The 61,905-nt window shown below is 41.6% G+C and overlaps 2 protein-coding genes across 5 annotated transcripts; one reads left to right on the top strand and one right to left on the bottom strand.

Moving 5' to 3' along the window:
- Nucleotides 1-1,941: 1,941 nt before the first annotated feature.
- Nucleotides 1,942-10,603, bottom strand: LOC125299007 (WT1 associated protein). 4 transcript variants are annotated; one of them, XM_048250032.1, is made up of 8 exons: nt 10,552-10,603; nt 8,979-9,016; nt 8,825-8,880; nt 8,672-8,730; nt 8,365-8,492; nt 6,506-6,684; nt 3,622-3,776; nt 1,942-3,233 (listed from the first exon to the last, which is right to left on the bottom strand). In XM_048250032.1, the coding sequence occupies exons 2-8, from the start codon at nt 9,006-9,008 to the stop codon at nt 2,491-2,493; spliced, it is 1,350 nt and encodes a 449-aa protein (XP_048105989.1). In that variant the 5' UTR covers nt 9,009-9,016; nt 10,552-10,603; the 3' UTR covers nt 1,942-2,490. The 4 variants fall into 4 exon arrangements, with proteins under 4 accessions (XP_048105989.1, XP_048105988.1, XP_048105986.1 ...); XM_048250031.1 differs by having other exon boundaries at nt 10,467-10,593; XM_048250029.1 differs by lacking the exon at nt 10,552-10,603 and adding an exon at nt 10,056-10,385.
- A 234-nt stretch (nt 10,604-10,837) lies between these two features.
- Nucleotides 10,838-14,566, top strand: sod2 (superoxide dismutase 2, mitochondrial). The gene is made up of 5 exons (XM_048250034.1): nt 10,838-10,981; nt 12,050-12,252; nt 12,691-12,807; nt 13,218-13,397; nt 14,145-14,566. The coding sequence occupies exons 1-5, from the start codon at nt 10,947-10,949 to the stop codon at nt 14,288-14,290; spliced, it is 681 nt and encodes a 226-aa protein (XP_048105991.1). The 5' UTR covers nt 10,838-10,946; the 3' UTR covers nt 14,291-14,566.
- The last annotated feature ends 47,339 nt before the right edge of the window (nt 14,567-61,905 follow it).

Here is a 61,905-nt window from a genome sequence, read left to right as displayed (position 1 = left end):
ATTATACTCGCAATATGTAATTGACACTATAATATAAGCATGCTAACACGTAATAACACTCGTTTTTGGTTTGTTGTAATGTTTCCCGTTCAATAACGCACTCGCTGCTGTCTATCCCATTGAAATAACACGACACGCAAAGAGCCGTTTGGAACTTTTGAAGCGTACGTGAACCACGTGACCGCGTGGCGGCGACTTCAAAGAGTGTCGCAACTCTCTTTTCTATGGCTCTGGCAAAATCTAGCCCCAGTTTCCGACCTCTGAACCGCTCTGACTCACACATTACGTGACGTGAATGATGCGGAATGATGATGTTTTCACTGGGAAAAGGTTTTTCCGAAGCCCATGAACGTCCAGGGAAAACAGTGGGGTGAGTCAAAGAGGAGAATGCACAAGTGTGGATCTGGAATCTGGAGATTTTGTGAAGACGAGGTTTGTATTCTCGAAAATGAATGGGGTGTCATATTACGAGCTGTTTTATAAGGGAGGTTTAAAAAGGTATTACAGGCAGGGGTGCCAATAAGGGTGACGTGTTTTTGTCAACAATACTTATTTCTCTTTTGCATCCCTTCAAGGTTGTATTTTTCCTCATTGTTTTCATTGTGAGATTTTTATACCTGTTTTTAGTCAATATGCCCTCAGGACTATGCTGCAGTAGCCTAGTATATAACATGCGTTAAGCCCTATGTAATTTAGGCTACTTGTGTGCGGACGTGTAAAAGTCCGGCTTCAGGAACTCATTGCCACATTTTTGTTCCAACCATTCAGTTAATCAGCGGATACTCATTTGCACAATTTCAAGTCAGGTAGATAAGCTAATTACTGAAATCACATGTGTTAAGCACACAGGTGGAACCAATACCTGGCAGGACTTCTATATCTCTGCTCTGGTTTTTCACCACATCCCCATTCACAGAGCTTTGTCAGCCAGTTGTCATGTGGAAAGGTAAAGTATAAGTTCATATACTCTTTTGATCCCGTGAGGGAAATTTGGTCTCTGCATTTATCCCAATCCGTGAATTAGTGAAACACACTCAACACACATTGAGGTGAAGCACACAATCACGACACAGTGAGCTGCCTGCTACAGCGGCGCTCGGGGAGCAGTGAGGGGTTAGGTGACTTGCTCAAGGGCACTTAAGCCGTTCCTACTGGTCAGGGTTTGAACCGGCAACCCCCCGGTTACAAGTCCGAAGCGCTAACCAGTAGGTCACGGCTTCCCCCGTGGCCTACAGGTTAGGTCTCTATTCTTCAGTGTCAAAGAGCTAATATGTCCCCTCAAATGTAGAGCAAAATGTTGAAAGGTAACCTACACCTAATCTAGAACCTCACACATAAAACAGCTCAGGAAAAGTCCACAACAGCACAACCTAATGGTAAGGATGAGAACTAGTCTTGAATTTCCCCTGGGGATCAATAAAGTATCTATCTATCTAGGCCAAATGCACCTGTCCTGCATATGCCAGACAAATTCCAATATCCATACGTTACTTGGATAATCAAGGACCTTAAAATTAATTTCCATGGATAATCACGGTCTGTAAGTGCAAAATTGCTTCTTAACACCACAAGTTGGGGCAAATTATGAAATGTGACAAACTACAAAAGGAAGCCATCAAATTCTGACATGATGTATGCCATCTACCAAACTGACTAAATTCCATAATTTCTCCAGGCCTGGACAATGGAATTTTATAATGCATGACTTTTCATGACGTTTCCTGTGATTGTAAGGACCCGGTGTTCAAAGCAGCCTCATCCCTTCCCTTACTGTACTTCATCCTTACATGAATGTAGCTCCTTAATATGCACCTAGGAGGTGCTGCAATGAAGCACTCAGGCTTTACTTTCCCATACATTAGTGAGATTGTTAATTCAGGAGTCGCCGCAATGTGTAAACTAGGCTTGATGTGAACTAACATAGAAAATACAAATCTGCCATTCTATTAAAATTATTTATTGATATTTGGTCAGTACATGAAAAGGGTTGAAATCAGAATAAACGTGAATTTAGAGCACTTGAAAACATCAAAAAAAAAAAAAAAAAACTACACACGTCAAACAAAAATGCCAAAGGCAGGAAGGGGAACGTCATAAAGAAGAGAGTTAAGAGTCAACTCCTTAAAACTGAGACACATTCAGAACAGGGCTACGGCAGACCAGACCACCATGGTCTCATGACTTTATTGAACTTTACAGTGAAATAATGCAGAGTGAGAACACTTCTTTGTGAGCCAATGAGGTGAATAAAACCAGTGATCAAATATCCTTTTGAGACAACGGGAAAAAAAAAAAAGTTTAAAATCAAAAGCACTTAGCTTCACAAACTGAATTATCCTTCCACAACTGAAGAACAGAAGAAAAAGAAAAAAAAGATTGAGGGGAAAAAAAGCACAAGGTTGGACAACATCTCAGCCACTGGCGCTATCATGTGTTGATTTTAATCTGTCTTAAGTATAAAAAAAGAACATCAATGACAACTGAAGAACGTTACAAAACAGACCCTGTGGAGGAGTTAGTGGTCACCGCGGCGCTGGCGGTTGCCGTGGCAGCGGCGGCTGCCGTGGAGTCCAGGCCGTTCTGTGTGGTATGCCGTGACCCAGCAGTCCTGTTGCCCTTGGCGACGACGACGACGGCAGCAGCAGCGGCAGCCTCGTGCGAGTCAGCGTTGGAGTCTGTGTCGATGGAGTGCTGGGTGGCAGAGGCCTCGCTACCCGTCGGGGAGTCCACGCTCTCGTAACCCACGCTCAGCTGCCGCTCAAACCTGTCCCCATCCCCTTGGCTCACCGCCTCCTCCGAGTGGTTGGACAGCTTCGAGCCTTCCCCTTGTGCGGGGCTGGACGCGGATGGCGAAGGGGGGAAGTCTCTCTCCACGCTGCTGCCTTCCCGGTACAGCCCTGACGCCCCGGCACCGCATCTCTGGGCTCCGCTGCTCCCATTGGTGGGCCCGTTGGCGACTCGGCCGCTGCCGCAGTCCTTCCCGGCAGCGCTGACTCCGAATGTCGGTCCGGGCTCAGACTGGGCACCGGGCTCGGAGCAGGTGGAGGGGGAGGAGGGGGCAGTCCTGCTGGAGCCGGCGGTGGCGAGGACGGGCCCTGTGGTGGCAGTGTTCGGGGGCGGGGTCTGCTGCGAGAGCTGCTGCCGTGTGTCCTTCAGCTGCTGCTGCAGCGTCAGGATGGTGCTCTGCATTCCCTCCACCTCCTCATCCAGCTGGATGATGAAGTCGTTCAGCTCTGAGACAAGATAGGGAGAGTGAGAGAGAGAGCGAGAGCGAAAGACAGACAAGGGTCAGACAGCAACTAAGAAAAGCCTCCTCTTTACTGGCATGGCCTCTGCAATCTGATGCTTCTATGGTGACAGCACACCAGTACAGACCTTCGATGATAAAGCTTTTAGTTACCAACTATTGTACAAGTTCACATGCACCTGTTACATAGGCACCCAAGGACAGACTTTATGGGGTGGAGTGGAGGTGAGTAATGGGACAACAAAAGCAATGACTGATGCAGTGAAGGCAGCAAGAAAACATCTTATAACAGCTCATAAAGATAACCACGACTTGAATGGTTTAGCATCCCAGGTAACACAGCGGAGGAAGAGGAAATGGGAGAGGCTCCTCACCGTCCTGGCTGCTCTTGAGCTCCTCGCTGTACTTCTTCTGCAGGGCGAGCTCGGCCTCCAGCTGGGCGATGCGACCCTGGGACAGCTGCCTGCCCAGCTCCTGGTTCTCCTGAATCAGCATGCGACACTTGCCCATCAGCTTCTTACCCGTCTGGCTGCAAAGGAGAGAGGCCTGACATCACGAGGTGAACACAGGGAGGGACACAGGTAGGTGGGCGGTGTCGCGCGTGGACTGGACACACAGCACCCACCCAGGCAGGCCTGTGGAAATCCACCTACGGAACCCATCCTGTTAGCGCAGAACCAGAACCCACCACTGGAACAGACTCCATGACAACCACACACAAGGGAGTCCTCCAAGGTCACCCAATTGTCCTATGCATCATCATTCCTGTGCAGTTAGTTACTACACCAAAGATGTAGATGGTCTTGAGGTCCATTAAAATCCCTTCAAGGCTATATGGCCTGATCTACTTCTCCAAATATTTTGGACTAGGAGAATCACAGGATTACTATAAATGCAACAAAACAGCACCAAACTGAGATGCATGACAAACATATATACCAAATTCTCATCATACTGACTAAGCAGAGATTTCTTCCTATCGAGCTATGAAAAACAAAAATCACTGCCATTTCAACTCATGGGTTACATTTCATGAAGTCTCCGCTGTTGTTTTTGTAAACTTTTGTCTAAATTCAACTGGAAAGACCAGTCTGCATTACTGTACTACACTACGAATCACACCACTTGAACACCCCAAGCTGTGAAAACATCTAGTGTACATCATCCATTGCAGTTGATGTGAAGTCCAAACATCTAGTAAACATCCAGAGCAGTTGAGTACCAACTAAACCACATGCTTGGAAGAACCCCCAGGCCTGTAGGTGAACACACCAATAGTTCCATTACATCGCATCATTCCCTCAGACCTATCCTCCACCAGCAAACGGACAACACTGGCTCAGCTCAAACAAACAGGCCATGAGTGAGATTACATCAGGGCAACTCACATCTGTATCGCATTATGCAAGAAAATCAAATCATTGGTAAATAGGTAAATGAAAATAATTATGTGCCTACACAATAACTTTGCTCTGAATAACAGAGTACATGAGCACAGTAAAACTTTAAGAAACCCATCAAACCAAGTCAGATCATTGTTTTTCCTTTTTATCCCCCCAAAGATATAAATTTGCAGCCCCAGACTACATCAGACCCCCTAATAACTAGGAAGTTATGGTTGAGAAATACTGAAGTGACCTCTGGCTGTGCCGTTCAACAGAAAGTGTTAGGCAATTCAACCTGAAACCATACTTCTCCATATGCTGCCATCATCCCACCCCATCCCCTTTTTAAATAAATAAAAATAGGACAAACTCAGTACTTATCTTGATTTCATTTCACATTACTTTGACCACATTACTCTATATGATCCCTTACATCAAAACACACTTTCTGTTGGTGTGTGATCACATTTAGTCAGATGACCCATGTAAACACATCTTCCCCAAACAGTACATTTCACGTGAGAATGAAAAAACACTCAATACAGAAAAAATCAACCAGACCTTTACCTGCATTTTACCTGGAAATAAAATATATTGTATTAGACATGAACAGATTGAATTTCGAAACGGCACCCAAGGCTGACTAAGAGGATGGCAGAAAATATGAAGTTATCAAACTTGTTGTCAACGTTGGATTAGTTAAGATTACAGCAGTAATATAATCAATACAATTCAAAAACAGTACACATTTCTTCAAGTTCATACATTTGCATTCAATAATGAGAAACATATCTTTGCACATACAGCAGTGTAGAAGTTACTCAAAATTTGAGCTGGTCCAAAAATTATGCAGAGTATTAAACATGATAAATAATTTTAAAAGCCACCGCTGTACGTGAAAAGCACCCTTAAAACTCCAACTCCAACAAAAACAACAAAAGAATAAATTCAACAGAAACAGAAACAAAAAGATAAAAAGAGTTTGAAAAACACTACCGTTATGTTGCGTTATTCAAAGTCTTTGGCGAGTGAAGGGTCTGGCTCCTCCCCCAAGAGTCTTACATCATTGTCTTTGGCTCCTCCCCAAATGCTTACATCACTCTTAGCTCCACCCCCCAGCACCCACAGTCTTGAATCACTGCATGAGCACCTCCCCTCTGTCTTACATCACTCTAGCGGAGAGTTACGTGGAAACGCTAGTGTCTTTCCCCGATGCTTAAAAGTCTCGTGACATTTGGGGGGGGGGGGAAGAGGAACAGAGAGGGGCATATGCATTCCACTGTCAACCATTTTAACAGGGATGTCTCTTTCTAAAAGAAAAAATGTTCAATTGGTGGATTTTAAAGACTAAAGTTCTCGCACTGCAGCCTGGCCCATGTCTCGCCATGTCAAGGCCACCACCTTGAGAGCTCTCGGTTTGTTTGTTTGTTTACAATACCAGCAAACTGTCTAGCATGGAGCAGTGGGTGTGTGAGGGGGTGGGTGTGGGGGCCACGTTCCCAAGGCGACCACCTCTTCAGGAAGTGTCCCAATTTTCCTCCTGGCCCCTGCACCAGCAGGGGAGAGAGGGGGCAGCTGAAACAGAAGTCACCTGACCAAAGCTTTGCTTTTTCAGTGTAGTGTTCATGCTTACATTACAGTAGTAAATGTTCTAGCAGGACAAGTACAAGAGAGAATGTCTTTTGAGTCTGGGTTTTTTAAATGTCTGAGTCTCACTGGTGAAATATAGCATTGTCACAGCCACCTCCCCCACCATAAGTCTGCACTCCTGCAGAAGAGCGGGTGGGGGGCAAGTCTGGAAAAGTCTTGACTGTTTTTTGTCTGTTTGTTTGCGCTTTTTTTTGGAGGGGGGAGTTATTTTGGTTGTGTTTACCTATCAGGTGTAAATTTCCAGGCACTCAGTTCATTTTGGGCTTGCTCCAGTTTGTCTTTAGTCTGTTCCAGTTCAGCCTTCATTTTGAGGAAAATTAAGTTGATGGCTGGGTCGACCATGGTGGACCGGAGTTGGGCTGCGCTGGGTTGCTGCACTTGCTTCAGGTACTGGATCTGAGTCTGTGGGCCAAGGAGGTTAGAGTTACTACATGAATAACACTTTCATAATAATAATAATAATAATAATAATAATAATAATAATAATAATAATAAACTTTTAACGCTGAACAGCACTACATAAACCAACAAACAAACACTACCACGATATAAAGAAAGTGTCAGTTTTATATTAGAATTTCATACATAACACTAGCATAGTAGTATAATAACAGCACCTTATATGAATGAGCAATGACATTGCAACCTATATGGTGAATAACTAAATTAGTATTCATACCAAACACATGAATGTTTACATTACTGACTCACTACAACTCTATAGTTAGAAGTGAGAGCTACCTACATGCATTTGGACATCCCCACCACATTCATTTTAATGTGCAACATGTGCTAAAAGTAGTATCATCATGCAGAAGGACTCTGCACAGATGACGCAATATTTAAGACTTCACACGTTGAAAGAGCAACCATTTTACACCTGCAACTAACAGTCCTTCATGATAATAGACTGCCACCATGCCACCTTACATGATTATGGTCTTTAGCCCTAACTAGCAAATAATACGCCATCATGTACACAATGCCAGTTTATTACTTCTTGCTGCACTGCTCTACACAAAGTTTGATCGCAACTCGTATGTTCTGAGAGAGGGTAAGGGCGCTGGTGTGAAGGGATATTAGCACAAAAGCTTTACATTGTCCAATACTGTGCAGTGTTACAGAACTATAAAGTCTTCAACCTATTGCAGACTTAAATGATCAAATCCAAAAACCCTTCCAAAATAACAAGAAAAAAAAACTGTTACCAGGCAGACTTCTGCTTGCTTTCACCCTTAAACATTTGCTGCATTATGCTTTTTCTATCAGATTCTTGGAGGGTCATCATGGCCCCTTCTACTTTTTTCCTCCATGATATCAACTAGCCAAGTGGAATCACCCCCTACACAGACCCAGAGGACCTGTTTGCTCTCAAGTCTTGGCCGTGAGAGTGGCAGGAGTCAATGCTGGGGTGGGGTGGGGAGTTGACTGCGTCCAATCCATGACTTGAGACAAACCAGACTGGCTTACTCCCTGCTTGTGCCACAGATGCAAGTCAGACCTGATGTGTTTATATGTCAAAACAGGAACAGGACACAATCCAGGAAGACACACTAGGGATGGGACTGTGTCTACAAGGAGCTAGCCGAGGACTGGACAGACTCTCCCAGGCAGTGAATTGTCCTTATAATTTTAGTTTAGGTATTTAGCAGATTTTAACCGAAGGTGAGCAGCTGACTATTTGATCAAATAAGAGTAATAATAACATTTACATGGGAAATAGGATTGTTTTACTGAACTGATTTTGATTTTATGAGATATCAATGGTGGTGTCAACTAGCTGAGCATTAAGCAAAAATGCACGTGATAGTTCATTACATTCTCAGCTTTTCCCTCCTTTTATGGCCTGGTCAAATCTCTTCAGGTTATGATGAAGTGTTTGTTTACATGGAACTGTAATCATTTTCAGGTAAACTATGACCACTTATAGCTTCTATATAATACAATGGTACAAAGGCTTGGCAATACATTCCTGACACCATGTCCTGTCCCCACATCTGTTAATTATTTGGGCTAGTAGTGAGTGTCCCTTCACGCTTATAGTTGCGTCTCATTGAAATTGCGTCCTGATCTCATACTTACGGTGCACTCTTGCATCTCCTGCTCCTTGGTGGCCAGCCTCATTACTAGAATGTTCTCCCTGCGCGCAGACTCCTGCTGCTGCTGCTTTAGCTTCTCCTCAGACTCCTTCAGCCCTGTCACATCGTTCGCTGCAACAGTGAAAAATGTGCAGGGCCCATTAATCCAATTAAGCAGACAGGACAATACACATAAACACCAAGACCTTATCCTGCACACAACAGGTGCATTGCGTAGTAAACATGCAAAATAAGATGACATTTTATTGCAACATGACAATAGTTTGCAGTACGCTGTGGCGCAGACTTACAGTTTAAATCAGCATATTTTGCTTCGAGGACCTGGACATAAGCTTCATGTTGTTTCCACCTATGAGCAAAAATATGCATACATTTAGTCTGTGACCAAGTGGTATACAACTTGACTGATAAGGGTAGAATAAACTTAGGGTTCACAAGCTTACCTTGCACACAATTCTTCTCTGGTCAGGGTCTTCAAATCAGATTCACTAAGGCGAACCTAAATAGTACACACAACCACAACATTTCAGTAAACAAACTGGAAGTAGGATTTGGACTATGGGGAGACATCAGTTAACATGGCAGAAACATCTGTACCTTCTTCGGGAGAGGTTCTTCATTAGTCATTCTGACGCCTAGAAAGAGAAAAGGGGATATGTGTGAATTCAAATGCATTAGTCAATTTTCGCCATGCACACCATCTCTCCTACGAGAGACTACACTCGTTTTCGCGGTTTCCGACTGTGTCCGGCCTTCAGGCACGTGGTGGCGACAATCATTCTATTGCTAATACTTGCATACAAATTGGCCTTTCATCACGCAACATGTTTCTTGGAGTGCATTTCACATCCTGGAAAACAACCAACGAATTTGAATAATTGTGACCCAGGGCGACTTTTAGGACAGGTTGACAAAAGCCAAGTTGGCTAACACTTGCTAGCTTTCTTCCACCCCTTCAAAAACAACGTTAAAAAAGCAACCCGGTTAACTAAGGTTAACGTTATGTCTAGGTAACATTACGGCAATATTGGTCTTCTGCACCTACACATCGCCTAATGTAACATGAAAATACAACGCTTACGTTAGACAACATGACGCTAAATATTCGCAAAATGCAGTTGATGTAACTTAACGTTAACGTTACCTACTTGTCCATCGTTAGCACTATACCATTAGTTATACTATCGCTGACGTAAACTTAACAAATTCGACATGACTCCCTTCGTCTGTTGGATTAGCAATGTAACAATATGCTTGGCTTAATAAGGAACACTACCGTACACTGATTCAATAATTTCTCGCAGCGAAACAAACCCAGCCCAAAGTTAGCGTTAACTCGCTAACATTAGCCATTATGAGTCGGAACTGTCGCCGTGCATTGCTCCGCAAGAGCTCCACAACCACAGTTGCAGAGCAACATAACAAGTGCCTAATGCAAACCGCAAACAAAAATATGCTGCAATGTTGGTGCACCAAAATTAAGTGTCCTAAAATACGGTTACCGTTCCAGTTTCTACGCACTGGATTGCTACCAACCGGTTGCCCCGTTATCAGTTTCTTGCTGTCACAAAATGGCGGAGAAGGGAAAGACTTGGTTCAACAAGAAACCCTCCTCTCTAGCTCGCTAGCTGCCCGAATCCCTGTAAATGGAATCGCAACGACGATTAAACTTACCAGACCCGTTTCTGATGTGCACAGAAAAAAATATGTTTAGTAAACGATTAAAGACGAATTAAATGAAGGTAAAAATGTATCGACGTTGCCAGGCTATATAGATTATAATTAACACGGTTTCAGTCTCGCCGCCATCATCCGCGAGGAGGGCAGAATCAGCCGCAAAGCATCATCGCGGCTCATCCAGCCAGTGCCAAAGGGGCGGTGCCCATTCAGTTGATATACTAAACGTTGTTGTCGTTTCTTACTTTACATTTATTTTTTTCCCTTGTAGTGACTGTTTTATCCTTGTTAGAAGTAATTTACTGATATCACCAATAAATCCAACACATGTACCTGCACGCGAGTTAGCTATAAAGTTATCTAGCCAACAATTTAGGGGTTAATGATGGACAATGAACTCGTAATCACCTCGAATTCCCTTCTCATCGATAGTCTTGCGCAATTTTAAATACAGCTCTGGTACAAAATAAACACAACATCCAATTTTCGTCACCTAGAAAATGTATGAAGCCAGTTGTTGACAGAGATGTTATTTAGCATGACAGCTAACAGGAACGGTAAAGCCCATTTTTGTGAGGGGTGCGATAGTGTTAACGTTACATATCGTTTTTTAAGCGACATGTGGTCATATATTATGCTTTCAGTACTTATGCATAAGTAGCGTCGTATATGTTTGTGTTATGATATTTATTATAAAGCAGTTTGTTAAAACAATGTGAAACATTTTGCAAAACGAATACCCCAATACTGTCTTCAATGGTACATGCCATACAAGTTGAAGTTGAAATTTCAAGGGCAGGTTCATCCAAAGTGCTAGCAAGCTAGCCTATCAACCTTGTTATCCTGTGTGTAGCACTACATGTGTCGTCACTGCCTGGACTAACTAGCATGACCATGCTATGCAAAGCCAGTTTTGTTCGCAGGTAAGTTATTGTTAACTTTTTTCAGCAAACACGTCTTTGGTTAGATTAAGGACGTTTACAGTCGCCTTAAATATGCACTGCGAACGACTAACATTGCATTGCTTTGACATATTTTAGCCTGCTAAGTTTGACGTCCACTGTTAACTGTAACGTTAATGTTTTTTTCCTCTCCTCATAGATGTCAGCAACTATTAAGTATTACTGCTAAATCTAAATAAATCGGTAATTCTTTGTAGGCAAGTTGATGGATGAAAAGCAAAGTAAACAGCTTTGCACTAAGTTATCACTATCAGTAAAAGCTTGCAAGGGTAAGTTAACGTTAAGTTATAACGTTACCATTCAACTTGGTAGTCAGGTTGGTAGCCATCTAACGTTCGATCTGCTAGAAGCATTGTTTTAAATTGGAGTAAACGATTATTTCATACACTCCCAACATAATACAGCAAGATTAGTCAAACCATAACGTTGCATTTTAGAAATGCTTAGTTATTGGTAACGTTATTTATTCTGCAACGTCAACTTTAGCATTTTCTTTCGGGGATAAAATCCAATCACATGTTGCGTCTCGTCATCCTTGACCTCAAATGAACTTGCCATTAATCCTCCTTTAAATCTTCATGGCGTTGATGATGTGCCAATTTTGCCTGGCACATCTAGGAAAAGTATACTGAAACTGTAGAGTCAAAGTTCCAGTTCACATCAATTTATATAATTCGTGATCACATTGATAGAGCCCCTAAAGGGACGTGTGCAAAAAGAACATCAGACATCTAAAAATGTGCCCATGACCTCTTGGGGTCTTTGAGTTTCTGGTGAGAATGTGAATGTTCTATGCACGCTAGTTTCTGGTGCACAAATATAGTTTTTGCACATGTCCCTATGATAGATACTAGATATCCTTATATGGGGAAAGATGGTAGCTTTTTTTGTAGGCGAACTTCAGAGGCCTATATTGAGGTTGGGAGTGATTCGGAGTTTGTTTGTGTGTTGAGGTGGCTGTTGGGATGAGGAGATTGGTTTTACCTTGCCTTTCCCTCCTAACACTCAGTCTCTTGTTCACCTGACAAGGTGCGCCAACACCGTGAGCCCGGCTCTGGGTGCTCTGGCTTCGCGGCAGAAGCACACGCTCCCGGACCTGACTTATGACTACGGAGCGCTCGAGCCTCACATCTGTGCTGAAATCATGCAGCTCCATCACAGCAAGCACCACGCCACCTACGTCAACAACCTCAATGTCACAGAGGAGAAGTATCAGGAGGCCTTGGCCAAAGGTGAGCTATGGCACCACACAGATAGAATCTACCTCCAGTCAAATCTGAGACTCAGCACATGCCTAGAGTCGATCATTGTATGGGCTCCCCCTGATCCTGAACAGATCATGTCCCCTGTAAACATTTCCTCTTCATCCCTGAAGGCAACATATAGGCAAGCACAGCATAAAGATGCAATAGAGATATCGTACAATTAGACTTGCTGATAATTGGTTTTGGAGATTGCATGTTTTCCCCCCATGGTGTTCAAGGAGTGGGCTATTCCTTTGTAGTACCTCTAGCTGCTTTCGATAAAAGCTTCTGAGGGGAGAACAGCGAGTGTGTGAAATGTGTGTAGAGTCTGTGGGCGCTCTCCAGACCGTTCCGTTCCTCTCTGATGCCCAAAAATGTATGCAGGGCTGTGTTCGTTCAGTGGTGCTGTGTTGTTTGATGTTCCAGGTGATGTAACTACCCAGGTGGCACTGCAAGCTGCCCTGAAGTTCAACGGAGGCGGCCACATCAACCACACCATCTTCTGGACAAACCTGTCCCCGAACGGAGGAGGAGAGCCACAGGGTAAGCTTGTGTGTGTGTGTGTGTGTGTGTGTGTGTTATGTGTGAGCTATGATATAATGTCATGTAAATTACATGGGGAATGTATATGAGAATATAGCCTTAGGGGAATACTTAAAATTAAACCAATCTGTTGCATGCTCATGAAGCAATATGATTGGTTTGAATTATTTATAGCTTGGTTGGAGCCACATGTTTTTGGCTCCAACCAACAGACATTGGCCATTTACAGAGCCAGGACTAAATGATTTCTTCTTCTTCTTCTTCTTCTTCTTCTTCTTCTTTTTTTTGAATGGACAACAAAGAGCAATATACTGGATTTTACCAAAGTGTGTTGGAACATAATCATTGTCTGTGTCTTTATGAATCATTTTTTTCTCTTACTCTCTCTCGCTCTGTGGTGTCCTGCTCAGGCGATCTGATGGAGGCCATCAAGCGTGACTTTGGCTCCTTCCAGAAGATGAAGGAGAGGATGTCTGCTGCCACTGTGGCCGTGCAGGGCTCTGGCTGGGGATGGCTGGGCTTCGACAAGGAGAGTGGACGCTTGAGGATCGCCGCCTGCAGCAACCAGGATCCCCTACAGGGCACCACAGGTGTGTGTGTGTGTGTGCTGTAGAACATGCTTGTATACTGTCTACGGTAAATTACCATGCATTATCTTGGCAAGGGAAGTTTATTTATAGTACATTTCATACACAGAGGCAATTTAATGTGCTTTACATGAACAAAAGCAGAGAATATTAAGTTAAAGCATAAAAATATTCTTAAAAAGTACATAAATTAGAATAATCAACATCCGAGAGAGTGCATTTGATTAAAAGGAAGTGCATTCGATCAGTTAGTTGAAGGAAGGACTGTTTAGTCTTTTGTCCAGTTAACTGATTAGAGTTGAGAACTTTGTAAATACAGTACAGTCCTTTGGGGAGCTCCCTCTCCTCCAGATATGTTGTGTCCTTGCTGGACTTGACTGTGGACAGAAGCATGTTGCTTCTTGACCGAGAGTAGACCTATTCACACATTGAAGGAATCCAGGAGTCCAGTAGTATGTATAGAACAGGAAGATACACGATACACATAAATAAAAAATAGAAGAATTATAATTGTGGAGTGATGGTCTATCCACAAGAATTTCTACAGAGATCTGTGGCGATAACGTGTCTCGTTCCTTTCTTCCCTCCTGTTTCTTCTCTCCCCCTCTTTCTTCCTCTTCCCTTCCCTCTTCTCCTCTTTCCCTCTCCTCTCCCCTCCCCTTATCTCCTGTCCTCATCCCTCTCCTCTTCTCTCATCTCTTGTCCTTCTCTCTTATCTCTCTTTTCCCCTCCTTCCTCTTCCTCCTCCAGGTCTTATTCCTCTCCTGGGTATCGATGTGTGGGAGCATGCTTACTATCTTCAGTACAAGAACGTGCGGCCGGACTATGTGAAGGCCATTTGGAATGTAGTGAACTGGGAGAACGTCACTGACCGATTTACAGTTGCCAAAAAGTAGACGTCACGTGAGGTCTACACACGTGTGTCCACACTCACACCCCTCAGTCCAATTATTAATGCTTCAAAACGCACAAATACCCCACCCAATCTCCACGTCATCCAGAGGGGGAGATGGGCCTATGATTGATGGCAAGAAGGTGGGGGTTCAAGCAAGAGTTGGAAGTAGTTTGGTGTAATCTGTCGTCACAACATAACGCTCAGCCAGATTGATGTTGATGTGAATGAATGATTGATTTAAGTTTCAGTGTATTTAATAAAGAATTTATTTCAACTACATGTGCCTGCTGTATGTGTTCCTGTTCCCAAAGAGCTAGAAGTTTTGGGTCAAAGTTGATTGGTTGTTTTGTTAGATACATGAGTAGTGTGAGATTTAGAGGAATTGGTTGTTAGTAATTTGGTGACGTATTAATGAACGCTATTTGAAACTCTTTTGATTTGAGACATTTTACCGTCTGCTATTGCTAACTGTACTCACTGTAAAACATTTTGCTTGGGACTTGACACAAGCAGCAGCAGCGGCAGCATCCATACCACATTCTATGTGCCCATGGAAACATGGGTTCGATTACAACTCGTGCTTATTTCTCAGTCCTATTGCCAACTCCAACAGATTTGCTCTCAGTGTGTACAATCCTATCTCAATTACAGGCTAAAGCCCCCCAAATAAACTGAAAAGTCTCTGCTTACACATCAGGCATAAATTAGAGAGGACACAGGTGCAGTTGAATGTAGGCTATATTTGTTTGGTTTGTTACAAAGAGTATTTTCATTGATTGAAGGGTTGTGTCTTCGTTCCAGTTAAACAGTGATTTCAGCATCATCTCACTCTTAGGGAAGAATAATGAAATTCATATATATTTTTAATTCTCTAAAATATAAATACTAATGTGATTCATGCATTCATACAGAGTTGTGTAATGTGTTGACGCATTCAGTCGTCTGACAGCAGAGGGCGCTATATACTAAGTGTTTTACTTATGACTTGAAACTTCTGGCATTGTAACAGACTGGACATCCAGCATCACTGAACCTTCTGATTATGGGTGAGACTGACAAGACTGAACACAATAGGACTTTCTTACAACAAATCCAGACACTGTCAATGTAGCAATTACAACCAAATTATCAACCTGTTGTAATTGCAGCCATTTTATTTTACACTAAACTTATGGGAGAACATTCTCTAACCAGTTGACTTGATGTTGTATTTGATGTAAGTGCAGATCCAGATAATAATCTGCCCTCTGCCCTACAAATGCACTCAGATCAGCAACAATGTGAGAACATCGAGAGAACACTGAGATCAGGAACCTTTTGTCCCAGAGTCTTGATTTATCAGAACCTAAATGAGGGCCTCAGTTGAACACTCTGAGATCAGGAACCTTTTCTATGAGTGGGCCAAAGTGGAGCGGAGCAAGCCCTGCCTGCTTCCACATTCTCATAGTGAGTGAAATGCACTGGGCCAATCTGCCAAACACATTGTTGGAATCCAGCTGAAAACTGAGTTTGGTATCGATACATAAATTACCCTGTGTTGCTGTCTCAGGAATGCGGTGGGCTCAGTTGGGCTTCTCACAGACTGACTGAACCCCATCGCAACGCACCCCTCCGGTGAGAACCACTGCCCGGGGAACCACTGAGGTATTCGATCACAGTGCTGTTCTCCACATTTGGGGTGAGTTAGGGTGAGCGGGACCCTTTGATCTCTTTGGGGCTCCCCTCCTCGTTTTTCTTCCATCTTAAAGTGTGCCTGAGAGGACCGAAACCACTCCCTTACACACACACACACACACACACACACACACACACTCGCTCAAGGGCAACTATAAAACCGCTGAACAGATCTTTCTCAGCTGCTTCCAGCTCTGCGTCGAGCCAAACCCACCCTCTGCCGGCCAGTGCAGCCAGCACAGTGGCCAGGTACTACAGCAGTCGTCTATACAATACTGGCTATTCTGTTACAATCTGGAGCACTGAGATGAGCGCTGGCTCTGGATTGCTCTGTTTTTAGCCAATTGTGTGTTGGTGTAGTCTCAGTAGAATGCAGAGAATGTGGTCAAGGGAGCCACAAGCTGATTAAATTAAGAAAAAAGGAGCACATTAAGCAAAGCGCATTGAATATAAGATTATTGAAATGAACACTTGTCAATGTATGTTAACTGTCATTTGGTGCATTTGTATGCATGCAATGTATGTTAACTGTCAAGTGGTGCATTTTTAATTGATTTGCTATTTGTTTAGTATCACCCTACCCCTCTTATATTGCCATATTGAGTATTTATTCTCATAACTCTGAAGAAACCATATTCAATAGACCATTATTCTGCTGTATTTGCTCAGAGTCATTTTCTAGACTCCTAGAAACCACATCATTTCACCACAGAGAATGTAGTCTTCTCCCCTCCTCCCCATCCTCACCACTGGCTCTCAAACACACACACACACACACAATTTATGTAGTACTGGCACACTCTCACACCATAGACACTATTTTAAATAGCACACACAACTACACCCACCATAAACAATAATTGATATAGCTAGCCCGTGTGGGCGCACGCACACACACACACACACACACACACACACACGTGCAAACGCAACCCAAACACACAGAGCAACAGAAGCACACATTTTTTATGTTCCCACTGTGGGTTTGGGAGGACACTAAGGAACTAAGATTCAGCTCATTCCCAGAATAACACCAGCCTCCTTAAAGAGTCACATCACTCTCAGATTATTCCTCCTGAATATATCTATGATGAATCATTCATCAAGATCAAATCAGTCACAGACAAACAGCACCTAAATAAGGACAGCACATAGCGTTAGAGTAGAATAGACATCTCGATCCCCAGCAAGGCTACCTTGGGTGAAACACATTCACTGATGGGGGAGTTGATGTATTTTGCATAATATTTGATCATTCTTGAATCAGTGATGGGTGTAAGATGCATTGGTGTGCTTACTTGTCTCTAGAGCAACAAGCTGTTAACAGTGCATGAAAGAGCATCCACTTAACACACTCTAGTCCTGTGGCTGAAAGCAACATCTTACAGATGCTTCTGCAAATGCGTAACATCTCTGGAGTGAACTTCTGTGTGACCTCCATTCCCTAACCCTAACCTTACCATAAACCAAACTTCTCTGGGTGGGATTCTGATGAGCTCCAAGCACCACTGCTTCCGAGCTCGGAGCCCAACCCACCACACTCCATAGCTGATTTCAGACCTACATGTAAGTCTGTATGTTCTGCGGATGTCAAGCGGTTGGGCCGTATATCTAAATAACATAACCGGCCATTTAAAATTCCGAACTTGGCCGGCACTACTCCCCTCCTAGTATTTCCGACGGACATTATGTAAATGAGCTCGTGTCTGAATGAAGCGAAGAACAAGAAGAGATTCTGTTCATGTGCATGTTCAACCACGCAGAGATTCTGTCAATCGCATAATGTCAGCATGTTAGAATCATATCTGAATCACCCAAAGGGTCAGACCTCCATTTGACAAAGCTCCTCATATACTGCGGAGGACATGTCTAAAAGCAGCTTGTGTCAGTGTGTGTAGCTCAGTGTGTGACTGGACCCTCCCTCCCCGCATCCCCAGACACGTTAAACTCCTCTGGCTGTAAGTCCCACACACACACGCACACGCACACACCAACTCTCTGCCCTGACTGTGTGTAGTTCTGCCTCTGGCTCCATACAAAGAGGCCCTCACCTCACTCCCTGGCTGCCACCATTCTAAGCCCTCAGAGGTGCCACCCTACTAGACTAGGGACCAATTTGGCACGGGAGCCCACCGAGGTGCCATCCTGGACTAGGGACCTTAAGACACTGGGGACGTCGCTCAGGCCAAGGGGCCCCCTTTGGATGCATGGGACTCCGTGGGCATCAACACAGACACATACACACAAGTAAAATGTCAAGTGGAACATTTTTTCCATTTTTTCCCCCAACAGTGCCCTCCTTTTTGGTTTTCACACAAAGCTTGGAAATGAAAAAGTAAAACCCCTCAACAGTAGTGTTTTTTCCCTCCAGTCTAGAAATGATGGCACGTCTGTGAGTGGCCTACTTTACTCCTGTTTTACAGCGCAGCGCCAGGAATGGTTTCCTACCAACGCAGCTCATAAAGCAAGCAGGAAGCCACAGGGAAAAAGAGACAGGAAAGGAGGAGAGAGAGAGAGAGAGGAGGGAGAGAGAGAGAGAGAGAAGGGGAGAGTCAGAGGGAGAGGATGGGGTGAGAGAGGAGAGGGTGTGGAGAGAAAAGGAGATAAAGAGGGGAATAGGAAAGGAAGCCACACCACTGCTTCCACTTTTGCCACTGCTGTTGCTGCTTCAGACATCTGGAGGGAGCTCAGACACCAAGGACTCAAACGACCCTGTTTCCCTCTCTGTCTAGGAGAACAGGAGAGGAGAGGACCCTGTTTCCCTCTCTGTCTAGGACAGGGGTGTCAAACTCATATCAAGCAGTGGGCAGGACTTTTTGGAATGAGACCTCACAGGGGCCATCATTGTCGTGGTCATTATCATTCTTCTGCATGGGTATAGGAGTGTTGATAGATTATATACTGTACTTCTTTACTATACCCACTTAAGAGCAAACTAGTAAAAGTCATGTACTGCTGTCATATACCACTCTTTTCCTCTTAAAATACCCTACTTCCATGTCAGTTTTTTTAGCTACTTCTTCTTGAGGATGGTTTAATCAGTGTATGATATCATAGAGATATTGCATCTATTTGTTGAGAAAAAGCATCTGTTATGGATTTTATCTCCAGAAACAGAAACAAAAAGAAACAAATGCATGTATCTCTCTCTCACACACACACACACACACACACACAGTCTCAGACATACACATACAAAGCCTTTCTCCAATTCTCTTTTACACACAGACATTCGCATATCTGCTTCCAATAATGACGGGTTTTCCACAAAGAAGTACACATTCTCCTCTGATTCTGTAATTAATTCTGCTTATCTTAATTCTCTTCACTCTGAAGCTGATGAATTCTTTTCCAGCTCAGATATTAGCATGTAGGGGATGTGTGAACGGAAACTGTGCCGTTTATCACACACTACACAGACAAAAACACTCTTCTGTCTCCATCGTATTTTCCTTGGAAATATTTCTGTAGACCACCCCCCACCCCCAAACACACACACACAGAGAAATACACACGGATGCAGTAAATGTCTCAGCACTGGATATAAGTGAGCACATGAAAGTTTTACTGATGCATGAAGTATGGACTGAAGCCTGCTGAGGGGCCTGGCCGTGCCACTTGAGGCAGCTTCATCTATTTACATCGTCTGGAGATGGACTTCTTACACACTCACTATGGTTTCTCTCATTTCATCTGATTTTGCAGCTGGTCCTAACCTGGCCCTGATCCGGCCCTGATCTGGCTGATTTGCTTCTATTGATGCTTGTCTGACAGCTGCTCTAATGGATGGCCCTGGTTTCAAGAGGGGCTGTGTTTTCATTGCATTACATAAAGTGAGGGGTGGTGATCGGTGGATGACTGCCAGGGTATTGCATATTTTATGACATGGGAACCAGAGGCTTTGGCTGCATAGAGGGAGAGCAGCTTCACAGAAGAGAACTTCTGACGGCATTTGAGGAAAAGTTGGTAAACCACCCTTCTTACCTTATTTGAGGGTGCTGATTCTAAATATTTTGTTTACCAAGCTCAATTCTGAGTTCTAATCAGCATTTTAACATAAAATAGCGATTATTTTTGCTTATTTTTCCCTAACTTGGGTTGATTTCAAAAGTAATCACTAAAACCAAATAAAAGTGTTCTCTAAATACATGTTTGAGCATTAAAGAAGCCATACTATAGTTTATTAACATATTTAATGGGAAAATTATTACAGTTAACATGTAATAAACTCGGAAATTCTAATCAAAACACAACCATATTTTTATTGCTAATGCTAACATAGTGAGTCACTCGTGGTGTTTAATGCATTTCATCACAATAACAAATTGCACAGATAACCTTCAACTCAGAATATATCCTACAGTACATATGAACTTAGATAGCGGGAATAAGCCTAATACAGAACTGCATCTACCGTCAGCAACAACCGACAAGTAAAAAACATTTTACTTCTAGTAACACTGGATTTGGTAGTGTGCTTGCCTCCATACTAGAGCTTGATAATGTGCTCTTCTAATATGTCAGCATCACTTGTTCCAATCCTCCAATCCTCGACATCTAGAAAACAGAGTGGCTCTGTCATAGTGTTGTCACAATACCAAAATTATGACTTCGATCCAATACCTGCCATAAATATCTTGATACTCAATACTGAAACGATATCCAAATCCTAAAATATCTGGAAAAGAAAGTACACAGGCCTCCTCCAAGTGTATTGAGTCATTTGTGTTGAATTTGGTGCACTTTTGGTCAATTCTGGGTTTTAAACTTCTAAACTTCCTACATAATTATTATTTTTGTTGTCAGCAAAATAGTAGTTTGTGTGTGATTAAGTCCTTTATTGTTTATAATCATTATATTGTGTGATGTTTTGGCAATAAATAACCTTTAAATAGCCAAAGTAGGCTAGATCAAGGTACGTGTTAAAATTACTTCATGCAAATCACTTAATGCTATGCAGAAGAGCCTAATCTTTAGGCCATCTGATGTAGGATACCCTAGGCCTTCCTGTGTTTATGGGATTTCTTTGACAGTTGCAAAGGGAAAAAAGTGAAGATAGTCTTCTTTGCTCCCAGTGTTATTTAATAAGTACGTTTCAACCACTCTTTGGGTCTTAATCAGATAGGCCTACACCATTATTACATTACATTACATTTGGCTGATGCATTTTTAACCAAAGCGACTAACAACATGGTAACAGTTACGTTTTAAAGCAATTCTCTCAACAATTTTAGGACAATTTAAAAACGGTAGAGTACAGTAAGAATAAGTGCATCAGTGAGTGCTGTTTTTAAACAGTTGAGTGTCAGTTGAAGACTGGTGGTAAGTGCTAGGATCAGCAAGACTTGTTGTAAGTGGTGCTATGAAAGGAGATGTTCTCTAAAGAGCTGGGTCTTCAGGAGTTTTTTGAAAATGGAGAGGGATGACCCTGCCCTTGTAGGAACTGGCAGTGTGTTCCACCAACGAGGAACAACAAATGAGAAAAGTTTGGATTGGCCTGAGCGTATCTGTTGCAATATCTGTGTGCATTCCTACATTAGGTCTATTTCTTTGATAGTCAACATCATTTGCTACCACATAACAAATACCATGTAACAATACAAAAGTTCCTTACAAACTTTCCTGCATACTTCTTAAATGTGCTGCAGTCAGATGGGTGTCCTAAAGACATAACTAGATCTTGAACATCTATTACCAGTGTTGAATGAGCAGTTTTTGCAGTGATCACTACTGGACATTCCACATTGCTAGACAGCACTTGAGTGAGGATAGACTTATTTCCACTTCACAAATAACCATCGCTATCTGCAATAGCTACAGTACAGGGACATTAATCAGTTCATAGCTGAGGAATTGTCCTAGGTCCACTTCCCTTTCAGCATCATATGCAGTAATGATGCACTGGAGAATGTTTCTTTTTGTTGCACTATAAAGGATATCTTGTCTAAATTTTTTGCAAATAATGCAATCTCCATAGCACTCTTCAGCAACCCTCAAACATGCACACTCTTCCATTTTTTTGCATGGCTGGAATTTGAATGATTGTGGCTGGAAAAAATTGTGTAGTATACAGTGTACATCCTCTGTAAATACTGACAACTGTTCATAATAGTTAGTGACAAAGGACGTTCTACAGAAAAATGAGCAGTCACCTCCTATTCTATCAATTTATTTTTAAGGAATCTATTTGGCTTCTAAACGTCATACTGAATTTTAGCTATTATTTCAATTTATATTTTAATTTTAGCTTATTTTCATTTGCTACTTGAGGGTCATTGGGGTAATTCCTGTCCTGTCCTACAACATATCTGATACATAAAGAGTATATTAATGCCTTAATTTTTTCAAATTCCTATGATATCTGATGGCAAAACCAAAAAGTATGTGAATTATGCTAATTAGCAAGCTTAAAACTCAAAATTGAGCTTGGTAAACAAAATATTTGATTTCAGCACCCTTAAATTGTGTGAAATAGCCCCTTTACCGACTTTTCCTCAAATTTGCCAACAGGACTTTTTCTAAACGTTTGTTAGCTATCTGCTCTCCCTCTAGCACAGAGACCTGATCTCTGTCCATGCAAGTAAATGTCAAAAGAGTTCTGATGACAGAGACTCAGCTCCCTGAGTACTACTACTCTGTCTGATACCCCCACCCCTCAACCCCCCAGGATGTCTAAAGGCAGGCTAGCCCTCAGACTGTGGAATATCTACTGCAGTTCTTTTGCCGAAGCGACCCAAGTCATAGAATGGGGGTGAGGGAGTGAACAGACCGGTTTGTGGTGTTGTGAGAATGCTGTTGCCTATGGTGACAGACCAGACTTAATTCCATCATCATTCTCAGAGCAATGGAACTGCCACTGCTGGCATTCCACGTTCCATCTGATGCATTCCCAGGCACACCCCTTTGTCCGGATCAAGGTCCAGAAATGAAACTCAACACAAACTTCCTTTAAGACACCTAATGATATGGACACTGTATGTAATTAGAATTCATCTGGCTTTATTCTCTCTGGTGGGATTAGTCGGAACCCTGTGGCTACATATGCCCTAATTGAATTTAAATTGTGGAATCTGGACACTCCAGCTGGCAGGGCTGTTGTTCTATGTTGAGATATCCACCTCTGTGTAGCTCGGACAAACCGAGTGGAAGTGAAAAGCCGTGCAGGGATAATGTAATTACGTGTTGCCGCGAGTCATTTCATTTGAGCCTTACAGGGTCAGGGGCCTATTAAAACCCCAGCCATCATGGCCGTTCCCAAGAGGAGCAACACAGACCGCTGGAGTGAAGATTGGTTCCTCAGATGGGGTCGGGTCATGCTGGTCCGGTTCTGTGGAGTTTGGCGGGCCTGGAGGCTCACGTGGCGGACTCAGCCCCTTGGGAAACCAGCTGAGCACCAGCAGCCACAGAGGAGCTTTTGTCTCTCTTTCTCTTTCCCACTCTCTTTTTCTCTATCTTTCCCTTTGCCCCCTCTCTCTTTCTCTCTCCATCTGCCTCCCTCCCTCTCTTTTTCTCTCCCTCTGACTCTTTCTCTCACTCTCTCTCCTTCTGGCTCTTCTCTATTCCTCTCCCTATCTCTTTGTCCCTCACTCTCTCTGCCTCTGGCTCCCTCTCCCTCGTTCCCTCTCTTTTTCCTCCAGCCATCTCTCTCTCCCCTGGCTCTTCCTTTCTCTCCTTCTTTCTCACCTCTCTCTTTAAGTGCTCTCTCTTTCTCTCTTTCTCTCTCTCTCTCTCTCTCCAGTCCAGTCCAGTCCTGGCGATCAAGTACGGGTGTGCAGATCTTGAGAAATGAATTCCTGGAGGAATCAATCAGGACAAGACTCTCCCTCTTTTTTCCCCCTCTATTCACTCTTCGTCTTTTTCCAGACAGGATTTGGCTGTGTCCCCGGGTGTTGGAGCTTGAGTCAGCACAGTGGTTTGCAGGACGTCAAAAAGGACGCGGGGACAAATGGAAAAGAAAAAAGATGGAGGCTATTCCAACCCAAGACTTTTATTTGCCACCACCACAGCCACTGGATGTAACGGTGAGGCTATACATCACTCCAGTTCCTCCTTGTCTGATTCCTGTTAGTATCCTATAGAGATTGAAGGATCTGAAGTAGACTTCATGCAGACACTTGGCACAATGTGTATACAGATGAAGTACAGAGGCAGTCCAGAACCCAATACAGAATGCTCTCTCTTCATCTCACTATATTGGCCGTCCATGTACAACCTGCATTTCAGGTTGGACCACACTCCCCAAGTACCTATTTATTTTTTCCACAACTATTTATTTATTTAGCATTGAGAAGCTCAGCATTTAACCCAGAAGAAGTAGTAAATCTCCTAATAGAAAGGCCTTTTGGCTTTGTTTAGTTTGCATATTAAAGCCCCTGGGCAATTTTGTTATCAAGTTTACAACTTCCTCTGGGTTATCTTATCTAGGTCTGCCTCTAAACCACCTTGTTGAAATCATGGCCAGGTTACTGACTGAGGCCTGTTGTAAATTGACGGCATTATTTGAGATGATTATACCTCCCCATCACAACACAAACACATGCTTTAGAGACCTCCCCATCACAAAACAAACACATACTTCAAAGAACTCCCCATCAGAACACGAAAACATGCTTCAGAGACCTCCCCACTACAACACAAACACATTATTCCAAGACCTCCCCATCACAACACAAACACATCCTTCAGAGACCTCCCCATCACAACACAAACACAAGCTATAAAATGACCTTCCTATCAAAACACAAACACATGTTTCAAAGACATCCCCAATCACAACACAAACACATGCTTTCAAGACCTCCCCATCACTAAACAAACACATGCTTCCAAGACCTCCCCATCACAATACAGACGAAAGCTATACAAATGACCTCCCTATTACCACACAAACACAAACTTCAAAGACCTCCCCATCAAAACACAAACACATGCTTCCAAGACCTCCCTATCACAACATAAACACATACTTCAAAGACTTCGTCATCTCAACACAAACACATACTCCGAAGACCTCTTCATCTCAACACACAGACATGCCCCAAAGACCTCTTCATCTCAAAATACACACGTTCCAATATTGCTCACCGACCACAAGAAAGAATGAGACCCACAACCGGGAATAAACTCAGAGAGGGGGGTAGAGGGATGATGAGGGTGAAACACCTGTTCCACACATCAAAGTGCGAGATTGGATCTCCATTTCAAGATTTGGAAAGGCACCCAATCTCTGTGTGAAGTCAACGATCAATTAGTGGAAAAATCTCTGCATCCCTCTTTGAGGAGCACTCCAGTGTTGTTTGGGCAGAGTTTGTAGAGGTCAGGGTTATTTTTGCTTAGCCACAGCTGTTTCTGGGTACTCGTATGGCCAGAGGCCCACGGAGAGCAAATGCTTTGGCATACAGACAGCACTCACAGAAAACAAACCTGGACAGACAGTTCTCCGAGACGCATATTACTGCACATGTTTTTGTTGAGTGTTTCGGCCCAGCCTCAGTGATGGAAGAGAAGAGGGAGGGAGAGAGAGAGAGATAGAGAGAGAGGGAGCTTGGGAGGGAGAAGATGGAGAAAGATAGATGGAGAGAGGGAAAGAGATGGAGAGAGTCAGATGAAGAGAGAGCAATGAAAGAGAGAAAGAGAGAGAGACTGAGGCTAATTTGTTGCCTTGTTTGTCTCAACCTCATTGACCTCTGCGCAGAAGGGGTTTTTGCAGGCCGTCCATCACACATGGAGGCCTTCCCAAACACAACCAGCTGTGAATGGTCCCTTGCCATGACCAGTGGCAACAGCCAACCACTGAAAAGAGTGATGAGCCACGACCTGATATGAACCAATCACAGCCAAGCCTGTTAGCACAGTGGCAGAACACGTGCAGAGAGGTGTCCAATCACGTGCTCCCAGCTGCCATCAGAGATGAGAAAAAAACCCCGAGGCTGAGGCTGTGCGGTGCCAGGCTCTGAGCTCATATCTTCCACAGGTCGGCTGCCTTGAGGCAGCGCACCGCACCGCGCAGCGCTGAAGAAGGTGAGAAAAACAACCATCTCTACGTCCTCAGGACCACGTGGACACACTGACAGAGCCAGACACAAACCAGGGCAAGCACTGCTGGCCTCCACCAAAATATTATGGAAAAAAATAAAATGTCAAACTTCACAACAGGGAGCGGGCTGCCAAAAGTCTTAATGTGACAATATATCTTTTTTCCTCTACCTACATGGAAAGCTGGCTGGGTGCAGGCTGAGTGAGAATGTGTTTTTCTCCTGCTTTGATGGAGGAAGAATCTCCACATCCTGTTAAATCACAGAGGCATAAAACAGACAGATGACCTCTCTGGCTCACAGCTAAATGAAGAAGAAGAAGAAGAAGAAGAAGGAGGAGGAGGAGAAGAAGAAGCAGAAGAAGAAGGAGGAGGAGGAGAAGAAGAAGCAGAAGAAGGTTATAGTTGTGAAGATGATGAACTGAAGAATAGGCAATAGGGGCATATTGATGATGATAATGACATGAATGAAGATTAAGAAAGAAAAGAAAGAAAGAAAGAAAGAAAGAAAGAAAGAAAGAAAGAAAGAACGAACACACATGAAAGATGACAGAACTTAAGCAGTGTGGGCCACGTTGATATCCCAGGCCTCGTCTCCAGCGGTGTGGTGGTCTCCCAACATGTGAGGCCGTTAAAAGCACATCCATCTGTCTGTTCACAGCACCACGCAATGGCTGACGCAACGCTCATCATTAATGACTGATGGCACAACATTCCTATCAGGATAAACTGATGACAGCATGTCGCTCTCTCTGTCTCTCTTTCTGTCTGTCTGTCTGTCTGTCTGTCTTGCAATCATGAACAGCTATAAATACAGCAAGACAAACAAGACAGAGAGGGAGAAGAAAAGAGTGGGAATGATAAATAGAGCAATAGAGACAGATTGATAGATGTCTCCCTCTCTCTCTCTCTTCTCCCTCTCTCTCCTCTCCTGTTCATCCCTCTACCTCTCCTTCTCTTTCTCCTGACCTGCTCTCTATTCTCTCCTTTCACTGAGGTGGGAGGAAACACTCTCTCTTTCTTTCCATCTCTCTGTTCTCCTCTTTCACTACGCTGGAGTGGTGAAAGGAGGAAACAGGAGTGAATGAATGGAGATGTATGAAAGGAAGAGAGGAAACCGGAGTGAATGAATGGAGATGTATGAGAGGAAGAGAGGAAACTTCACAGAGTACACACATCGTTCAAATACACACACACAGGCACATTGCACACACATATGGGCGCACGTGCACACACACACACACACACAAACATATACATATACATACACACATTACACACACACACATATGCGAGCGCACACATGTGCACACACACTCAGAGTGCACACATCGTCCAAATACACACACACACACACACAGACATTACAAACACATATGGCACACTTGCACACACACACACACAAATACACACACACACAAACATACATACATACCACACACACATAACACACACACCACACACACATTACGCACACACATATGCGAGCATACACACACACACACACACACACAAACACAGGAGCCAGAGCCATAATCGTCAGGGCCAAATGAGAAGCAGGCTCTTTAAGGTGAAGACTTACACATGGAGAAACCAGGGGCCAGCAGCTTAGACAGTAAAGCAGTGTGTGTCAAGAGAAGAAATAACAAGAGAGAGAGAGAGGGAGAAAAAAGGAGTGGCTGACAAAAAAATAACGAAAGCAAAAGACAGAAAAACAGAAGGAAGACAAATACGACCACATAGATCAGAGATAGACAGACAGAGAGGCAGACAGGAGAGGGGTGTAGAGGGGTGTAGAGGGCTGTAGGCGATCTCGCTTGTGAACTCAGACTGGGTCTCCGCACACCAGAGAGCACACAATTATGTTCAATTGTGTGTGCGTGCGTGCGTGTGAGTGTATGTGCGTGTGTGTGTGTGTTAGTTAGTGATTGTGCATGATTGAGTATGTATGCTTGTGTTTATGTATACGTGTGCATATGAGTGAGAGTGAGCATTTGTGTGTGTGTGTGTGTCTGTTTGTACATGCATACGTGTGAGAGTGTATCTGGGTGTATCGGTGTGGGTGAATCTGTTTATATGCATGCACTATATGAGTATGTGTGATAATGTGTGTGAGTGTGGTTATGTGAGGATATGTTTGTGTGTGTGTGTGTGTGCGCAAAGTGGATTGGAGTGTTTGCACGTCATTAATTAAATATATATTTTCTACAAATAGGCCTAGGCCTACTTAAAATATCACAAAAAGGCTGGCATCAATACAGTAAAGCATCAATAGGCCTACAGTAAAGTCAACAAAAAAAAGCTGAAGACGCTGAAGTTAAAAATAATAGACACCCCTTCAGGAAAAGCGATATAGGCTATGGGAAATTTTGGGAAAAGTTCTTAAAGAAGATGACAGTAAGTTATGGTCTATGTAGGCCTGCTTCTTGCGAAGCCATTTAAAAGTATGACAGCCAAAACGGGCAGCCTGCAGGAATAAATGTTATGGCACAGACTACACATCCTATGTAGAGGTTCGCGCATGCATAAAAGTTGTTCGTTGTGTTTGTGACTTTAAACAGTGGATGTGCTTTTGTAAAGCTTTGTGCTTCATTCAGCATTATAAACCAGTTCTTACGCTAACGTTTTGACCAGCAATGTGACTCTAGCCTACCTTGCCTCACCATTTCTGTTTTCGAAAGAAAGATGTATGTCCATGGCCTTCAAATCTTATCCTAGTGTTCTAATCCTTGGTGGTTTGCGTGCGTTTGCGCTCTTATTCTCATTCTCTCCTACGCAAACATTATGTTCTGCATGCCTAAATAAATTAGTTTGTTTTACAGAAATGGCCTACTGTCACACTGCATGCAGACTATAACCAAAAGCACACATTTTGTAAATAAGCGGGTCGGATCGCGGGTCGGGTATCATTTTGTCCTAATTAATATTAGGGTCAGCGTTGCACCGGGTTGATTAAAATATCACATCCGCGGGCCGCTTGTGACCAAACCCGCGCAACACTGGTGTGTGTGCATGTCCATGCATTTGTGTGTGCGTGTGTGTGTGGGGATGCTTTGCCAGGGGCTTTTTCCGTCAGTGGAACTTTAGACAGAACCAGATGCTTTCCCGCATCTTCGGCCAGGACGGTCAACTCTGATACATTAATAACCCTTAACGCATCTCCCTGCCCTCTCTCTCCCTCATCCCTCTCTCTCCTCTTATCCCTCTCTCCCTGCCCTCTCTCTCCCTCATCCCTCTCTCCCTGCCCTCTCTCTCCCTCATCCCTTTCTCCCTGCCCTCTCTCTCCTCTTATCCCTATCTCTCCCTCTCTTCATAACCCTTAGTACATTGCCCCCTAATCCTATCTCCCTGCCTCTCTATCACTCTTTCTCTCTCTCTCTATCCCTCTCTGTCTTCCTCTCTAGCTCTCTCATTTTATCACCAGTGGAGCCCCAAAAATAAAGATGGATCAGCAGCAGATCAGGCTCAGGGTTGCCCCAGGTGAGGCACGTTTGACCCAAGTCTACCTGATACAGATTTGGCCTATACGTCTAGGTGATGAGCTCAGGTCTAGCCGGAGCAGATTTCGTGCAGGTCTACCTGATCTGATGCACATTTGGCCCAGGTCTAGCTGAGGAGTTTGTGTGTGAGAGTATTTGAATCATAGAGTGATTTGGCCTCTTGTCCTCCTTGTGTGTGTAAGCGATCCTTGTGTGTGTTGTGTTCATTCACGGTTTCCCACTTCTTGTCCTGCTCATGTGCCCTGAGTCTGAGCCATTCTCAGGTGTTTCCATGATGCCACAATGTTTTTTTGACACACACACACACACACCCTGTGAAGCCATCCGCTCAAGTAGCCAGCAGCCTGGTGGATGGAATGTGCTGACATCCTGGTGGTTTATAAGGTCATCAGCGTTGAACGCAGCATTCCTGACTCCAGTCCCCCAACAGCCATTACAGTTAGCCTAATTCCCTTCAGTCCGTCTTAAAATCACAACCATGGTGGAGCGCTTTGGTTTAGTTGGACGTTTTCGTCATGTTTCTCTCTTTTTGCCTGCACTACATCAGTGTGAAGTCTAATCAGAGCAAATTTCTACAGCTAAATGTCATTAGCATTCAATTGTGTCTGGCATGAAGGATGCCCTTGGCCCTAGCCCTGGCCCTGCGCTCATCCAGACACATAGCTAAGCTCACCCAAAGCAGAACCAAACGCCCAGTGAGCTGAAATGCTTTTGATCAACTCCATACCAGAACCCTAACTGAGAGAGAGAGAGAGAGAGAGAAATTGAGAGAAACCATGGAGGAAAAAGGGGAGAGATGGAGAGAGAGAGAGAGAGAGGGCAGTCACTTACCAGACCCTGTGGCTGTGGCAACGTGTCATGCGATGTGTGGTTTCATCATGATTTTGTTCCCTGCCCTGCGAGCACCTTCTCAAAGTAAATGTTTAGATCAGAGCCAGTGTGGCGGTTTCCCTCCCCCTCTGTGCTGTGAGCATCTTATTGTGCCCCCGTCTCTAAATCAATACCATGCATGGAGGACAACCTCAACACAGCCTCAAAACAGCGCAGCGGCTTCTTTAGAAGGCCATAAAGGGAGGGAAAACTGCACAACTGCAAGCCTGATCTGATTTCATCCACCAACGGCATGACTTACTCTCACACACTGACAACTTGCTGAATTATTTGCAGGAATCTTTTGGTGTTTCGTCCAGTGCGCAGCAGAGCACACTAGCATGCTAACGTGCTAATGTGCTAACACGTCTGTGTTGACAGCAGGTGGCTGTCTCTTCTCATCTCTTTGCACCTGTTTCCTGACACAACAGACATAACCTCACAGAGGAACAGTCTCTGGCCTGGAGCCCGAGGCAACTCTGAGAGCTGGAGTCCCCAAACTCCTGTCCGCGAGCAGCTCATCCATCAGGTGCAGGGAACTGGACTCCCCAAGCCCCTGTCTATTAGCTCATCCCTTTGCTAATTAGGATGATCTGGCTTACGTCATGATATGGCTGTGGCTAGATATCTCAGCGCAGAGGGACAAAACCATCTCTCTCTTTCTCTCTCTCTCTCTAAGATGGGGAAATATCTGTTTGACCATCCATTGTGGAGGTATGAGTCTGTCCCTACTGATTTAGATAGGAGCCTGATCTTACTGATTTAGGAAGGAGCCTGATCTTACTGACTTCGCTGACCTTACCAAGATGGCTGCTGAGTGAAGAGACTTGCCTGTAAAGCAGGGGTCTCAAACTCCCGGCCCGCGGGCCAGATTTGGCCCGTGTCCGGCCCAATTCCGGCCCGCGACGTATGCCAAAATAATAATGTAATCTGGCCCTTGAGGGTATTTTTAATTGCGACAAACAACGATACTGATTAAAATAGACGATAGATCCAAGTACGGTGACAAATCCCATGTGTACTCTCCTCCACTATTTGCTAGACATCCAGAGCTTGATTTAAACCCAAAATCGCTGCACAAAGTTTTCAGGAAATACTTGTATTAGCCTACACGCGAGAAACACAAAGAGGTGCATTTGTAATGACGCGGAAGCGATGCAGGCCATAGTTTTGCACAAAGTGAAGCAGAAATAGGCCTAGGCTACACCAAATGTTGAAAAATGTTCATGTGTGATGAAGTCTTAGGTAGGCTATGTTATTCACCTATTCTGATTCTGAAGGAGAATTATCCTAATGGAGATTATGATCAATCGTCTATTGACAGTGATAAGTCACGGTGCGTCTGTGAATGGAGATGCGTCTTTGCGTTGCTTACCATGCTTATTTCGACACTCTGCCCAACATAGCTTGGAGGTTGCAGTGGTAATCGTGATGATAGTGTCCGTAATGGACGTGGTACAGACAGCAGGGCTAGTAGAAATAGGGCTCTGAAGAACTACAAAGTCACCCGCGATAAGAACTGATTTGACCAGGATCCTTTATTGTAGGCCTTGTGGTTATAGGCTAGTAATAGCTTACTATTGTTGGTATACATCTTAGGTGTTTTCCTGTTAATTTGTTATGTGGGTAATATGACAAAAAAGAAAGTAAACCTGCTCAAATATGTTCATCCAGTATTAACTGAAAGGTGCATAATTTAAAGTACTTGCCATCCAGTGGCAAATTAGATGGGTACATTTACCCCCTTCATAAACTTTTGTTTATACTCAACGATTTTTACATTTACAGTAGGACTTTATCTCTGACCACTTTCAAGCCATGCCCTTTTGAAATTTTGATCCAATAAAATCCAATAAAGTGTTGCTTTCTTAAACCTGACGCCTAGTTTGCCAGGTTTAAAAAAGTTATGAGAGGAAAATATTTTTATTTGGTGTGAAACACACACATAGTCCTACCTGTTTTTATGCTTTTTTGTTTATTTTTATAATTTGTATTAATATTTATTTTATCATTATTTTATTTATAAGCTAAGGTTGCTAGCACAGGTGTCTAAAAATAGATAAAAAGACTTGCACTTTCTGTTTGTAGTTTTGTGTTTGAAAATACAGAATTTGAAAAAAACTTTGCATTTTAGGAAATAGCCGTTGTTTTTTTGTATTATTCTTTAACACTGACGTGGCCCTCCAATCAGATGACATTGGCAGAAGTGGCCCCCAGCTCATTTGAGTTTGAGACCCCTGCTGTAAAGGCTTTGGCTGACCTCATCTATCTGAATCCAACCTGTTCGCTACATCGATGATCTGTCTGTGATATCTGTCCTATGTCCAACATGTTTGATTAAAGCTGTCAACACATGCACTTTAGCACACAACACACACACACACACACACGTTGTCACCCAGCTGGGTCTGGCTGGTCTATACAAACCCACTGATTACAGCTTAACGAGGCTTAATTACTGGTCTAGGGTAATTACAAGTAGACTTCATGGTCTGATAACTGACTTAGTGGTGACTGTGGCATTGCTGCTGGATTGGGTAGTTTGTGTATGTGTGTGTGTGTTTGAAAATGCTTCTCTGTGTATGCACATGCTTTGGTTTTGTGTGTGTGAATGTGTTGTGACTTTGAGTGTCTGTTTAAGTTTGTACGTGCGTGTGTTGCCAAATCATGTCTGCAATCTCTCCAGAGTAGATTAAATCCCCCTTCTCTTGACATCCAGCCTTCATCTAACCATGAGGAAGTGATCTGTGTGTAGGGTTTAGGAGGTGTGTGTGTGTGTGTGTGTGTGTGCGTGCATGCGTGTGTCCCAGTGCTTTCTTAGTCTGTCTGTGTATTTATGTTTGGGTTTTTCTTCAGTATCATCCCAATGCTTTCTCAGTCTGTGTGTGTGTGTGTGTGTGTTTGAGCTTTTTCACATCCCTGTCCCAGTGCGTTTGGAGTGTGTCTGCCCGGTGGGTTGTCGGAGTGTTTTTCCAGTTTCCAGTTGGTTGCCGTGGGACCATGTCATGTTGCCTGTCAGACAAAACCAAAGGTCGGTCACCTAGGAAACCGGAAGCACACGATCCTTGCTGCTAAATTTCTTGTGTATCAGAGCAGATATTCAGCTGTGTGTGTGTGTGTCTGTATGTGTATTAGGGAGGGGTAGCAGGGGATGTTAATGAAATCTTTCATATTTTCCTTGTATGAGTTGCTTGACTCCAAATGAGTTTTCAAGATGTGTTATTCCTTCAGATTTTTTTCCCCTCCATTTAATGTCATGATGTAACTGCCAAAGAAAAAAAGCAACGTCTATTCTTCCCTGAGGTCCAGATTTATCTTGCTGTGCTGGATGATTTTGGAGGAGCCCTTAATTAATTTTCCAACGTTTCTTTTCTTTGATCGGTTTATTTGAACCATATTGGAAAAAGGGAAATCAGCATAATAAAATATATTGTAGTGTAAACACTGTCTGATTATGAATGAGCACTCGTGTGTGTGTGTGTGTTTCTGGTGATCTGGAGGACTTGTTTGTCCAAATATCCATTTGTTATACTGTTGGCCTATTTGTGTGTGTGTGTTCTGCCTGTTTGGCCGATTGTCTGTGTGTGTGTGTGTGTCTGACCAGCTGTCTGCCTATCTGTCTGTCTGTCTGTCTGTCTGCATGCCTTTCAGCTGACGAGTCTACCTGTCAATCTGTCTCTTTGGCAAGTAGTTGCCGTCTTATCAGTCTGCACTTCCTCCCCTCTGTCTTTCCACTCTGTCTGCTCTGCTGTTTGTCTCTGCCTGTGTTCCTCCATTGCCTCTCTGCCTGTCTGTCTGCCCTGGATGCACGGCTGTCTGTGTGCCAGTTTGTCTGTCTCACACGTGGTTCTACATTCAACTCTTTGTTTTTCTTTGTTCCATTATCACAACAGCTCTAGTCTCAACCACTGTTGATTTATATACATAAAAAAAGAATAGATGTTCTCGATTTATTTCTCTTTCTTTATCTTGTCTGTATCTGTTTTCCTGTCCTCTGGCCACTGGGGGCACTGTAGAGTCATCTGAGAAGCAGTGCCTTGAGCTCAGTATGGTTTTTACATCAAATGATGCAAGATTGCAAAGGACAAGGTGGTTGTTAGCTCACAGGAAAAACATCTGTTTTTTGCATGCACTCTTACTTATCGACCGTCGTAGACTGTCAAATACCTAGCTTTAAATGTTTATCCTAAAAATGCTCTAGGTAACTCTTTCAAAATGTGTCACTGTATCGTTTGATTGGTTGTGCAGGTGTATGCCCAGGTGTGTGTGTGTGTAGGGGGGATCAGCTGAAGTAGTCGTCTCACTGATATCCAGACAGAGATGCAGCTCAGACACACTGACCCACACTGAGTCTCTGGTTCTGAGCTGGGTTTGTAATGATCTCTGGATCCCAAGAACTGAGGCCAATTCTACTGGAAGTGTGGAGAAATAATTATAAAAATAAACCATAAAACACAAACTCAGTCACCTAACCATACCTGATCATAGCCCAACATGTATTCATAAACCAAACCTAAACTCAATAATACACTTCCAGATATCCCATCACCTATCCATTTCAGCTCAGGAGGACAGGCTTCACCATCAACCCAAACTTAAAAAAGATGAAGTGAAGATAAACTTAATCCTCATCTTAAAGAAACACACCAACTTTTTGGGAAATTAGCTTATTTGCTGTCTACCCCAGAGTCAGGTAATAGGATTCATTACCCTTCTGGAATCGGGTTAGACCAGTTAGCCCATAGCTAAAAGGGGGCTATTGCTAACTTGTCAACACTTCCATGTGTCTCCTTTCAGGTCCCACTGAGGAAATCCCATATTCAGGAGTGAAAGCTGACCTGCCCTTGAACCTTTTCCAAAGGACATTTACATCTAGGCCTTTGTCAGAGACAGGGAGAAGCCTTTACATCTCTTTTACATCTATGACCTCAATCATTTAGGTATGGTGTCCAGCACTCGGTAAGTAAGTGTGTGTGTGTGTGTGAGAGAGAGAGGAGATTGAGAATTGTGTGTGAAGTGTGTGTGTGAAAGACATAAGGAATAAAAGAAAAGGGTGTGATGAGCTGTGAAGAGCGAGAGAGGACTGAGAATAGAGATAACGCCAGACATGCACACAAGGAAGAGATAAAGAGAAGAAGGGAATGCGTGACTGCAACGGTGAGGGAATGAGAGAGAGAGAGACTGGACTGTGTGGATTTTTCCATGGCTCTGTGTGACAGACCCACGTCTGTGTTATGCAACTGTCCGTCATCTGGCTGTTCTGATGAAGTTTCCCTCTCGCAGCCGGGAGAAAAGGTTGTCTCCCCGGAGAGGCTGAGGAAAGGTTGTGTCCTTGGAGAAGCACACCAGGAGCCAGTCTGGGTTCATCTGTTGTATAAACTGCTACAGCAACATCCTCTCTGACCTCCTCATAAAAATAAATATTACTGTATAGGACTGCAGTAGAAGGGCTGTACTCATGACATGCTTTCCTGCAGTGCAACAGAAGTGTCCTGCCACTGTACTCGTTGTGATTCCAGATCCTCATAGTTGGAGAAGTTTCCAGGCTAGGCAAGGTTCCCTATACCCCTGTTGCCAAAGTTCTCTTACCCTCATAGCCGCAGTTCTTCTAAGGTGTTTTTATACATGACATCCAGACAATGTCCATGCAGTTATGCCCGGATCTCAAACGGAGTCGAGGGTTCAGACATCACACCCGGACTTTGTACGAGTAGGATTTGTTCATACATGCAGTAGCCTAAATACCCTGGGTGGTTTAAGTGGGGGGAGGAGCCAGGGTTGACACACAATATATTGTTGGGGTATGACGGTGATTGTGATTTGACGGTGACCGTGAACATTCTAATGACGGTCCTGGACCAACAACTCTTTAACCAATCAGAGCCTTGTGATGTCATCAATGTGAGCCTTCAGCTGTATTCAGTGGCGGATTTAGCAAATTGGGGGCCATAGGCGAAGGTATGTATGGCCCCCCCCCCCCCCATCCGATCTTTAAAAGAGAACGAAAAAAATGTAGCCTACCGACTGAATGGTGGATAAGCAGGTAAAGCTAATCTACGGGAAAGTAAAGGTTGGAGAGGAGAAAAAACCCTTCCCCTTTAAACCCTGCATAGGCTACATTTCTTTACTCCAAAATGAAGATGGAAAGCAGAGAACACACAAAGTGTAGCACTACACAAACTAATAGTCACAACAGCCCAACAGAGAACTCGACTCCCCCACCTACAAAACCCTGGTGATGGCCGTTTAATTCCCCTTTACGCCTGTTTGCTTTTCTCCTACTCATATTATAGGCAACTTCTTGAAATAATTGTTTTAATACTTTGTAATGTACTTAATAATTGGTAGGCCTACACTTTAAATTTCTGTACTATCTTGTCATATAGACCAGAACGAGCATCAGGTGGCTGAAATGCACCTGATGTCATTTCCAACCTATTCCCAACTGCTGCATCTGCTTTGCACTGCATGACATCTGATTATAATTTCACCATAGGGTAGACTACACAATTGTAGGCAATGGCTATATTTTGGATATATTTAGGCTAGGCTTAAATGTCACTCGGACAGACCGACAAAATTGTTTTTTTTTTTAGGCTACTCCAGCCGACAGTCTGTCCTGCATTGACAACATGTTACATAGCCTAAACAAATGTTACAGGCTTTTTACCTGTATGCTCGATTTTGAACTATCTACTTTGTGAATGAAGTTCTAGCCTACTTTCAAGCATGTCCCTGTTTCCCTGTCATCATGTCATTGCTCTCGTCTTGTTTTTGCTGAACCTTCCAGTGAAGTTTTCTGAGCTGTTAGATTTACTAACAGCTCAGAAACATCTACATCTACTTCCGTGTAATAACAGGGGCTGATACCACATAAGCCAGTCGTAACTTTTATTATCATGGGGTAGGCTAACGCTTTGGGCGAATTCGCGATGTAGGCCTAATTCACTAACGACACAGGCATAAGAGGGGAGATTTTCTGACGTTTCAACAACGAAACAGAGTTTGCCATCGTTGCAAGAAATAAGCAAATTTGTCGCTAGTCGTTAGATGCCATTTCTCTCGCTAGGGATGGCCAAAACTTAATCTAGCGACAAAATCGCTAAATTGTCAACACTTTCCCAGTCCTCCTTTGTGTTTATCTTTCGCGCAACGCACGTTACAGACTAGCAGCTAGTCCATTTCATTGTGGAAGTAGTGGGTGTATGTGTAGGGAAGTAACCATCAGTGGTGGAATGTAACGAAGTACAAATACTTCGTTACTGTACTTAAGTAAATTTTCCACGTATTTGTACTTTACTTAAGTAAAATTTATAGTGCATACTTTTGACTTTTACTTCGTTACATTTTACAGCAATTATCTGTAATTTTACTCAGCTACATTTCTACAACACCATCGTTCCTTTTTACGATACATTTTATGATCAGTTTTTTTTTCTCTCTGACAAACACGTTTGTTTTACCAGGGGGCGGGGTTGCTACCAAAGATTCTGGAGCGCTACGTGCATTCTTAGAAACATAAGCTTCTAGTCTAGACCAGGCAAAGTGTGAGCTTGTAGCCATCTGCATTCGGTAGGCTATATTCACCAGACCCATGGCTACACTGTACATGCAACTGTGTTCTGTGCCTTTCTCTGTCTGTTATCTGCAGCGTTAGGGCCTCCTCTCCGATGAGATTGCTATCCGCGGATCAGCGAAGTTACAGGCTATGCCCATGCTTCTGTCACACGTCTGATCATTTGCGGCACAAATGAATGGTAGACTATTAATGAACCGGTGGTTTCATTTTCCAGATTAGGAAATATTCCTTAATTGTGTGTGATCAAATAAAGATGCATAGCCTACAATTGGGGGGGTAGTAATGTGAGCGCTCATTCAATGTCTATGCGTCTGCCCAAGTGAAACTGAACCTAATCATAAAGATACCTTTCTCAGCAACTTTTCTGTTCAATCAGCATAATTGGCATTACGATCCACCCGACGTTTCCCTTGTCTACCCCGTTAAACTTCAGGCTCTCGTGTTTTGCTGAATGATATTACTCAGCAGATCAACCAGAATTACAGTCTAGAATTGTAGGTCAGAATGTAAACCGGGCCACAGATGGTAAGCACAATTGGATTAGCTTAAAACTATCTAGTCGAGTATAACCTAAAACTAGCTTAATTAAAATGCCACAGCCCATACTGATTTTTCGTTTTAGAATATAGATATTAAGATAATAAATCATTATGCAAATACTTTTACTTTTAATACTTAAAGTACATTTAAAAGCAGGTACTTTTTACTTTTACTTAAGTAGGGTTGTCATTGTGGTACTTTTACTTTTACTAAAGTAAATATTTCTCTGTGTATTTGTAATTTTACTTAAGTACTGGGTTTCAGTACTTCCTCACCACTGGTAACCATGAACTGGACATTTTAACTACTACGTCAATGTTTTAAGTATTTCTTATATTATTACAATTTACCATACTTTAGAAGCGTTCATGATGATAAGGGTTTTTTATTTTTTTATTTTTAGGTTGGTTGGGGGCCCCCCTACTAAGACTACTGGTAGGGGGCCCCAAGCAGCCGCCTACCTATCCTCTATGTTAAGACCGCCTCTGGATGTATTTCTTTAATAGCGTGACAGTTATAGCAGTGAGACGTATCATCTCTCCCCGGCCTGTTATTTTGAAAGCGCATGTTTTACAATTTGCAGTATGACGTTATCCATTGCTAAATTATGGCTCATCCTAGACTAGCTAACCACAAAGCTAGCTAATGCCATGAATATCAGTTGAAGACCGCTAACGTTAACAATAATGAGCTTGGAAACCACAACAAACTTATTCTGCCTAAATAAAGTAATGATTACTGTATTTATAACTAGTATATCTGTAGTTACAGTCCCTGCATTGTAAAATGTAAGTTAGACGTGCGAGGAGTGAACATTTAGACATAGAGAAAAAGTATCAAACGTAGCTTGTGCAAAACGTAGCTTGTGCATAAAAGTTAGCTTTTCTTTTACACGTGTGTGAAATCCAATGACGCTAAGTGTGCGTTTCAGACTGTCGTTCAGCCGCAGCATTAACAAGTTACATAATGGATTTAGATCACTAAATAGTAGGTTTTAGAAGGCAGGCAGCAACTGATGATTGAAAATGGTTTGATGTAGCTTGATGGAAACAATTTCAAAAGTGCAGGTAAAGGGATAAGCAAGCTGACATTGTAATTATAAGGTATAGCTTATAAGGCAACAGGGACTAATTATTACACACGCACACTCAAACATTTAGGAGTGACCTTTAATTTGTCTAATGATAATACAAATGATGATGATAGTAATAATGTCATAATTTTTTGTAATTATTAAGTCCTAGTTCAAAGTTATATTTATGAAGCTTACCAAGTCTTTTAATAGGCCTACTGGTAACTTTGATTTGGTTGTTGTTGTTATTGTGTTTTTGTTCAAAAGACTAAGTTTCATATCTTAAGTTTCTATTTTTATACATTTTATTTATCAGAACTTTAATATATTTTGATGTTCCTCTGTTCCACTGTGACAATATTATTTGTTATAAGTTTGTTTTTAAAATGCATTATCATATTATTTTTGTCAATACTCATAAATAACTACAAATAACTAATGTTAGGAAAATCTGTTAATGTTTTGTTGCGTTTCTGAAAAAAAAAAAAATATATATATATATATCGGCCGATATATCGGAATATCGGATTTTTAAATCAACAAATATTTGTATCGGTATCGGCCTTCAAAATCCTTTATCGGTCGGGCTCTATCCAGGACCCACATTGTCATGTTTGTCCAGGACCGTCTTTACAATGTTGGTCAGGGACCGTCTTTAGAATTTTGGTCCAGCACTGTTTTTACAATGTCAATCCTGGACCAACATTGTAAAGACGGTCCTGGACCAACATGGTGATGTCACTCCTGGAAGATGTACAACAAACAAAAGTGACTGCTTTAGCCTATTACCAAGAAGAGACCCAATAGTTGATATAGCTTTGAAGCTCATTTAGCAATCTTGTTGCCATGGTAATTTGTGCTAATGTTAGCTGCTAGGCTAGGTAAAATACAAAAGAATAGCTTGCTAATAGGCAATACAGATCTGTCAGTTGTCGTTAGACTGATTTTTTTTCTTGCTACATTTCTGAGAAACTTGCCATGTTTAAACCTTTATACAAAAAGCTGCAAAATATTTTTTCTGCAAGAATAACAGCGGCACCAAGATTGCTAAATGAGCTTCAAAGCTACTTCAACTACTGTATCCCTTCAAAATAAGTTTAAAAGATGCATATGTAACCTGCGTTGTGTTGAACCTGTGCGATTCAGCCCTGCACACGCCCGGACTCGAACCCACGAACAGCAGCACCTCGGATCGGGAGGCGAGCGCACTAACAATTGAGCCAATAGCCTAGGCTACTGGCTCGCATGCCAGCAGCACTCTTGAGGTGTCGGGGAGTGAGGTTTACCAACGTTCCACAAGCACAGCTAAGCTAGCTGGCATCTGTTACACTCACCCCCCTAAACCTCACTCCCGATCCGGGTCACGGCACCAATGTAACCTGCGTTGTGTTGAACCTGCGCGATTCAGCCCTGCACACGCCCGGACTCGAACCCGCGAACAGCAGCACCTCGGATTGGGAGCAAAGCTAAGCTAGCTGGCATCAGTTACACATAGCCACTGAATGACCTATTAGGAAGCTAATGTATTACAGTAAATGAACAGTATGGTCCCTAGCCTAGCAGCTAACATTAGAGAAACATAGAACCAAGTCAGCTAAAACGAAAATAAAAAAAATCAGAAATGTTCAGATTCCACTCTGAATTATTTTATTTTACAACTATTTTACACACAAATATGCAAGGACCTACCATATTGAGATACAAGTTATGGTGATCCACTGGTTGTTTCTGGAGGGAAATTTCAAAATGGCAATGGGAGAAGCAGAAGGCTCACATTGATGACATCACAAAGCTGTGAATGGATTAAAGAGTTGTTGGTCCAGGACAGTCTTTAGAATGTTGGTCCAGGAACAACTCTTACTTGAACAAATCACGGTCACCGGGTTATTACGCACAATAGGCTATTTAAGCAATATAGCAGTGAGGAGGGGTTAGTCATGGATATTCCCACGGGTGTTGTTCGTCAGTAATAACAGGCCGGAGGCCGAGTGGTGGCAGGCAACAACAGCCGTGGGAATATCCATGACCAATCCCACGAACATGAGTGCTATATTGCTTTTAAACAACAATTCTACCACAAACTAAATAATCTGAAAACACCCCATTATTGTTTAAAAATGTTAATTTCGACATCGTTCTTACGCATCAAAAAATAGTTCCCTTTTCAATAAACAGTGTCTTGGTTGCTAGGTAACCAACATTCCAGACCCCTCGTTACGGGTCTTTGTGGTTTACATGTCTTGAAAGAAATGTTGAAAGTCGGGCTGAAATCACATTCATATCTAGGTTTGCTGCATGCATGTTACAAGGACACTGGGCCATGTCATGTAAGGGACATGGTACTGCAGAAAAACGGAAACATAGTCTACATTGCAGAACCACTCAACTTTATTAATGTATAGTGAATAAATGTTACACTACTGTGCACAGCCAGGCGGACGATGCTGCTACGTTAGCAGCGGTTAGCTAATTATGCTAACGTTAGTTATCTACAAGTCTCCTCCAAGTGACAATCATATTATACACAATGCTGGCAATGCTGAGAACAATTAGCATCCTCGTTTATCTTACTTACATTGAGTTGACTGTGTGGCTTAATCCACAGATGTGGTGAAGCACTGTTTCGTTATGGTTTGCTAAGGAGTAACCCATTGCTTGAAATAGTGGAGAGCAGGGTGTCAAATCTTCGCATTGTATCGCGGAGTGATTTATTATTAGCTGTGCTGAGTCTGAGTTGAAATGTCCAGGGATATTCCAACTCATGGAACGTCTCTCGGCCAATCAGAAACAAATAAATAGTTCCATAGAACCCAATTGTTGTATAATAATCAATAATGATGATGAATAATGATATTATGACATGTCCACATTGCTGAAATGAAAAGAATGTCTGAAAACATGTATTTCCCAAGATGCTCTCGCAATAAGAATACCCATGATGGGGACCGAAAGTTGCCCTTTCAAGAATGTCTTTTCTTCTAGCATGTCTGTCTCGGCCTAAACCCCATGTATGTGAATGGGCACTTTTTTACATGGATCTTGATCGCTAGACGTCGCCGAGTACTGTCGATAGGAAAAATTACAACCAAAATCATTGCTACCAAACTGGAGTAGCTGCAGCTAATGGCAATGCAATAATAATTACAGTGACAGTTTTCGCCATTGAGTAGGTTTATCCTGTCCTCGGCAATGGATGACCTATGAAAGGTTACGTCAGGACTCTGAAGACTGAAGAGGAAAAGAATGGTTAACACACTGCTCCGAGACTGATTAGGCAACGTGGTCACTATGGACATTTTACAGGCCCATTTAAGATATAGAAGGTAATATACACTGGAATATTTCTGTTAGGGCCTTTTACATATTGATAAACATTGATAATAACATTGATATGCCAGTTAATGGTGAAAATAAGCAATTTATAACAACATCGCATATTCGCCCCATAGGGTTATGTTGAATCACCTGACTTGGTCTCCAACATGGCGCCCATGATTCGAGTTGGCCAGACTCTCTCTGTATACGGCTCTGGTCATCACCACTCCCCTTCACTAGTTGCGAATCTACCTGTGCTTTAACCTTTTGTGTTCAGATATGCTCTCACCTGTGTGACTCCCGGACTTCTCCTCCTCCACCACTGCATAGACTTATCACCACGATCCCCCATCTTTGTTTTGTTGTTTGTAGCGACCTTGAGTTTGAGAAAGGTGCTATATAAATGTCTTATTAGTAGGAAGGGGCTGCTACTGTCAGACTTGAGTGATTTCGAGGTAAAGTAAATCGGCCATTGTGTTCACACATACAGCCCATCCGTTTGATTCCTGGATCATGTCAGGAGTGCATGTCTGAAAGGGACTTAGCCCTTGTTGACATTTTGAAGGGACTTTACATAGACCTATCTCTACAGGCACTCTTATCTTTACCCTCCTGACAGTGCTCTGTTATCACTATTGTTTTATTGCTCTTAGCACTGTTCTCTTACCCCCTAGCCCTGTGCTCTTAACTGCAGAGGTGAGGTCACATAAGGACGGGTCGGCCGTGGTCACCCAATCTGGCCCACTCAATCAAGATAATTGTGGCCTATGGATTTGAAATTGGAGAAAAAAAACATAGCTTGTCACATGTGGATTTTAAAATTAAATGTATGTAGTAAATAATAATTCTACTCCACATACATTTAGAAATGTAATTTCAGAATTCTTCAGATTTCTAACCCTTTCAAAGAAGATTCAAAGGTATAGCAACAAAGGTTTTCAATGGAGATTTTATTCAAACTCACAATCCTCGACCACGACATCCAAATTACACTGTAAATAACATTCCTATTCTCCTACTTACTCTTATCTGTTACCAAGTTAAAGATCAAAAGGATTTCACAAAGGGAACAGTACCTTTCTAAACTCCTCTGTTTTCCACAAGGACTGTCTTTAAAATAAATCATGATCAGAGTTATGACTTTTGATACTTTTGTGTTAAATCAACCCCCCATCTCGGACCAAGAAACCACAACTTCAAACATAAGCAGAACAACAAAACCAATTACTGAAACTAAATTAACATAAATGTTTGATATAAGCCCATACATTTTTCAGAACAGTGAATATGTGTTGTTTTTACACACAAAATACAGTTTCGTTGCCAATTACAAATGTAAGCTCTCACACATTTGCCTTTTGAAACTGGCAGGAAGCTAAACAAAACACTTTAGAATTTAGCGTTTGTCATTCCAAATAGTTTCAGAATGTTAACTCCGACAAATGAAAAGTTTTATTTAAAAAAAAATCTAACTTGTATCACAAATAATATGTAAAAAAGTGTTGCATATATGTCAAAGTTTTGATAATATGTGTGAAAGAGTTTTACAGTAGTCTTGTTAAGATATTGCATGTGAGAGAGTGTGAAACAAGTAAATAATAAAAAAAATGGCCCAGTTAGTCTCACAAGAGAAAGGAAAGGAAAAGTTCACAAGCTGACATAAAAATTAAAATATTAGATAATGCCAGCTGCACAATACAAGGACAGGTGTGCTTAACTCAAAAATTAAAATCCCTCTTTGGGTGCGAGTTCGAAAAACACTGAAAACAAAGTTGAAAACTGCTCTCAAGCACTAGCTTGAGTCTTTATTGGACCATGTCTTCAACAAACCTATGTGTTTTAGCCCTAGGCCATCATCAGCATGTTAGCAATCAAAGCAGCTGTGATTTTAAATAGTTACAGGTGAGCCCTGTGAAATCACCTGATGGGCTGAGCCCTATAGGGTGCTTCCAGTCATAAATAGTTTCAATAGTGACCCTTCCCACCACCTAATCAGCACCCTGAACATACATTAATAACTATCACTATTATCCAAAAATCCGCTGTACCCCATACATACATCTTCTTGAATTTCCCCTTGGGGATCAATAAAGTGTCTATCTATCTATCTATCTATCTATCTATCTATCTATCTATCTATCTATCTATCTATCTATCTGCATACAAACAAACCACACATCTACATGCAGTCAGCCCATATCGCAGAAAACATTTCAAAGCCAGCTCTTCATTGGGGCCACTGGGATGCAGGGTTTGGAGTGTATTACTCCAGAAGGCCTCCCGCTGCAGCAGTAGTGTTCCTTATCTCCACCCCCTTTGAGCTGTCTTACCACTCAATGCCTAGAACAGGCCATGACGACAATAACAAGCACTGCTATGATGATACATGTACAGCAGATACATGTAGGCCTACAGACCCTGTTGGGCCTGCTGTCGCGATTGAAAGCTGACTGCTGTGCATAATATCTAATCTCACTTTCATGAGTCTGTTCCAGGAATTCGTTCAAACTCAATTTCTTTATATCTCTTATGAGGCCTTTGCTTATGCGATAGGTGTGACTACGGGAGAAATTTCTGTTGTCCGAATGCTGGATCACAAAGATTTGACTAATAGACCGGTCAAATCTAATGCCTAGAATAATGCGGTCAATATTGCTGTTATTATCCCACCTGCCAGTGTCATGTTCTCTGACATAGTCAGGAAGGCTCTTGGCCTCTTCCTTATTTAGGTTGCCAACCTCATAATAAGAAATATTCTGATCAAGGAGTCGATCATCATCATAAACAACATCACCGATATTGCAAAAGTGATGGAAACCAAAACAGCCATTCTTTGGGTCAGATCTAGTGAACATTTGATTGGACTGCAAGCTGATGAAGTCCTTAGCCAGCCAGAACAGAAGTCGAAGTCCATGCCTTGGCTTTGGGCGACCAAAGTGGGAATCCCGAAGGTGCCTCAATTCATTGAGTGTTTTTACAGGCATGGCTGGTGACAGTTTCTTGTAAAATCAGGAACACACTAGAATGACGACACTCATGGTTAGCATGTAACAAGGTTGTGGGTTCATTTTGAGACTATGCTAATGGTTGTCAGCTATAACAAAGTTGATATGATCCACAGTCATTTTACAACGGCTAATATTCCCTTATTGTCCTTAGCAAGTGTGCAGTGTGCTATGTCAGTCTGTTATTTATTACCATCCGTCCGTCTGTCGTAATTTCACTATCAAAGCAATCAGCATTTAACGTTTCATAGAAACATTCTAAAAGTTTTTGAATTGCCATCATAATTTAATTTCCATACACATCTACCACCTTTCCACCCTAGCTTATGATTTGGTGTCATTAAAAATTGACAGTTCCCTGTCGCAAATGTAGAATGACGTAGCCTACATATCATGTTTTTGAAACAACGTGGACATTCACTAAAAAACGAAGACCGTTTTTTATTTATTACCTCATTACACTCTTAAAGCAATTACCTGACGGATTAAACATGCAATGTTTTAAGTTAATTAACTGAATCGTTTAGCAGTAGTAAAGTATACTTTAAGTTTTGAGTCAGTAAGTTTTAAAGTATTGCTTCTCTGCAGTAAAACGCTTAAATGAGAGATGGTAGCATTGCAAGTCAACCTAAATTCACTCTCTTCAAAGTTGCAAAGATAAAATAAGCAGCGTTTAAGTGGCAGGAATACAGTACCTTAGTAATAGAGCACCAACTCTGAGGACTGATGTTGCTGTGTGTTCAATGCTTCCTGCTTTTCCTCTGTAGTCTCTGCAGCCTTCTCATTTCAGAGAAAAAGAAACTTAAAGTGGCATGGAAGTAGTTCAATTCGGTTTCATGGAATAGAGGAACTCAGAGAAGAAGAACTCAGGATATGTTGTAAACACAACCAAACAAAATTGTTTGGAAGTAGTTTAGTACATCATGATATCGGCCTCTGTGACAATAGGCGCTGGCCCATCCCCCCAGAGTGATATTTCTCAAGATAATTAGCATACCACAACCGTTAACGACAAATACCAACAGTCACTTCCCCTGGGAAACACTCAGGAGCCCTGTGTTCATCTGTTGCTTAAACTGCTACAGCACCTTTCTGTGTGTCTTCCTCATCAAAATAAATATTACCGTGTGCTGCTGTAGAAGTGCTGTATTCATGAAAGTCTTTACAACAGTGAAACAGAAATGTCCAGCCATGTGATATGTCATAGGCATTCTGTCAGGTGGAGTTGAGTTCTTCTGAAACCACATACGCGCGCGCACACACACACACACACACAAACATACACACACACACTTTTGCATTCATACACATACACACACATACTTTTCCGCTAGAAAACAATGGTGCCGGTCAGTGACCGGCAGAGGTTTCGTTTTCCGGACATGTTGATGATATGCCGGTCAAATATCCTATTATCGCTTTTAATAATAGGATATTTGATTCCCATTTGATTGTGCCGGGAATGATCGGCGGACCAGCAATCTCCTCGTCGAGGAGGCCCTAACGCTGCAGATCATAGACAGAGAAAGCATAGGCCTACTGTATGCCTTGGGTATAGAACACATTTGCATGTCCAGTGTACCATGGGTGTGTCTACACGGAGAATGACAATGTCTTGGAGCGGCTGCACCCACCGCAACTCCACTTCCAACGTCACTGATTCCGACAGATACGCCCGACACTTTATCATTATCCATCGGGTCTGGCCTCTGAAGAAACTTTTAAGGCTCGTCTGCCTGGGCCTGGCCATGTTTGAACCGTCTCACTCATTTGTTCGTTGTTTAACATGGACGTTTTAAGCGTGCGCTTCCTATTTAAAATGCAGCATATACTGTAGGCTATGCGTGTTGTTTAATAACTTTCAAACACAGCCCAGAGACTTTAAAAACATAGCCATGGAGGACGTATTGCTTTACTGTTATATATAGGCTTACATTTTAGTCTTATTCTCAAATTCGGATTGTGTTAAAGGGACGGGATTATTAGCCAATTTTAATCTGACAATTTGACCAGAGAGATTTAATTTTGTCGGACATTTCATTTTTTCCCCCGCCAAATGTTCGGTAATTATCGGACAACGGAAACCCTGACACACATCTCCAGCAGGGTTGATTACTGCAATGGACTGTTCACAGGCCTTCCTAAAAAGACTATTAAACAGCTTCAGGTGATACAAAATGCAGCGGCTAGGACTCTAACAAAAACTAAAAGAACTGACCACATTACTCCAATTCTTAAGTCCTTGCACTGGCTTCCAGTAAGTCACAGAATTGACTTTAAAGCACTATTGCTTGTTTATAAATCAGTAAATGGAGCAGGACCTAAATACTTGTCAGACATGCTTCAGCAGTACACACCTTCTCGTCCTCTCAGGTCCCAGGTGAAAAACCTGCTAGTAAAACCTACAGTTAGAACTAAACATGGTGAAGCAGCTTTTAGCTGCTTTGTAGCCAGTTTTAAATCTAGACTTAAGACCAAACTGTTCTCAGACGCTTTCTGCTAACTGTGCCGAGTTACAAATTCTGAATCTGCCTTGATAATTATTCTACTTTGTCTTTTATTACTTTTTTTACTACTTTTGCCTTTGTTTTTGCTTACTAATTATTCTTTATTTTTAAATGATTTTACCTTGTGTTTTATGTTTTCTTTTTATTATGATCTTTACCTTTTAACTATTCTTTGACTATATTGCCCTTCTATGCTTTTATTTGTTATTATCGTTTGGTTTTGTTTATGTAAAGCACATTGAATGACCTCTGTGTATGAAATGTGCTATATAAATAAACTTGACTTGACTTGACTTGACACACACACACACTTTTGCATTCATACACAAACACACACACACACAGACACAGCTACAAGGCTGTTTGACATTTAGGCCTCTGCAAAAACAAAGGCCGGTAACACTCAGGGGCGTGCAGAGACCTTTGAAGGGGCAGGGGCTCAAATTTAAAAAAAGGGCACATGGAACAACATTTTCAGAAAATGTGTTAACTTTATTTAAAACTTAATTTCGATTACAACCCAATAGAGAATACATAGGCTACATGCAAATTATATAAAAATAAAACACTGCCTTTTGCTGCCTCCCACAGCTCCTTCTCCCTCTGCTTTCGCTTCCTGTCTTTAGTGGGCATCTTGGCACTGCAGAATATAATATCATGTTTTATAGAACATAATGTATACGAAAGCTAGAAAAGATACACACAATTTGAATGGTGTAAACTGGAACTTAAGTTTTACATTCCCTAGCCTATAAAGCTTTAATCATCTGAACCTGAGCTGGACATTTTTTATTTATTTTTTTGCATTTAAATTCTAGCATTATGCTATTTCAATGATGATGGTGGGACAGACTATTATATGGTTTAGCAATTTGCAAAGTAGTCTAATGTACTGATAAACATTTTATACATTTTCATATTTATTCATTATGTATCAAGAAGAATGGGTGTAAATAGCAGACAGCTGTATAACACATTTTCCTCATTTCTCTCCTTGGTTCTGAAAATTCAATAGGAGTGCATGTACTGTAGGGCTACTGTAGCCAGGGCACAGACAGATAGGTCTTTTCAGTTTTCATTAGGCTATTGTCTACACAGAGATCATAGGCTATAAGGCTACATCTTATTGATTAAATTTAAAGCTAATTTTAATAGCCTAGAAATCTAGACGCACCCTAGCGGCAGCAAATATGTTATTGCCTAGTCTGGCTTGTCAGGCTATAATTTTAATGTTTATCACAATGAACTACCACCATTAGCAAGCTGGTGTCTTGCAGATTCACGTGCTATGAGTGTGGCCACTGAGTGAAATGACGCGTAATGTAGCCTACTGTAAACAGAGAACGACGTGTGGAGTTGGGTTAGTTACCCAGATAGCAGACGGGCATTGAAACTATGTAGAATCAACATTACATTGTCAACCATAAATCATTGAATCAATGTCGGATTTCGATGTTGATTTAACATCAGTTTGCACCCTCAGTTAATATTGAAACAATGTTGATTTATTAACTATAGACCAGCGGAATTTCAATTGTATTTCAATTAAAATAAATATTGAAACAATGTTGAAATTACAACCAAACTAAAGATCAATGCGATTTCAATGGTATTTCAATTCATATTAAACCGCAGTAAACCACTATAAATCTGGCAAAATATTGGGAAATTCATACCCTGCTTTATCTACAGCCAGGATACATTTGGCTAGGCCTAGGTATGTCTGGTTTAGGCTACACAAGCTTGCACAATAACCATTGACAACTTGTTATCAGTTTGAAAAGCAAGTGCATTTATTCACTCTTCTTCATTTATAAATTCCCGTGTGCTGTGCTTCCCTGCCATCTATTCAGTAGGCCTACGGTTGCAGTCAGCCTGACCATCCAGTTGAGTGAAGCGGCACCTAACAGAAATAGAAGAAAGATATACAGTGTTAGATAAATATGTTAAACTGAAGGCTACTTACAAGTGAAACTTTAGAATAATCATATTCCGTCTATGTACATCGTAGCCTAACTTACAAACTCATTCATGCTTGAGCAGGGTCGGACTGGGAACAAAATTCGGCCCTGGCAATTTTCTCCTGGACTGGCCCACTACTGGACCGACGACCCCCCCCACACACACACACACACAAGCCCACCGATACCAAAATCCCCCCCTGATTCCCCCATAAATAACAAACACACAGTATCATGCTGTAGCAACACTTCATAAACTGAACCCAAACATTTAGATTTGGACCTATAGGTTATTATATAATCAGTATCAAATTTCTGTCAACTATGACGATCTCCATGCATGTTCAGTAGCCTATATTTTTTCATTTAGTCAAGCAGTGACATGTGGTTTAATCAGTGTTGGGCAAGTTACTTCAAAATCGTAATATATTATGTATTACTTATTCAAAGTAATTCATTACATTATAATATTACTGTCTCTGAATTGTAAGGCATTACACTACTATTGTATTACTTTTTTAAGTTACTTTTACCAAAATATCTGGAAATATGGATTTGGAATTCTAAATGCAGTTTATTATGCTCAATGCAGCTCATTGCACTTCTAATGGAGGGTGATGTGGTACAACATAATGACTGAGCTAGGCTTAAGGCTACAGTAGAATGCAATAGGTGCAGTGATGGCTCATGATGCAATACAAGGAACAATCATAGCCAGAATTTTGTTTAAAGAAGACAAAAGGTCAAAGTCTGGTCAATTGTGATAGAAATGCTGTAACTTTAGGCTTAGGCCTACTCATTAAAATCAACAGAGAGCCCACTACCTGTATATTGTAACCCAAAACTTAAAGACATGTCAAGATAGGCTACACAGTGCAGCTACTGGCCATTTTGTGCCCTAACTGGTGAAATACAGTATTAACCTAAGTATGTCATTATATGGCCAACTATAAAGATGTAATCTGCCTGTTCCCAGGGATGGGTAGTATTTCTGAAACATGTAATATGTGTTTCAAATGCAAAATAGTAATTTTGTAATTTTAAAAATACTGCAAAATACTATATGTGAAAAACACAAAAAAAGTAGATACTACAGACAGGTGTAATGAATAATTGGTAATTAGGCAACAATGGTTTATGTTTATCTAATAAGCTAATGTGAGAACAGCTGTGTTCAACAACACTTACAGCTTTTCAGTGACGGCTATTGCTGAAGCATCAGCTTTGGTCTGAAGCACTGGTGTGAAGTGGGTGCATAAGTAAAGATGAGCAAGTTGACCTGTGCAAGTTCACATAAGGACACTGACAAAGGCAACCCTGTCCCATTGTCTCCATGCCAATCTTTAACAGAAAAATGTCAGATATCTCAACCACAATGACATCAATATATGGTAAGGTGTTGAGTGTACCCAGATAGGTCAGTCACTTAGGCCTACCATATATCGTCACAGGTGACAAGCTAATCATCGCAAAGTGTTGTGCTAATGCTGGGAACAGGCAGGGATGGGCAAAAATACATCAGAATGTATTTCTAAATAAAATACCTAATACCCTCATTTTTAATGTATCAAAATAAACTACAAAATACAGTAGGCCTAACCATATTCATGTATGTATCAAAATGAAAAATTTTTTATTTTTTTCAAGGAAGTATGGAAGCACTGCAAAAAAAGCTTTTTTTTTTTTATCCCAAACATTTAGCCTATTAAAACTATATAGTAAAAAACAATACAATTTGGCCCCTGTCGTATACCATATGCAAGTTCATGTAGTGTGATCAAAATTAAGAATAATTCAAGAATTTACATTTACATTTAGTCATCTAGCTGATGCTTATCCAAATGACTGACAGAGCTTTCAATTAACCACATTATAATCAATAGGCCAAAATCATAATTGTGTATCTGTGCCAAAATTCGTAATTCAAGTCCAGTGCAGAACTGAATAAGAAAATCATACGGCTATGTATCTTGAAGTTCCAGTATGTGAGAGACTTGACGTGCCTTAATATCTCCAACCTCAAGTATGCAGCTAATAAGGAAATATAATTGTTATTTAATTAAACAAGGTGAACTTCTCCCCACTGTGGAATGCAGAAAAGGATGCTACAAGGAAGGGAATTCAAACACACTCAACACCTTATAATTTATTGATGGTTGAGATATCTGACATTTTTCTGTTAAAGATTGGCATGGAGACAATGGGACATGGTTGCCTTTGTCAGTGTCCTTATGTGAACTTGCACAGGTCAACTTGCTCATCTTACTCAACTTGTGTACCACTTCACACCAGTGCTTCAGACCAGGGCTGATGCTTCAGCAATAGCCGTCACTGAAAATCTGTAAGTGTTGTTGAACACAGCTGTTCTCACATTAGCTGATTGCGATAAACATAAACCATTGTTGCCTAATTACCAATTATTCATTACACCTGTCTGTAGTATCTACTTTTTTTGTGTTTTTCACATTTAGTATTTTGCAGTATTTTTTAAAATACAAAAATACACACCAATAAAAAGTATTTTGATACAAAATACAGAGCCATTTCCTTCAACCCAATAAAATACAAATGACAAAATACTATTTTGCATTTGAAACACATATTACATGTTTCAGAAATACTACCCATCCCTGGGAACAGGCAGATTACATCTTTATAGTTGGCCATATGATGACATACTTAGGTTAATACTGTATTTCATCAGTTAGGGCACCAAAATGGCCAGTAGCTGCACTGTGTAGCCTATCTTGACATGTCTTTAAGTTTTGGGTTACAATATACAGGTAGTGGGCTCTCTGTTGATTTTAATGAGTAGGCCTAAGCCTAAAGTTACAGCATTTCTATCACAATTGACCAGACTTTGACCTTTTGTCTTCTTTAAACAAAATTCTGGCTATGATAGTTCCTTGTATTGCATCATGAGCCATCACTGCACCTATTGCATTCTACTGTAGCCTTAAGCCTAGCTCAGTCATTATGTTGTACCACATCACCCTCCATTAGAAGTGCAATGAGCTACATTAAGCATAATAAACTGCATTGTGCTTGTGCTGCAAAATGCTTGCTTACCATTAAGGTGGAGCGGCGAACTTGACAGAGAGCTGAACACGGTTGGTCTGACTGAACCGTTGCTCAAAATGATCTCCCGCCGGACAGTTCAAACGTCGTCGCGCGGTCAACTAAAAATCCACTACTTTTCAATGACCACGTAAAAATTTCCCAGTAAACCATACATCCATGACTTTTCAATATCTTTTACTGAACTATGTATCGATGCTCTATCGATTATGGCAATATAAACTATAAACCAATGTTGTTTCGATGTCTCTATCTATGCTCATGCACTGTCGGGGTTTTGTCAGGATTGTAATGCTGATTCAATGTCTATTTACCATTGAGATTTCAATCTCAACCAAAATGATGATTTGGATGGAAAATCAACATCATATCAATGTCACCTTGCTATCTGGGTAAACAACTACAGTAGCCTATGTAGTCGGCTTATGACGATTTAGAAAAGGTTTGCCTACTCTGTTTTATGAACTAGGTCTACTAACCTAAGCTACTATAACATAGTAACCTAAACAAAATATGTTATGAACGTTCAGCCTAGATTTTCGAAGCTGCCAGGTTATTGAAATGGATGGACCATGACATGGTTAAAACGGGTTTGATAGCCTACTTCATTAAACATGAAACAACTTTAAACATTTTATTCTCTATCTCTAAGCTGAATACTATTGCATGTTCAGATAGGCTAACTGCCAAGTGACCTTACCGTGCTCCCAAACGTCTCCTGTAGCACTGTGTCTGCGTGCACCTTCTGAGAGTTCACTGAATGTATGACGTCACGAATTGGTGGCCGCAAGGAATTTCAATTAACACAGAAAATTGTTATTTTTGTAAATTTCTAATTTCACAAACTATTAATGAGACACTTTAGCGAATATTCACGTTAATGGAACTAGCGGAAGTATTACACATTTTAAAAAGTAAAAAACGGTTCTTGTCAAAAGGGCACTTGGACATCAAAGGGGCAAAAGGGCAGGTGCTAGAGCACCTGTAGCCCCCCTTCTCTGCACGTCCCTGGTAACACTTTCTTGACAGTATCAACATAAGAGTGACATGAACCCTAACCCTAATTCTAACGCCAACCCTAGCCCTAATCCTAAACCTAACCCTAATCCTAACTCTAACTTGTACTGACAAAAACCGAATGACACTTAATGACAGAAGCATTATGTCATAAACGTTTAGGACTTGTTTAGGACATGTTCATGACAGTGTCATGTCACTCTTATGTTGATACTGTGAAGTAAAGTGGAACCCAAAGGCCTCCTGGACTTGTGAAACTCTCAGTGCTGTTGGACTCTAATAAAGCGAAAGGTGATCAATTTACGTTACTAAAGGCTACTCAGATTATTTGTTGACATCAAACCAAGGAACAAACAAACAAGTTTACCCTACTGCTGTTCCCGCTGTTCATTCTCGTGAATCTTCTTCTTCCATTTCTCATTCCCAGAAGGGTAATTCGGTTTCATCTCCCTAATGTAGGCTATGAAACACTGTTGCTATAACTGTTGGCTATACTTGTCGCTAGCTTGACTCAAGGTTAGAAAGGGAGGAGGCCTTGATTAACTACGCTGTGTAGTATGCATATAGGCAGGCATCAGTTTAGGGGGGGGGTGGTACCAACCACTTTTTGTCATGACTCATTTCGTCCCCACAACTTTTTGAAACCCCTTGGTTAAAATAAATTAAGAAAAAATATCAAAATCAGCAAAACATTGCAGTTCTCTTGCAAAAGCTAATAAACATACTGAACTCCTCACACCTTCGTAAAAATTGTATTTTCGTATCAAACAGTTAACACAAGCCATCACATTAATAAGCACACAATGCACCAACTACACACTGATGGTACGAATAAAAAAATAATAAAAATCTGTCTTTTGCTTTCTCTGTGCACAAGGTAGGCTATGTCAGTTTGAGGTCATACTTTTGTCATAGTTCTGTAAACATACAGGGATCCAAACATCAAATATTGGTGTTTATTTACACACATAAAAAAATGAGTGTTATATGGTCATTTTTTGCAATCAGCTTAAGCACTATACAAACGCAAATTGCAAATAATTCCATAAGGCTGCGAGAAATACAGCAGCACATAATTGAGGATGACAACACCTTCCAATACATACACAATGTGAGCATTTCTGTATTATGTCGTGTACTACGCAACAGCTCTAAAAGCTATGAATATGAGTCACTTTTTTGAGAGACGAAGCTAAAGGTGAAGGAATGTCCTGTTGCGGGATCAGCAGGTACGTGATTGCCACTCGCCTTGTCTAGACTCACTAACCCTACCCCAAAGCACAACCAGCAATAGCCTATAACAAGCTTTGAGAATCACAGGCTAGTTCTCCATGCACTGATGATGATGTGAAATAAATAGGCTGCTTAGAAATTTGACTCCGCTGTTGTTTTTAAGATCATACACACAAAATTAATTTCCTCGCAACTATATCTTCTCTGTTGTAAAAGCAGATTTATTTATGAGTAGCCTCATTTATTGTGATGTCCTGTTTCACAGATGCAGTGTGTGGTTTGGATGTCAGACGGCGGGCAGCTTGCCTATCTTTAGCTTAAAGTTTTTGTCCAAAATTGCGTGATAATCGTTCAATTAGCTGCCAGAATTTAAAAATTTGGAGAAACCCCCGGACCCCCTGATTTTGGTAGACCTACTTAACCCGTTCAAAATTGCACAATAGCCTATGCACATTACAATTTCACACAAAATATCAGCTTGTAATTGACCAATATTTAGCCTTCCTAAACCTTAACTTCATCCACCGCCTATGTTGACAGGTTTACATGACAGTGATTTTCAGAACATGAAATAGGCCTATGTAAATGTATATTGTAGCCTTACCAAAATTGAAAACTTAAAAATGTCATCGTCCCCATCATTTTTTTAAACACACGTAAGTTGATGGTTGTCCCTGACCCCACCACTTTTCAAAACAAACTGATGCCACTGTGTATAGGGCAATCCGGACCTGATGGGAAGTAAAAAAGTACAAAACTGTAGGCTACACAGGTCCATTTGTAGTGCTAAGTCTCAGACTGATTGGTATTCAGTTTTCTCTGTAAGTGTTTTCAGGTATTTTCCTGTGGGTATTGCAATTTCAAGGTGTGTTTTCAATTTCGAATAAAAGTGTTTTTCCAATGATTAGAAGAGTGTGGTTAGTTTTGCGGCTTTGGTCTAAGCATTCATTTTTAGTGTGTAAGCAATGGGCAAAAACTGTAAATCACCCCCCAACTGGAGTTAACCTTGGAGAAACCACAGATTCAAACATGAGCAGAGAGGAGAACAGCAAAACCCTAACTGAAACTAAATTGATATCAATGTTTGATATTAACACCTACATTTTCTGGAGGAGTGGATGGATATATTTTTCGTTTTTCACTCACAAAATTCAGTTTCTTTGCTAAATACAAATGCTCTCTCACACATTTTCCCACAAAGGTCCCTTTGAAACTGATGGTAAACTCAACTTTGGAATTAAGTGTTCATAATTTCAAATAGTTTCAACATATTAACTCAGTTAAAACAGTAAAGTCGTAACTTTTTTTAAAAAAAAATCACAAATAACATGTAAAACAGAGTTCAGTATGTGTCAGAGATTTGATAATATATTATAGAGTTTGACAGTAGACAGGTAGGTTATTGTATGTGAGAGTATGAAACAGAGGTAAAGAATGAAAAATGGTCCAGTTAGCCTTACAAGAGAAGAGAAAAGAAAAAAATCACATCAAAATGATTAGAAAATGGCATGATAGAAGAAGAAGAAGATAATAGCAAACACAAACACAAAAACATGTACAGGTACACTCGCTGTTGGCTGGCCTGCTTTCATCGTGGAATGCTGACTCCTGTGAACAACTGTAATCTCATGTTCATCAATCTTTTGCAGAAATTCGGTCAAACTCAATCTCTTTATAATTCTTATGAGACCTTGGCTTATGCAATAGGTGTGACTAAGGGAGAAATTTCTGTTGTCCGAATGCTGAGTTACATACACTTTATAAATATACCTGCCATCCATGCCTAGAATAATGCGGTCCATATTGCTGTTATCCTGCAGGCCGGTGTGATGTTTTCTGACGTAGTCGGGAAGGTCCTCAGCATCTGCCATATTTAAGTTGCCAACCTCATAATAGGTTGTTATGTTCTCAGGAAGGAGTGGACCACCATCATCATCATCATAGATCATATTGTAAAAGTGGTGGAAACCAAAACAGCCATCTTCTGGGTCAGATGTAGTGAACATTTGATTGGACTGGAAGCTGGTGAAGTCTTTAGCCAGCTAGAAGAGAAGTCGAAGTCCATGCCTTGGCTTTGGGCGACCGAAGTGGGAATCCCGAAGGTGGCTCAATTCATTGAGTGTTTTTACAGGCATGGCTGGTGACAGTTTCTTGGAAAATCAGGAACACACTAGAATGACAACACTCATGGTTAGCATGTGACAAGGTTGTGGGTTCATTTTGAGACTATGCTAATGGTTGTCAGCTATAACAAAGTTGATATGATCCACAGTCATTTTACAACGGCTAATATTTCCTTATTGTCCTTAGCAAGTGTGCAGTGTGCACTGTCAGTCTGTTATTTATTAATTTATTTATGTATGTATCTATCTATTTATTGTTATTTCACTATCAAAGCAATCAGCATTTAATGTTTCATAGAAACATTCTAAACGTTTTTGAATTGGCATGTAATTTAATTTCCTTACTCAACCACCCTGATATGACCCACAGTCATTTTAGAACTGCTAGGGAACCGAAATAGTAATATTTCATTGCTGTACTTAACAAGTGCAGTGCACTGTCAGTCAGTTATTTATTGATTGATTTATTTACCTATTTATTGTTATTTCCAATACTTTTTGTATTAGCCTCATAATTTAATTTCCACACACATCTGACAATTCACCATACATTAAAAAATAAATATGAGGCATGAGAGTGGGGCATGACAGTTGTAAACATTCAACATTTTGGTCCCCTCAATCTGTCAGACTTGCCAACTGAAGCTTTAAGTCACAACCCAAGTCACAACCCATATTTTAGCATTCAAGCCAATACGGTGAGCTATGTGGTAAGACGCACAAAATGCCTGTACTTGATTGTAACATGCTGATGTTAGGCACATTAGCAAAGTCCTCGACAGGTTTGTTTTTGACAGCAGGGTGCTTTGTTTCCATGGGGAGTTTTAGTTTTGATGGTTTCACGCTCTCATGTGCTAGCTATTCACTTCACACCACACACTGGGGCTTCTGTCCCATTTTGTTCTCAACAAGTTCCATACGTCGTTTTGGCATATTTACTGCTAAAATGATGTTTAATATGACCTGTCACTTAAACATTGTCTATGTTCATGGCAATGACTGACATATGAATAAAGTCTATCTAAACAAAGGTCCAACATTAGATCTGATAGAGTAGCATTTTAAATGGGCGATTCTTATTATTATTTTTTTTTTTACCTCAAGCTCTGCTACCCACCCATAACGGATCCGCAACACACTTTTGGACCCAAGAGATAAGAAACACTGCTTTAAGTAGCCTAAATAAACTCAATAGTTTAGCAGTAGTAAAGTACTTTAAGATTTGAGTAAATAAGTAAGTCAGTAAGTGTTAAAGTCTTAGATGTGGTATGCTCAGGGGCGTAGTACAAGATCCTGGGCCTTATGCATAAGCAGTCCCACTCCTGATGGGCCCCCATGTCCCCCTGCATGCATTTATTCCAGACTTTTCAAGGACCCTCCTTCCCCCTTGGGGCCCTAGTAATCAGTACTGGTTTAACCCCCAGTTCGACACCCCATGCTGGCTGCACAGTGGCTGATAAGAAGCTGCAGAAGGATAATAAAGTCAGCTGCAAAAACAAACTCCTGTCCCCTGTCCTCCCTGAGTGACATCGCCAGCCCTCGATGCTTCTCTAAAGCTAAAAGGATTATCAAAGACCATCTCCACCCCCTCACATCACCTGCTCACCCTGCTGCCATCTGGACGAAGATACTGAAGCATAAAAACCAGAACAAACAGACTGAAAAACAGCTTATTCCCATGGGCCATTAGAACACCTACAGTATATGAGCCAGTATCACTGTCTGATATAGCATGTGCAATACTTTTTTTTAAAACAATAACACACATGCAATATCTAACTAGTGCAATAATCTTTCCATGTGCAATAGTCTGTCTTACTGCCCTCTATTTTTAATTTATTGATATATTACAATGCCACTTTTACTGTCCTTGTCTTAAGTGTTTAGTTCATTCTTGTTTTTTAGCTGTGTTTTTATTGTATAGTTTTAGAGTAAATGCACTTTATCAGATGTACCCAATTTCATGTAAATGTAAATCAGGTTTGTAGGCCAAGTATACTTGCGTATACAATACATTTGGTCTCTGCATTTATCTCATCTGTGAATTAGTGAACACACAGAGCACACAGTGAACTCACAGTGAGGTGAAGCACACTAGCCCGGAGCAGTGAGCTGCCTTTCTACAGCGGCGTTCGGGGAGCAGTGAGGGGTTAAGTGCCTTGCGCAAGGGCACTTCAGCCTGTTCCCACTGGTCGGGGATTGAACTGGCAACCCTTCGGTTCCAAGACCAAATCCCTAACCAGTAGGCAATGACTGCCCCGTTCATTGCACGCACGACTGTACAATAACAATAAAGGCTATCTATCAAAAGAGAGATGCAAGTCTTAAAAGTTAAACCTGGTTAAAAACCCAGATTCACTCTCCACAGATGTTACAAAGATAAAATAAGAAGCGTTTAAAGGTAAACTATGCAGTATTGGCAGTTTCCTTACTGTTTTCTCGGTTTTTGCTTCTTTTTCGCTGGCTCTGTCATGACGAATGTCTGAGAAACTCCATCGCTACCTTTTTCTAGCCGGTGCCTGGCATGTATGTGTATTTAAATGCAGTAAAGCAATTTGTTACACTCGTTATACTTCCTGACACTTAGGCCGTCGGCCCATAGTTGCAAGGGTGGTTTTACAGTGAAACAGGAGTGTCCAGCCATGTGATACGTTAGGTGGAGGGGTTCTTTTGAAACCACACACATACACACACACACTCACTCAAACACACACACATACACACACATTTGTGTCATTTTGCATTCATACAAAAACACACACACACAAACACACACACATACAGGCACAGCTACAGGGCTGTTTGACATTTAGGCCTCTGCAGCAACTCCCTCCACATGAACATTTTCTGTAAAAACAAAGAGCTTTTTGACTTCTGAAACTGTCAGTGCTGTCGGACTTTAATAAAGCGAAAGGTGATTACTAAAGGCTACTCAGATTATTTGTTGACATCAAACCAAGGAACAAACCCAAGTTTACCCTACTGCTGTTCCCGCTGGTCATTCTTGTGAATCTTCTTCTTCCATTTCTCATTCCCAGAAGGGTAATTCGGTTTCATCTCCTTAATGTAGGCTATGAAACACTGTTGCTATAACTGTTGGTTATACTTGTCGCTAGCTTGACTCAAGGACAGACGGGGAGGAGGCCTTGATTAACTTGCGGGGACCTATACGCAACTTGAGTAGTGTGCGTATAGGGCGATCTGGCCCTGATGGTAAAGGGGCAGGTACAAAACTCTACAGGAGGTCCATTTGTACTGTATTGCTAAGTCTCAGAATGATTGGTATTCAGTCTTTCTCTGTAAGTGTTTGTATTGCCAATTTCCAGATGTGTTTTGCATTTTGAGTTTTGTGTTTTCCGAATGATTAGAAGTGATTCCATTTTTGAACAACATGTAAGAAACATGCAACAATTTAAGAAACTGTGTGTAGTGTTTCGCAATAAATGTGCTGCAGAATTGCAAACAAAATGCAAAGCAGAACATATGTTTAAGGTTACACTGTGTTATGGTTAGTTTATGTTTTGAGGCTTTAGTCTAAGCATTCATTTTTAGTGCAATGGGCAAAAACTGTAAATCACCCCCCAACTGGAGTTAACCTTGGAGAAACCACAGATTCAAACATGAGCAGAGAGGAGAACAGCAAAACCCTAACTGAAACTAAATTGACATCAATGTTTATAACACATACATTTTCCAGAAGAGTGGATATATGTTTAGTTTTTTACTCACAAAATACAGTTTCTTTGCTAATTACAAATGTAAGCTCTCTCACACATTTTCCCACAAAGGGCGAAGTCCTTTTTATCACAAATAACATGTAAAACAGTGTTGTTCAGTATGTGTCAGAGATTTGATAATTGATTATAGATTTTGACAGTAGACAGGTTATTGTATGTGAGAGGGTGAAACAGAGGTAAAGAATGAAAAATGGTCCAGTTAGCCTTACAAGAGAAGGGAAAAGAAAAAGTTCACATCAAAATGATTAGAAAATGGCATGATAGAAGAAGATAATAGCAAACACAAAAACACAAACACAAAAACATGTACAGGTACACTTGCTGTTGGCTGGCCTGCTTTCATCGTGGAATGCTGACTCCTGAGTTCTGCTT

This window comes from Alosa alosa, chromosome 8 (assembly GCF_017589495.1).
Source record: "Alosa alosa isolate M-15738 ecotype Scorff River chromosome 8, AALO_Geno_1.1, whole genome shotgun sequence".
Taxonomy (NCBI): domain Eukaryota; kingdom Metazoa; phylum Chordata; class Actinopteri; order Clupeiformes; family Clupeidae; genus Alosa; species Alosa alosa.
This window is presented reverse-complemented; position numbering and strand designations above follow the sequence as displayed.

What these genes read in the sequence shown, in the direction of transcription:
- LOC125299007 (XM_048250032.1), bottom strand. Translation starts at nt 9,008, where the DNA reads ATGACTAATGAAGAACCTCTCCCGAAGAAG. An exon ending in AAAATATGCTGATTTAAACT is followed by an intron (nt 8,493 to 8,671) that starts GTAAGTCTGCGC and finishes TCACTGTTGCAG; the next exon opens with CGAACGATGTGACAGGGCTG. An exon ending in TGGAAATTTACACCTGATAG is followed by an intron (nt 3,777 to 6,505) that starts GTAAACACAACC and finishes TCTCCTTTGCAG; the next exon opens with CCAGACGGGTAAGAAGCTGA.
- sod2 (XM_048250034.1), top strand. Translation starts at nt 10,947, where the DNA reads ATGACCATGCTATGCAAAGCCAGTTTTGTTCGCAG. An exon ending in AAAGCCAGTTTTGTTCGCAG is followed by an intron (nt 10,982 to 12,049) that starts GTAAGTTATTGT and finishes TCACCTGACAAG; the next exon opens with GTGCGCCAACACCGTGAGCC. An exon ending in CGGAGGAGGAGAGCCACAGG is followed by an intron (nt 12,808 to 13,217) that starts GTAAGCTTGTGT and finishes TGTCCTGCTCAG; the next exon opens with GCGATCTGATGGAGGCCATC.